The 60,948-nt window shown below is 47.1% G+C and overlaps 2 protein-coding genes across 5 annotated transcripts in view; one reads left to right on the top strand and one right to left on the bottom strand.

The window, feature by feature from the left end:
• Positions 1–1,187: 1,187 nt before the first annotated feature.
• Ano7 (anoctamin 7) lies at positions 1,188–29,978 on the top strand. The gene is made up of 24 exons (XM_055616790.1): positions 1,188–1,279; positions 2,353–2,467; positions 4,041–4,098; positions 6,847–6,977; positions 10,681–10,788; positions 11,448–11,584; positions 13,087–13,144; positions 14,183–14,293; positions 15,333–15,498; positions 16,373–16,463; positions 17,160–17,256; positions 20,934–21,077; positions 21,144–21,281; positions 21,836–21,934; positions 22,012–22,114; positions 23,777–23,888; positions 24,147–24,201; positions 25,230–25,327; positions 26,313–26,446; positions 27,315–27,520; positions 27,591–27,733; positions 27,968–28,058; positions 28,445–28,564; positions 28,736–29,978. Exons 1-24 carry the CDS (start codon positions 1,242–1,244, stop codon positions 28,808–28,810), a joined length of 2,628 nt encoding a protein of 875 aa, XP_055472765.1. The 5' UTR covers positions 1,188–1,241; the 3' UTR covers positions 28,811–29,978.
• Positions 29,979–31,688: 1,710 nt separating this feature from the next.
• Hdlbp (high density lipoprotein binding protein) overlaps positions 31,689–60,948 on the bottom strand; it is a 63,389-nt gene continuing 34,129 nt past the window's right edge. For all 4 annotated transcript variants that reach the window (XM_055616506.1, XM_055616508.1, XM_055616505.1 and 1 more), the window contains 25 exons: positions 60,085–60,242; positions 58,731–58,946; positions 56,188–56,394; positions 55,790–56,005; positions 54,963–55,169; positions 54,054–54,161; positions 52,627–52,731; positions 52,057–52,135; positions 50,108–50,247; positions 48,780–48,884; positions 48,252–48,365; positions 47,401–47,487; positions 47,160–47,291; positions 45,925–46,143; positions 43,213–43,434; positions 42,911–43,129; positions 42,241–42,379; positions 40,488–40,642; positions 39,516–39,620; positions 39,149–39,283; positions 38,110–38,253; positions 35,029–35,214; positions 34,466–34,582; positions 34,147–34,275; positions 31,689–34,015 (listed from right to left, as the gene is read on the bottom strand). In XM_055616506.1, the coding sequence (XP_055472481.1) occupies positions 33,929–34,015; positions 34,147–34,275; positions 34,466–34,582; positions 35,029–35,214; positions 38,110–38,253; positions 39,149–39,283; positions 39,516–39,620; positions 40,488–40,642; positions 42,241–42,379; positions 42,911–43,129; positions 43,213–43,434; positions 45,925–46,143; positions 47,160–47,291; positions 47,401–47,487; positions 48,252–48,365; positions 48,780–48,884; positions 50,108–50,247; positions 52,057–52,135; positions 52,627–52,731; positions 54,054–54,161; positions 54,963–55,169; positions 55,790–56,005; positions 56,188–56,394; positions 58,731–58,946; positions 60,085–60,242 (3,731 nt within the window). In that variant the 3' untranslated portion in view covers positions 31,689–33,928. The remainder of the gene's footprint in view (positions 34,016–34,146; positions 34,276–34,465; positions 34,583–35,028; positions 35,215–38,109; positions 38,254–39,148; positions 39,284–39,515; positions 39,621–40,487; positions 40,643–42,240; positions 42,380–42,910; positions 43,130–43,212; positions 43,435–45,924; positions 46,144–47,159; positions 47,292–47,400; positions 47,488–48,251; positions 48,366–48,779; positions 48,885–50,107; positions 50,248–52,056; positions 52,136–52,626; positions 52,732–54,053; positions 54,162–54,962; positions 55,170–55,789; positions 56,006–56,187; positions 56,395–58,730; positions 58,947–60,084; positions 60,243–60,948) is intronic.

Raw genomic sequence — 60,948 nt, 5'->3', positions numbered from 1 at the left:
CTCAAATTGCCATCCACCCATCCCCCTGTTTTATCTGGTACTGCTGTCCATCACTCAGCTTGTTCCTTTGTCTGGACCAAGTCTTTCAGAGGCAAAAGGACTCAGGCAGGCCTGCTGCTTCACTCTCAAATCTGTGACCCACAGTGTCCTGACTCACAGCCACCATCCATTTCTCCAACTTCTGCAGTTCTGTTTAATTATCAGAGACTTGTGTCCCTGACAATTCCCTGGCTTTGGCTTCTCAGGCCTGTTTGGAAACTCTGAAACTCCTTGCCTCTTCAACCCCTTACAGCCATCCCATAATCTACAAATATACATATAAAGAGTTATATTTACTATGTGATGTGTAATATATAAGAGTAAGTAAGCGCTGGAGAGATGGCTCAGTGGTTAAGAGCACTGGCTGCTCTTTCAAAGGACCTGAGTTCAATTCCCAGCACCCACATGGTGGCTCATAACCATCTGTACTGAGATCTGATGTCTTCCTTTGGCATCCATGTGTATATCAGATGAAGCACTTGTTCATAAATAAATAAAAACTAAAAAAATCTTTAAAAAAAAAAAAAGAAAGAAAATAGTAAATAAGATTACAACAAAAGAACCTGTGTTTGCCTCAGCACTGTCAAGGAAAGCAGGAGTGTTTGGCAAATTGCTGCTGTTGAAAATGCTGTACTGAATTTGTTGTCAATAAAATGTGACATTGTGGAAAACAAACTGTCTGTGTTCCTAACCTCATCCTTGCAGCAGTGTATAAGCTCACACCTCAGGAAGTGGTAAAGCCCTTCCCCTTTTCTCAGTGCTGGGACCCCTGTGGATCTTCACTTCAACCCCACAGAAACAGGGCTGCCTGACGGGACACCTGTGTCTGGTCCTATAACTACCATCTCCCTGGGCATTCCTGTGGCAGACAGAACTGCTGCCACTGGAATCTCTAAGCAAATAAGATGCCTAAGGTACATCCAATTTGCATGTTGGGTGTGTGAAGGAAAAATGGGCTGACTGTTTGCAGGCTCAGAGTCCCACACCCTCTTTTCAAACAGGCAGATCCTGCCCAGAGACTTTTTCCGAGACCGCACCCCAGTGGCCAGCTGTACTGAGTACCTCTCTTGTCTGCTTCCAGCCCCTTTACCCTGGGAGGCAAAGGCAGGTGAGTGGCTGCCACAGCTCTGGCAGGGCTCTAGGGTCAGGGCTGGCCCTGATTTTGCTCCTGCGGGAACCAGGCATGTGCTGATGAGCTGGCTATGAATTCTGCAGTCTCCTCTGGAAGCCACTGTGCCAGGTAGGCTGAGTGTCGTCCTGGATGCTTGGGCCACAGGGAGGGTAGAAGGGAGATGGACTCACTGGGGTTCCACCCTCTGAAGAGGGAGCGGCGGCATTGGAGCTTGCTCTCCAGCGGCAGAAGCCTGGCACAGTTCTGCTCTAAGCCCTAGAGATGCAGTGACAATATTCAGTGTAACTACCATAACTCCCTACTATAAGGAGTCAGCATTCCACCTGCCCATAACAGATTTTGTCTGGGGTCTTTAGTTGAGACTCCTTTGTCATTGCACTCAGTCCCACCCATCAGGAGACATACACTGCAGAGCTTTTGTATAAGAGCACCTGTGGTTTTCATTCCCTCCTGGGGTCCCCACACTGTGATGCTGAGTCCTGGCAGGAGCTGGAGGTTTGGGCTTATGTATACCTTCCAGGACCCTGTGTCCTTCCCCTGTCTGCTCACCTGAAAATTAGCCCTGCTCCCACCTACCTCCTTTCCAGACCATGTGTCACAGGCTGGCATGAAGACTCCATAGAACTCCCCAAATGACTGTGCTTCTCCTTGCTGGAGAGACTGGGGTCCTGGAAGTAGGTCCTCTAGAATTATAGCAAAAGCGGATGGCCCTAAAGGGTACTGTCTATCCTCCATGACCCAAATGGCCCTCCTCTATAGGTGAAGGAAGGAAGAGGGAGGGTCTGTGTGGCAACCTCATACATACTGTGACATTGCCTTACACAGAGTGAAAGCACTCAGGACCAAAGAGGGTTCGGCACTTACTGGATGAATGAATAGGAGGATGGGTGGGTGGGTGGGTGGGTGGATAGATGAATGGATGCTACACTAGGCTCCTAGATACTCCATTCAGTGGCTGGCTCTTTCCTGGATCTAACGTCCCAGAGTGTGGGGATTCTCACATGCCTACATTAGGACAGTACTGTCTGACCTTGACAGAGCCTTTGCCCACTTCTCTGCACCAGTCTCTTTACATGTAGAACAAGCTTGCCACAGGCTCTGCCACAGTGTCAGGGCTGGCTCTCACTGGTGTCCTCTCTAACCACTCATGCCCTGGCTACCCTGGCCTTGGTGTGGTGCAGGAGTGAGATGCTGCGGCGGCGAACCCGGGAAGAAGACAGCATGGTGCTGATCGACATGGCCTCCCCGGAAGCAGGGAATGACTGCTCTTACGGAAGCACAGCCCAAGCCTCAGAGGTACCCTCAACCATAGGGATGGTGTTCAGCATGAAACCACCCTTCCTCCTCCTCCCTAGACTCTGGACCATGAGGGTCCTGTGTGCTGTGTGATTTGGGAGATCTCTCATCTCAGTCACGGCCTGTATTCTTGCTCTTGTCCTAGAGCACTTGAAAAGTGGGTACAACATCCAAATGCAACCCCCAGCCCTGGATGACAGGGGAAAGACGCCACACCACCAGGTCACCACTCACCTCCCTCAAACTTGGAGGGACAGTCTGAGATCCTATTAGACAGGAGGCTTGGGGGAAGGAGAGAAGACAGATAGGACCAAGGTCCTGGGTTTGGTCCTTCTCTGCCAGAACCCCTGTGAAAGGAGGAAACTGGGACCACATACATATTTTCTGGATGTGGGGAATGGTGAAGTATGGTGAGTCACCCATGAATTCTGGTACACGCAAAGGCCTGCAAATACTGGAAGGCAGATAGCAGATGCGCAGGGTGGCCACACCCTGGATGTTTTGCTGCTTCCCTGCTTTCTCTTCTCGAAATGGAATGGTTCTTGTGACCAATCTTTCTTCTGTTCTGCATCTAACAATTTGTCGGAAAAGCAACTCATGAGGGGGCCTACTCCTGCTAGGAGAAAGAGCTTTGTAGTCAGGGTCATGTCCTGGCTGGAATGGGCCGTGGAGCTAATAGAAGGTGGAGGGAAGGTTAAGAGCATGCCTGGGGCTACCTGAAGGTTAGCATTAGAGTGGGAAACAGGAGTTAAGCTTGATACAGGGGTTAGTCCCTATGAGACAGGTAGAGGCCTTCTACAAAGGCAAGTAGTTCCAGAGGGAGAACATCTTGGTCTGCCTAGCTTCCTTTAGCCTCAGCTGAGCTTCTTCAACACCAGAAGACATTGGTCTCCTGAACAAAACCAAGGAGCCCTCAGTGCCTATGGAAAACAGAGTCCCTATAGGTACCATTTTGCCCCTCTGTATCATGAAATGAGGCCCCCAAAAGGGGAACACAAAGCCTTGCTTTCCAGAGGGAAGAAGAATGTAAGCAAAGCAAGGATTCTATACCCTGATTGAACTGACTTGTCCTCAAGAGCACACAAGAACAGCATGGCTTCCCTTCCAGGTGTGAAGACTGGGAAGGGCATTCAGTGCAGGCCTGAGCATGGTTTTTGCCACATGCTGGGTAGAGCACTCAAAGACCAATGGAGGCGGGTGGGGAAGATAAGGATGGCGAGAGCCAGACACTAGCCTACCATTCTAGTTCAGCCTTCCCTTCCCCTCTACAGCTCCCAACTTTTCTCTGCATGCTCCTCTGTTAGCAGGGTGGTCTGGGGCAGGGCCAGAGCTAGACTGGGAGACAGGGATGAGTGGGAAAGCTGAGCAGGAAATGTCAAAGGGGGAAGAAAAAATGAGAAAGGAGGGCAGGAAGAATTAGGGAAGGGTGGAGATGGTACAAGTTGGAAACAGGAGGGGCAAAGTGGAACATGGAAAGAGGTAGGAGGAGGGACAAGAAGCAACTAGGAAGGGGGCGGGGTGGGAGTGACTCATACTGATGGTTGGGTGCTGAAGGCTTTCTTCCTTCCTCCAGGCAGATAAACAGCAGGTGGTCCCCAGCAGAGTTGGGAGCTATGCCAAACCCCCAATTGGTAAGCCATCTGTACTCTGTTGGTCCTGGGGTGGGGTCATAAGTGAGGTGCCTGGCAGCAGGAAGCCAGCAGGCTTGGGTCAGCTCAATAACCAGGCTTCTAGTGATAGTCCAGTGTTCTGGGGACAACTGTAGTACTGGAGTTGAGGTGAGAGCCGCCTGCTGAGCAAGTGGTACACTGGGAGATAACAGGAGAGTAAGGTCCCCTGACAGGAGAGCACAGAGAGGAAAACCGAGTAGTGACTGCTCCAGCCTTCCTCATTTTCAGCCACAAGTTTGTTTTTTTTCTTGCATTCACATCTTTCTACCTTTAAGTGTTCTCAGATCCACTTCTCCCACCATGCCCCTAGCCCATGGCTTCCACTTGCCCAAAGCCACCTTCATGTCCTGCTGGGACCTACAGCAGTTCTCTGTGGGGTCCAGGGCCCACACACTCCCCAGCAGCTCCAAAGTAGACAGCTCTAACCTCACATGCCTTAGCATGACTATTACAAAAATGCAAAGCAGAAAGTAGCATGTTCTGCCAAAGTGTGTGGGCATTAGCACACACATACCGCTGGAGAGGCTGTAATAAGGCACACACAACACTGAGCTTCCACAGGAGCTGCACCCAGATCCTCAGGGACCCACGTTCTCTCTGAACGTGGTCAAAGGAGGCAAATGTTAATGCTCTTGGCTTTATTTAGGCAGGTTTTTTTTTTTTTGAAACAGCTTTGTTAATAAATAATTTACATACCACAAAGTTCACCTATTCTCTTCTTTTTTCTGTTTTGAATGGGGAATAAGAATAATTATTATGTACAAGCTTTTGTGTAGACATATTTTTTTGTTTTTATTTATGTGTGGGGGGGATTCCTTTGTTTTCTTATCTTTTCTTTGAGAAAGAGTTTCTCTGCATAGCCTTGGCTGTCCTGGACTCATGTTGCAGACCAGGCTAGCCTTGAACTCATGGAGATCTGCCTGTCTCTGCCTCCCAGAGTGCTGGGATTAGAGGTGTGCACCACCATGCCCTGCTGTATGGACATGTTTTAATTCTTCTTGACCAGATAGTTTCAGGTAGACTTGCTATGTCATAAGGTAACCCAATGTTTAACCTGTTGTATAAATGCCGAACTTTTCAAAGATAGTTTCCTGTTTCCCATAATACCACAGTGTGTGCTCTTAGCACAGCACAGCCCTACTAATGCCTCCACTTGGCATGTGAAATGTTATTAAAGTAGAAGAAACTCGAAGTGATAGAATTGGTATTATAAAGGACTCAACAATAAGCTGGGTGTGGTGGTGTACACCTGTAATCCCAGCACTCAGGGAGGCGGGGGTGGTGGATTTCTGTGAGTTTGAGGTCAGCCTTGTCTACAAAGCAAGTCAAAGAGAGCCAAGGCTACACAAAGAAACCCTGTCTCAAAAAACAAACAAACAAACAAACAAACAAACAAAAGGACTCAACAATAGATTTGCTTAGGGGACAGTAAGCCACACAAGTAGAATTTAGCTAAAAGAATATATCCTCCTAACTACCCCAAAAGATAAGTACTATGCTTACCAGGCCTATTAGAGATAAGCAAAATTTAGAATACAAGGATGTAAATGTTTACTCACCTGGATTGAGCAGCCATTAGACCCTGGTTCCGATACCAAAGACATGCCTCTACAGGGCAGCTCAAGGGAGGCACTGCAGGATCACAGCCGTAATTAAGTTCTAGTCTGCCATTAAGTCCTGTATTCTCAGAGGAAACATAAAAACTCTCTCAGTGGGCGAGATGACCCTGGGTCACAGCTGTTCAAAAGAGACCTGCACTGCTGTGTTTAAATAAGTCTCCCATCTGCCGAAGTAATCTCACTCACAGTCTTCCCCGTCTCTGTCTAAATTGTTGGAAGCATAACTTGTGGCCAGGACCAGAAAGAGCTGTAAGGATGACAGAGTATGCAAAATGCATAAGCCTGGGGTCTATATAAACTAAGAAAGCAGAATGCTTTCTTAGTTGGGGGTCAATTCTTGTTTTGGCATTAGCCCCAGTCACCTAGGTACCTCAGTAAAAAACTGTCCTTCATCTCTAAGTGTGCTGGTGGTTCCTCACTGGGACAGCATATTCTATGACATTATTGCTATAGATTGGGTTTGTATTTTCCTAACGACTGTCTTTTCTTGTGCCAATTAGGCATTTTATATCTTCTTTAGAGAAATTATCTTCAAAATCTTTGCCCTTTTTAAATTGGTTGTTCTTTTTTTCTTTCTTTGTGTGTGTGTGTGTGTGTGTGTGTGTGTGTGTGTGTGTGTGTAAGAGCCCTTTTAATTCTGGGTATGCTCCTTATTAGACACATGTTATGCAAAAGTTTTCTCCTATTCTCTGGGTTGCCTTTACCTTTTGGATGGCATCCACTGATGAAATTTGTCTTATCAATTTTTCTCTAATTGTTGTACTTTTTTTTTTTTATCCAAGAAATCACACCTAACCAGGTTTCTTTAGGAGTTTGGGACATAGACTGTGGGAACCAAGCTACAGCAGGGATCCTAGGAGGACACACCCAGTCCCTCTCCAGCCTCAGTTCCTGATCTGCACTGCACACAAGCCTGCTCTCCAGCCCTAACTACAACCAAGGAGCCAGCTGGGCAAGAGCACTGGAGAAGCCAATGGCTCTCACTTCCTATCACAACCCCTGTGCCCCAGTTGAGAACCCAGCAACCCTGCCCTGGGCCTGCATTCCATTAGCCTGAGCTATCTACCTCTGTCCCCATTGATCCTTGCAGATTTTGTTCTTGTTTGGGAAGAAGACCTTGGTAGGAACCAAGAGAGCCCTACCCAGGACAAAGACACACATGAGGTCTGGCGGGAGACCTTTCTGGAAAATCTTCGTATGGCTGGCCTGAATATAGATCAGGTACATAGTGGTAAGAAGAGAGTTATGCAGGTTCTGTATTTTCTCATAACCTGACTTTATTCTACAAGTCCGAGGGCCTCCCAGCCAAAAATATGATGCAAACTAAGCCCCAGAGTTCCTCTGGATACCCAACCTTTAGGGAGCTCCCTGTGGCTAGGGAACCACTGACCCCAGGCCAGCAGAAATATAGATCCACCATAACACACTAGGCTCACTCATCACAGAGACTAAAGCCTTCAGGAAAGTCGACAAAACTGCCTCCATCTTTGCCACCCATTGCCTATCTCCACTTTTGTCAGTGTGTGTCATTTGCAGTCATTGTTGGTGTTCATAGGATTTAGCAGATTCAAAGGTCCCTTTTGTGTTTTATGTAATAGTACCACTTAGAACGAATGAGCAGGAGAAATGGAATAGTCATGTAGGCCCTGAGTGAACACTGCAGTGGGCAACGGGGGAATCTCAGGATGGAGGGGTGTGCATGCCCTTCATTGCCAGATCTTTATATACATATTCTTGATACTCTTCATCCCAACCACCTCCTTCTGTCCCCAGAAGCACTGTTGTCATCATGGTCCCCGACCTTAAGATTCAGTTGTGAAACTTCTGTTAATCATATCACTCAGCACTTGAGCTCGGTTTTGTCTGTTTGACAATAGGGTCTTGCTTTTTCCATTTTATGTGGCCCTGTGAAACTCTCCTGAACAGCAGGTACTGTCTACCTTGCTGTGGGCTTGTAGGAGTTTCTTTATTTCTAGTTGAGGACCCCAGTGACAGCTAGCTTTTGTTAGTCATCTTAGAATTGCTGCTAAACTGCATTTCTCCAGGAGCAGAGTTGATGACCAAGTGAAGCCTTTTCTTAAATGGTGGCCCAATTTACACTGTCTTCTGGGGGTGAGCTAGCACCCCCTTGCTCTGAATGTTTTCAACACATGTCATTGTTAGACTTTTTCATTCTCTCTCCTTTTTAAGATTTACTTATTTTTTTTTAATGTGTAATGTGTTTTGCTTACATGCATACATTCATGTCTGTGCACCACATGCCTGGTGCCTACTGAAATTGGAAGAGGGAGTCAAATACCCTAGGACTGACATTCCAGATGGCTGTGAGCTGCCATTTGGGGGGTGGGAACTAAACCCAGGTCCTCTGCAAAAATAGCCAGTGCTCTAACTGCTGAGCCATCTCTCCAGCCCTAACTTCTCCGTTTTTTTCCATTTTCATCAGTCAGCTGCTATATAGCCTTGGCTGTCCTGGACTCACTTTGTAGATCAGGCTCTCCTCCAACTCACAGAGGTCTGCCTACATCTGCCTCTCCAAGTGCTGGGATTACAGGCGTTTGCCGCCCACGCCTGGCTTTTTATCTAATTTCTAAAGAGGTTTTACACACTTATGAGCCATTTGTGTTTCCATTAAGCTTCTCCTTGACTTATGATAGGGGCACCTGCTCCCAGCCATAGCCCAGTTGAATCCAGTACCTAGACCTGGGTATAATCTAAAATGCATCAAATGTTTAATCCTGGTGCTCAGGAGGCAGAGGCAAAGGCAGGAAGATCTCTGTGAGTTCAAGGCCAGCCTGGTCTACAAAGCAAGTCCAGGACAGCCAGGGCTCTTGTTACACAGAGAAGCCCTGTCTCAAAAAACAAAGAAACAAACAAAATGAATTAAATGCACCTATTTGCCCAAATACCCCACCTGAGCCACCAGTCCACTCTACAGTGCAGCTGCTCCCTTGGGAGTAGAGGCTAAGCCAAGAGCTGTGCTCACAGCTGCTTCCCAGCATCATCAGAGAGGGCAGGACTACACTGCCCACAAGAAAATACCAAAAGCCAAAGGCCGGTGTGCACATATGCATCTTATTAGCCCCCTGTCCTGAAATAAGAACTCCAAAGCAGAGCCATCTAAGTTTGGAAGCAACTGGAAGGCCAACACTTTTTGTATCATGTGCTCCTTTATGTGGGGTCATTTCCCTGTTTCTACTCAGTTGTGTAGGAATTCCTTGTTTGTTCTGGACATGTAGATTGCTTGTCACACATGTCACTGTTGATACAAGTTCCATTTTTTTAAACTGTGGACAGGGCTACTTTTGCCTGTGTCTTAGTCACTGTTCTACTGCTGTGAAAAGACAGCAAGGTAGCTCAAACAAGGGAGAATATGTAATTAGGGGCTTGCTTACAGTTTCAGAGTTAGTTCATTACCATCATGGTAGAGGAGTTTGGTGGCATTCATGGTGCTGGAGCAGTAGCTGAGAGCCACATCCTGGTCTGAAGGCAGAGAGAGAGAGAGACGGACAGACAGACTAGGCTTGGCATGGACTTTTGGCACCTAAAAACTCACTTTCAGTGACACACTTCCTCCAATAAGGCTATACAGTCTAATCCTTTCAAAGAATTCTACTCCCTGGTGACCAAGCATTCAAATATATGAGCCTATGGGGGTCTAAGGGAGCCATTCTTATTCAAACCACCACAACCTCTGACCCTGTGTATTCTGTAACTTTTACACACACACACACACACACACACACACACACACACACAATGCATCCATCCATCTATTCATCACTCATTATTCATCTACCCAACCACTAGCTCTCCAAATACTATCAGCCTTGAGACTACTCAGTTCTTAGCTCTCAGCCTGTCACAGCCATCCAAGGGTGCCCCAAATGGCCAGGTTCAGTTTGCCTCCATAAGAAGGATATAGTTTTTACACAGGCATTTGGGGGAACTCCAGATGGCTGTGATGTACAACAAGAGCTGAGAACTCTGGAAAGGTCTTTGAAAGATAAGTCCATACTCCACAGAAGCTTTTGTTCATAAGATCAAAAGTCTCAGCCCTCCCAGGGCTCTGGGCATGTCTTACCTCAGGGCAGCATGGACACTGCTGTAGGATTTGGGGAAAAGATGTAAAATTAACACATGTCTCTAAACAAGGACAACAGTGACCAGCTCAACAAATGGCTCAAACTAGTCCATCTTGTTAAATAAATGAGTTTATTAAATTACCTATAGAGTACTGGATGTACCCAAGTCACAACCGTCCTAACAGACTCCTAGTCTATATAGCTGTAAGTCTATAGCAGAATTAATATAAATCTGGCCTTTAGTGCTATCTGGCACCAAAGCAGCAGTGACTGCATGCTCCAACAGACAAAAGCAAGCTTTATGTGCACTTTGCCCTTGTCTTTGTCATGGAGTCTGCTGGTCTCAGTAAACAGTGTCTAGGCATGAGGATGGCTTGCTTTGCTGTAGCCTGACATATAGCATAATGGAGGCTGTACAGGCTTCTTAGGTGTGTGGAGAGCAATGTGAATGTCCAGAGGTTTGTAGAAGGCTGAAGCAGCCACTGAGCATTGCTAGGCAAAGCTGAACTTGCTGACCCCCTTTTTAAAACAGAAGATGGGCTAGGTCAATACAGTCTCTGAGAAGCAACAAATGGGTCCCCAGACTTTGGGGGAAGGGCTGGTTTGGTTGTCATTGCCATAGAAGAGGATGCAGGTAGCATGGGCCCCAGATATAGGCTCTCTGCTGTCAGCACAAGCTTTCTGAGGCCTCGCAAATGAGCATTCCTACTGAGATGGTGTACAGCCATTGGCTGCCCATCAGCACCAGGGCTATGGCATTGTTAGCCCTCTCCTGAGTGTGAGTAGACACAGGGCACGCAGCAACACCCTCAGGCCCTCACAGAAGCCCCTGGTGTCTGCAGCATGATGTCCAGGATGAGGCCACTGCAGTACATTACATCCTCCTCAATGCACCCTGGGCTGTTCTCTGCTACTATGCAGAAGACCTGCGCCTGAAGCTGCCTCTGCAGGTATGGGGGAACTGGGTCAGAGGGAGAGGCTGGGAGTCCCCACCTAGGTCAATAGCTGATTGATACCTATGTGCTGGGCTTACTGTCCAAAACCATCATTCCTTAGAGATGGGGACCTTTAGTTCCCTCCTACCCAATGTCACATGGAGTCTCAGAACACCCATTGGGTGAGCAGGAAACATGACAGGCTCTGGAATCAGGGAGGTCCTGGCAGTACACAGGGTAACCACGGCTATCAGCTGGCTGCCTTCCCTGCAGGATCAGAACCTACAGGGCCATCTGCTAAGGCAGCTCCAGCCTTGTGTGCTCAGGGTGAAGGACAGCGGGCTCTTGGAGCCCTCAGGATGACTCACTTGAACTGCTCGTAGCGGGTCACCTGTGTGGTGTGGGGGACAGGGCACACTGTCTACTCTCTTTCATTCCCTAGCGGCATGAGCAGCTCTGGCCCTCCACATAACAGGCCGAGCGACTCTCAGAGCCCGAGGCCCCAGGGAGGGGAGGGGCCACGGCGGAGGCCCGAGGTGGGGAGCATCTGCAGCAGGGTCAATCAGTAAGAGATGCTAGTTCTCAGTGCTTCACTCTTCGACTGCAATCCTGTTTGCAGATTTGCTCACTCTCTTTTCCAGCTGTGAAGATCTTCTGAATAATTTTCTTTCCAGGAGCTACCCAATCAGGCCTCCAACTGGTCAGCCACTCTTCTGGAGTGGCTGGGCATCCCCAATATCCTGCTGGAGGAAGTGCCTGACACGCCCCCGGAGTGCTACTCCTGCCACTTCAAAGCAAGCAAGCTGCAATGGTATGCTAGTGCAGCCCGGCTGAGCCCAGCAGGACACTAAGAACTAGGGTGGTTGTGTGAGTGAGACTGTGAATGAATTAACTAAACACCCTCCTGTGGGACCAGCCCCCACTAAGAACTAGGATGGTTGTGTGAGACTGTGAATGAATTAACTAAACATCATGCTTTTTCCCAAATGCTCTCCTCACCTGGGATTTTCAGAGAATACCATCTAAATCCCAGGTGAACAAGCCTACTGAGCAGCTAGCTGTGTGTTGGTAAGTGACCCACATTAGCCATGCTAGGGTGGCTGTGCTGTGGGACAAACATGCCCCAGATTCTAGGAATGGACACACAAGGCCCAAGTCATGATACATTTCTGTTGCTATAACAAAATACCCAAAGATTGGTGGTATTCTGTTGAGAAAAGAAGTTTGGAAGCAGGGCACATGGCTCAACAGGTCAAAACACTTGTCTTACAAGCCTGAGTTCAATCCCTGGAACCTACCAAAAAAGCCAGATGTGATGGTGCTCATCTGCAACCCCCAAACCCCTATGGTGAGATGGAGAAAAAGACAGAAGAATTGTACTGGAGCTCACAGCCAGCTAACCTGGAGCACATGTGCAGCAGAAACTGTCGACACCCACCTCAGCAAGGCCTCCTGGTGCTGGGACTTCTGCACGTGTGCTGTGGGATGTGACATCTTATAAACTCAACATACATGCACACACAAAGAAGAAACAGGAAATGGGGTCTGATATAGAGCAATTACTTCCAACCCACTCTTCCCTCTCACTGTATGAAACAAACTGTTCTTTAAAAGAAGAAGCTCGGGCTGGAGAGATGGCTCAGAGGTTAAGAGAGCTGGGCTGCTCCTCCAGAGGTCCTGAGTTCAATTCCCAGCAACCACATGGTGGCTCACAAACATCTATAATGAGATCTGGTGCCCTCTTCTGGTGGTCAGGCAGTACTCTGTATACTAATAAATGAATCTTTAAAAAAGAAAAGAAGAGGTTTATGCAGCTTGCAAGTTAGGAGGCTGATAGTCCAGGATTGGTAGCCTCAGCTGGTCAGCCCCTAGCTAGATATAGCAGTCATAACACAGTGAGACAGAGACAGAATGGGAGCTAGCTAGACCCAGAAGAGCAGACTAAGCTGTCTTCTTCCTTCAATAACTGAATCTTTCCTGAGATCAGAATTAGCTCCCTTTAAGAGCAGACACCACATGACCTCATGCCTTGGGCTGCCCCTAACCCTAAATCTGAGTCTCACTATGTAGCTTTAACTGTCTTGGAACTGGATATGTAGACCAGGCTGGCCTTGAACTCACAAGCGCTGAGATTAAAGGTGTGCACCACCATGCTTGGCTTGGCCTCCCTCCTACAGGTCCCACCACTTTGACACTTCATAGCCCGTAAACTTCCATGAGACGCACTCAGACCATGTCTCCTCCTGTATCTTGCCTTCTGTGTGGCAAAAATCCCCAGACTCTCCAACCTCTAAACTTTTCTCACCTCTGCAGGTTCCTTGGGAGTGACAATCAGGACACCTTCTTCACCAGCACCAAAAGGCACCAGATTGTGAGTGGAGTGCGTTCACTGCATACCCTAATCTGACCAGGCTCAGAGAGGCCTGACATATCCCAACCACCAACCCTGAGGTCTTCATGGCCACCATAAAGCTCCAAGAGGGCTGAAGGCTTAGAGAATGACCCTGATCTTGCTCCATAGAGTGAGGATATGGCCTGGAGGCCGGACAGTGGGGGCAGGGCATGTCCAGACTACCCTGGATCAAGAAAAAGCCAGCTCCCTATCCAGTACCCCTCTATAATCCTGGGGCCCAGCATAATCCAGGTTTATGGACTTGTGGGATCTAGGCTACCACGGTCCTAAGCACAGGTGAGGCGGTCTTGCTGGCTGGCCAGAACAGGCAAGGAAGAGGTTTCAGTATATCCTAAACCAGTCTGTCAAAACCAGGCTACAGGGGCAGGTCTGAGGCATTAGTACATCAGCTTTCAACCTGTAGGTTTGACGAGTGGGGGTCGCACAACCCTTTCACAGAGGTCGCCTAAGATCATTGGAAACCATAGATATTTGTATTATGATTTTAGAACAGTAGCAAAATTACAGCTACAAAGTAGCAACAAAAATAACTGTGGTTGGGGATCAGCACACCATGAGGAACTGTATTAAGGGTCGCAGCATTAGGAAGGTTGAGAACTGCTGACCTGGGAGGTCTGCTCCAACAGCATGTGGCCAGGCAGGGTCTAGACAGGGCGCTGCTAACAGTAGCCTCCAAGCCATAGGTTTCCCACCCAAGACAGTTATCCTAACAAAGGTGAGCCTAGTGGCACAGGCATCCATGCATGACTAGGCCCAGGTTCCAACTAGGCCTGCTGAGTTTGTAAGACTGGAGAATGACTGTTAACCCTGCCAGTGTGGTCATGAACGTGTGGTTAGGACACAGGACCTGGGTTTCATGACCTTGGGGACACTCCATTAATACCATTATCTGTAAGTGGGAACTGTAGGTCATCCAAGGTTTCCGGACCAAGCTGGGTCTCCCTGCTGTGCCATCACATGACCTGTGATGGGTACCATCTTCCACCCATCCTGCAGCTGTTTGAAATCTTGGCCAAGACTCGCTATGGCCACAAGAAGAAAGGCTTGTTTGGGGTTGACCAGCTGCTGGCGGAGGGTGTCTTCAGCGCAGCCTTCCCCCTGCATGATGTGAGTCTCAGGGATGGGCGTTGAACTAGGGTGGGCTGTGAGTTCCCCCACCCCCCAGGGCTACTGTCCATCATACCCACAGGAAGCAAAGGAATCTCATCCTCCATGACTGTCACCCTGGTGTCAGGAATATCAAATACATAGCCTTGTAAAGTGAAGAAGTGGGTGTTGGAGGCTGAAGGTTCAGCTTGGCTTCCTGACCCTGCTGGCGGGGGCGGGGCAGCAAATATACTAGGCTCCCACTCCAGGTGCTAAGGCTGGGTTCCTCAGGCAGTGTCTCTCCCTAGGGAAGATAGTGAGATAGGGAAGAGAGAGAAGACACCCTTCTTTGTACCCAGAAGCTTGGCAGCCTGGGGCAGTGGCAGAGAGACATTTACCACAACAGCTGCCTGGTGGTGCCCTGACACCCATATTACCATCCCGGATGTAGCCCATAGGTAGGTCAGGATATTGTTCGTGCCCCAGCATCTCTGCAGCCTTCCACCACACAGGAGAGGCCTGCAGAGCAAAATTTCAAAAGGTCTTGAGTCAGGCAGCCCATGAGGCCCTGAGGACAGTCCTGCTTACAGGCACTCCCGACACCACACACACACACACACACACACACGCACACACGCACGCACGCACGCACACAGATACTTGTCTTGAAATGGTATCGCTCTTCCTGTCAGCTGAGTTTGGGTGCTCATGGATTGGCTCATGGCTCGGATACCATATAGCATATATGGCAGGCCTCCAAGACCCCAAAGAGTTGTTTGTTAACCTGTACCCCAGCTACAGTCCTGGTCAGATCTTTCTGATTTATCCCTTCACTGGACACTCAGCAGACCCAGGGATAAAGGGAGCTCAACCTGCATTTCCCTTGAGACCCTTCTTGGCCCATTCCTCCTTGGGGTCTTTGTTGTTTGCCTACATTGGATGGTGGAATTGTGGGTCTGAGTTGGCGCTGAAGTTCCCATACCTAGAAGTGTGTCCTGAGGGATGACTGGCGGCAGATCTAAGCTCATCAATAAGAATCCCCAATGGCTTCTTATTCTAGGGCCCATTCTCTGCAACCCCAGAGAGCTCACAGGTCCCCGGGCTCACCCAGCGCCAAGTCTTATTCCAGCACTGGGCTCGCTGGGGCAAATGGAGCAAGTACCAGCCACTGGACCATGTGCGCAAGTACTTCGGTGAGAAGGTGGCTCTCTACTTCGCCTGGCTTGGTGAGTCTTGTCTTGCTGCTTGGTCCTTGTGTTATAACAGTCTGCCCTCTGGGACAGTTCTACCATCAGGCCATACTCCCCCAATGATACAACAGATACTAGGCACTACACTGGGAGCCTCTTAGTTTGTGAGGTCCCTCTTGACTCCCAGCTAGCTTCCATACACCCAAACTCTACTCCAAGTCTTCTCTTCTCAGCCAGGCTGGCACCTTCAGAGACTATCTGTCCTCCCTGGGCACTGCCTCTTGACCTTCCATCCTCATCCTGGGATTGCCTTTCCTGATGTCCAGTATGGCCATGCTGGAGGATTTCAGGGTGGAGTAGGGGGAGAAGGACTCTTCATCTAGGCTCCAGAGAGGAAACATTTTATAGGTGTCTTCCTGGCCTCACAGGGTCTGTAGGGGCCAGGACACTGGCTGGGGTCTGGGCTGACCCCACAGGAAATAGGCAGATGCATGCTTGGTGGATGTGGAGTACCTCAGGGTACCTGGATATGGTCCATTGAGATGGGGGTGCAGGTGAGTTCAGAATGACCCACACCTTCACTGGGGCTTGGACTGCATGAATCCTGTGCCTCTCAGAAATTCACAGTGAGCAGTTGGCTGGAGGTATGTAAGTGCTAGAGGACAATATCAGGAGATAAAAGGCCCTGTGGGATGGAGTCAGGGGGCCACTGGTACTTAGCCAACAAGGTGAGAGAGTGCAGAGTTGAGGGCAGATGCTCAGAGTCAAGGGCAGTGGCCAGGAGAGACCCCTGAGTCTCTCAGTATCCTTCCGGAGATTCTGGTTCCCACTGGAACTATCCCAGGAAGCTAATACACCCCCTGTGCACACCCAATTTCCAACAGCTGGACTCTTGGCATCCCTTCTGCAGGGTTTTACACTGGTTGGCTCCTGCCTGCAGCAGTGGTGGGCACAGTGGTGTTCCTGGTGGGCTGTTTCCTGGTGTTCTCAGATGTACCAACGTAAGTGCCCTCTCAACTCCCAAGCCTTCCTGTGTCTCATGAGGGTGTGTGGCTATGGGATTCCCAACCACTGGGCCCTATGTGGAGCTGGGGTGGAGGTGTGTGATGAGCACAGCCTGCTCTTCTGAGGACACATCTAGAAGGTGGACTGGACAGAGATGTCCCAGGCTGACCCAGGTGGACAGAGATGCCCCAGGCTAGTACTGACACTCCCATTTTGTCCTTAGAATAGCACAGACTTTTCCTACAATGACTGACTGGCTTTGTGTTTTACTTAAATGTGTATCTGAAAGTCCAAAGTATTACCTTTCATTGTTATTGTCCAATTTATTAAAAAAAACAAAAACCTACTGCTTTTTAAAGACGTGCTGATGGGGTTGGAGATGTAGCTCAATTGACAGAGTGCTTGCCTAGCTTGCGGGAGGCCTTGGCTTTAGTCCCTAGCACCAGCTCTGGTGCTGCACACCTGCAATCCCAGAACTTAGGAGATGGAGACAGGAGAAGAGGAAATTCAAAGGATCCTCAGCTACATAGCAAGTTCAAACCCAGCCTGGGATACGTGAGACCCTATCTCAAAAATATAACAGTAACCAGAAGTTCTAGGACTGGAAGAGCAGTGGTTGAAGGTGAGGAGTGGGACTGACTTGGAAGGGGGTACAGCCCTTCAGCTCCTGGAACCACATCCATGCCCCACAGGCAGGAGCTGTGCGACAGTTCGGATGGCTTTGACATGTGCCCACTCTGCTCTGACTGTTCTTTTTGGCTGCTCTCCAGTGCCTGCACCCTGGCCCAGGTATGGTAAGAGAGCTGGGGTCAGGGCATCAAGAGATGGCAGCTCCTATAGGTCCTGGCCTTGTGAAGGCAGAACCCTCAGTGAGCTCTGTCAGCTCTGTTGCCCCTAACCTGACATTCAGGTATATGTCTCACAAATGACTATCAAGAGTGTCACAAAGTAGCTCTTACTGCTATTAGTATTAGATATGGCTGTCTTGGTTTCTTTTTATTGTTGTCATAAAACACCATGACCAAGCCCATCGCTGTGGTGCATGCCTGTAATTCCAGTACTCTGGGAGGCAGAGGCAGAGGCAGGCAGATTTCTGTGAGTTCAAGGTTAGGGCAGCCTCTACAAAGTGAGTCCAGGACAGCCAAGGCTACACAGAGAAACCCTGTCTTGAAAAAAACAAAACAAAAACAAACGTACTGTGACCAAAAGCAGCTTGGGGAAGAAACGATTTATTTGGTTTACATGTTCTGATTACAGCCTATAATAAAGGAAAGTAAGAACAGGAACTCAAGGCAGGAACCTGGAGGCAGGAACTGAAGCAGAAAGCATGGAGGAATACTGCATCCTGGCTTGTTCACAGGCTCATGCTCAGCCTGCTCTCCCTCTCCCTCTCTCCCTTTTATTTTTTGTTTGGGTTTCTCTGTGTCCTGGAACTTACTCTGAAGACTAGGCTGGCCTTGAACTGAGATCCGCCTGCCTCTGCCTCCCAAGTGCTGGGACTTAAAGGCCTGTACCACCACATGTGGCTACAGTTGCTTTCTGATACCTCCCAGAACCACCTGCCCAGGGTTGGCGCTGCCCACTGGGCCTTCTCATATCAATCATTAATCAAGAAAACACCTCACAGACTTCCCTATAGGACAATCTGATGGATATATTTTCTCAATTGAAGATTTTTTTTTCCAGATAACCCTAGGTTGTGTCAAGTTGGCAAAAAAAAACAAGCAAACAAAAACTAAGCAGCACAAACAACTAACCAAGTGATAAACTGGAAACCTGCCCCCAGGTCTTTTAGCCATGGCATCTCCTGAAGCTCTTAGATACTTGCAGAACCAAGAATGCAGACTTCTGAGCAGGAGTCCCTCCTAGCCTAGGAGACCTGGGCCACAGGCTCTGTACAGCCCACCAGTGGCTCAGCCAGCATGGCCCTGGGTGTGCTTCTTTCCCAATGCATATCTGTTATCCTTGGTGCTCAGGATGAACTCACAATTTCTTTGCATCTATCCCAGTAATCCTCCCAGGTATGTCTTAAGATGGACACTTAAGAGTAGAGAATTGAGGCTGGAGATATCTCAGTAGATAAGAGTGCTGGCTGCTCTTGCAGAGGATCCAGGTTCAATTCCCAGCACCCACGTGGCAGCTCACTACTGTCAATCATGGGATCTGACACTCACATACATATATACATACATATGGTAGAGAATCAGAAATTCAAGGTCACCCTCAGTTACATAGCAGGTTCGAGACCAGCTAGAGATACATGAGACCCTTTCTCAAACAAACAAACAAATAAACCCAAAAGAATTACAGAAAAAGTGTTGCCTTTGGCAGAGGATCAGTGATGGGGTGAAGTCAAGGAGTAGGGCTTACAACAATATTTCTAGAAGTTACAAATGCCAAAGCTAGATACTGGCTGTTGGAGCTGCTCTCTCTGGCTCCTGGATATTTCTAGTCTATGGCTGCCTTCTTCTGTTCCTCCTGCTTCTGCCTCCATGGCCTTTGTAGTGATCTCCCATCTACAGCACTTTCCTCTGGAGATCTTTACCTACTTCAAAGGACCAGGAGGTGGTCCCGCATGCCTTTAATCCCAGTATTCGGTAGCAAAGGATCTCTGAGTTTGAAACCAGCCTGGTCCACAGAGTGAGTTCCAGGACAGCCACAGTTTACACAGAGAAACCCTGTCTCCAACCTTACCCCTGTAACAGTAACTTTTATTCTCCTGATTTAATTGTCATCTCTGAAGTTTATTGCCCCTGTCAGCTAACCTAAGCCTAGAATGTTTTCAGCCTCTAAGACTTATTGCTGAATAAGCTCACTTTTTCTTGTTCTTTCTGAGCTCTGACTGGCTGGTTCAACTTAGCTGTTCTGGCTCAAATTTTTCTCTAAACTGAGTGATTCAAACTGGCTTCTCTCAGGCAGGGGTGGTAGCATACCCCTTTAATCCCAGTACTTGAAAGGCAGAGGCAGGTGGATCTCTGTGAGTTCAAGGCCAGCCTGCACTATAAAAGTGAGTTCAGGACAGCCAAGGCTACACAGAGAAACCCTGTCTTGGAAAAAAAAAAAAAAAAAAGACTCAAGCAAACTGGCTTCTCTCAGCTTCTGACTGAATCACTCAGCTTGGCCTCATACTAACTTTGGCAATATGTTCTAATCTTCTGGCTCTTTCTCTTTCTCTGGTTCATTCTGTCTTCACCTGTGTCTAGCTTGTTCTTTGTTTGTAACCTATCTCTGTACAACTGTTGTGGTAAAACTGTCTGCTCTCTCTTTCTACACTGCTCTTAAATAGCCTTTCTTTCTTGTGCTGTTCTTGTGATAGCTGGGCATAGCTTAGCTATTCTGTCAAATCTTTGATTCTCACTTTGACTGCCACTCAATTAGACATCACTTTCAAATGTGGGTGCTTCCTTCTACAATCTAACTTTACCTTCATTGTGTGGGATTAAAGGTGTGCACCACCACACCTGGACCTAAGCTTTTCTTTACCTGAAACTTGCTCCATACCAAGATATCCCTGAACTCAGAGATCTACTTGCCTCTGTCTCCTGGGATTAAAGGCGTGTTTCACTACTGCCCATAGCGACTGTATTTCAGCTGTATCATGTCAATATTATATCAAGGGTTCCAGGGACACAACTTCTGAGAGTTACAATCCAATCCACTACAGTGCCCCCCCCTAAGCCTCCATACTTCCTGTCTACCCAGCATTCTCCAGTTCCACTGACTCTAAAAAACTAAACTCTTCTCTCAATGTGCTCAGCTCAGATGAATCCAAGTCAGGCACCAGTGAGGCAAGGTGAGGGAGACTGAGTAATGGACTTGACAATGTGGCTTAAATGGTAGAGTTCTTATCTAGCATTCATGAGACCCTGGATTTGAACACCCTCCACCCCCATCTTGTACCACGTGAACAAAGGTGGTAGTGTACACCTGACATGCCAGAATTTTGGGAATGGTAAGAGGTTCAGGAGTTGGGTTTGTTTTTGTCTTTTAAGACAGGGGTTCTGTGTGTGTGTGTGTGTAGCCTTGGCTGTACTGGACTTACTTTGTAGACCAGGCTGTCTTTGAACTCACAGAGATCTGCCTGCCTCTGAGTCCCCAAGCACTGGGATTACAGGCGTGTATCACCATGCCTGGTTTTGATGAACACCATCGTATTCTTAATCCAAAAAAAAAAAAAAGGAAAGAGCTGGGCGCAGTGGTGCACACCTGTGATATCAGCACTCAGGGAGGCAAAGGCAGGAGGATCTCTGTGAGTTCAAGGGCAACTTGGTCTACAAAGTGAGTTCAGGACAGCCAAGGCTATACAGAGAAACCCCATCTCAAAAAACAAAACAAAACAAAACAAACAGATTCCCAAGACTGGGTGGAACTGTTCTTTCAGCTGCTGTATAGAACCCCCTCCCTGAGGTTCTGACTTGTGAAAGGATGCCAGTTCCTGGGAGACCTGGGTTCCTTCTCTCCTCCAGGCAGGGCGGCTCTTTGACCACGGTGGCACTGTTTTCTTCAGTTTGTTCATGGCCCTGTGGGCGGTGCTGCTTCTGGAGTACTGGAAGCGGAAAAACGCCACATTGGCCTACCGCTGGGACTGCTCTGACTATGAGGACATTGAGGTGAGTGAGCTGGGCTGGGTGGCGTCCGGCAAGGATCACTGCCCACTGAGCATGGCTCCCTTTCAGGAGAGGCCTAGGCCCCAGTTCGCTGCAATGGCCCCTATGACAGCCCTGAATCCCATCACTGGTGAAGATGAGCCCTACTTTCCTGAGAAGTGTCGTGTACGCCGCATGCTGGCTGGCTCTGTGGTGCTCCTGATGATGGTACGGGGCTCCTGCCATACTTTTATCCTCTGTCTCTGTCTTCCTGAGCTACAGGGGTATCTCCTCCAAAACCCCTCACCATCCTCCAAAAAGGCCCTGTGCTCTGTGCCTCAGGGAAGGGCCTGAGCCCAGAGCTAAGCTGTGGGTTCTCATAGGGGTGTGCATGAGTATGTACCGTGAGGGGTTATAGAAGAGCTCCCCCGTGTGTAGCCCAGGGCACACATTCAACAAGGGAATGGATTCCGAAAATGAACAGGTGGCCCACTAATCCCTTTGATACTGGCTAGCCAAAGACTACTTAGAAGGACCACTGCCCTTCCCAGGTACCATGGGTCCCAAATCAGGGAGGTGAGAAGGTAGGTGAATGGGAGAAAGTTCTCCAACACTGGGTGTACAGAAACATACAGTAACTACCTGGCATCCTGCCCTCCCTCCTAGTCCCTCTGGAGAACCAGTGGAGCAGCTGTGGACCCAGAGGCCTGTGTGGGCCTATGACCCGAGGCTGTGGGTGCTGAGGCCACAGCAGGGAACTCAGGACCTCTCTGGTCCTGCAGGTGGCTGTGGTGATTATGTGCCTTGTGTCTATCATCCTGTACCGGGCTGTCATGGCTGTAATTGTGTCCAAGTCAGACAACACCTTTCTCTCAGCCTGGGTGAGTCTCTGCTGAACCCCTCCCCAGCCCGACAACCTGTTCTTCGGTGCCTGCTCTGATCACCCCTTCTCTATCAGGCTCCACGAATTGCCAGCTTCACAGGGTCAATGGTGAACCTTGTCTTCATCCTCATCCTCTCCAAGGCCTATGTGGTCCTGGCTCAGGTCCTGACAAGATGGGGTGAGCACTGACCAACATGGATTCTTATTCCCAAAAGAGGCATCTGGGCTTCTACCAGAGATCTCCTTAAAATGGCATTGGCAGGGCCTTCGGGAAAGGAAGACATTCAGCCAGGGGCCCCTGCTTCTCTAACCTCCCTCACCAGATCCCTCAAGCTTGTGCAGTCCTCAGGGTGAGACCAGACCCTCGAGAATAGGGGCTCAGGCCTCTGTCAGGTTGACTAGGGGTGGTGGCTGAGCTGTGACAAGCTGAGATGTAAACATTTATAACCCCAAATGTTTACCAAGTGCCTGTACAACCTCTGTACCTGACCCCAGAAGCAAGATGTCACTGTGTCTGCGCTTCCATCTCTGTTATGTCTTTGTTTTGACTTTCCCTAAGAGCAAATGCTGAGGGGCCTAACCACCCATCCTGCATGGCCTTGTCTATACTAGCCCTGGCCAAGGCCCTGATGGAGCAAGCTCAGAGTACAAGGACGATGGATGGGAAGGGAATAAAGTCCTAGGAGAGTTCTCCAGGAAGGGCTGGGGGAGTTCTTACCTGGAAGGAAGCATATGTAGCCTTGTTCCAGGGAGAATGAAGCTGGAGCTGGGATAGGCATCCCCACACTTGCGGGGCTTATGGTCCCCTTTTCCTCTAATTGACCTTTTATGTTTCCAAATTGGCCTTGGCAAGTTTTTGCACTGTAACTCAGCCCTTGTTCAGCCTTGACCAGGAGACTACCTTGTCCCTGAGACATGCCCCCAATACCCCAACTTATTTGCACACACTCTAAAAAAGTATTTATTTAATGTATGTATTTGTGAGCTCATGAGTCACGGCTCCTGTGGGCCATGGCACATGTGTGAAGTCAGAGGACAATATGTGAGGGTTATTTCTCTCCTTCCATGTGAGCTCGGAGGGTGGAGCTCACATTGTTCCTTAGATGGTCATCAGGCTTGGCAGCAAGCACCTTTATTCATGGACCATCTCACTGGCCCTGTACACACTATTTTGATGAGGGTACAAATGTTTTAGTTTTTTGTCAACTATCCTACGTATACTTAATTGTATTAGCTACTTTTTTTTTTTTTGCTATAACTGACCAAAATACCAGAAAAAAAATGACTTAAGGGAATTATTTATTACTGATACAGTTTTAGAGGTGCCAGTCCTTCATGGAAGGGAGGGTATGGTGCCCAGGAAGCAAGGAGGAGAATGTAGGAAAGGGTCAGGTGAGACACAGCCCCAAGGATACCTGCTTTTCCATGTGGGCCTCAACTGCCACCAACTCCCAATAATATTACCAGCATATTATTAATCCATCAAGAGATGGACCCATTGATGAGGTTAGAGTTCTCTTGAACTAATACATTCCAGGAACACCGTCACTGACAGACAATAGATGTGCTTTAATAATACCCTACACATCTTCCAGGCTAGTCAGGTAGACAATCAAGATTTATCACCACTCTAATCAACATGTTTTAGTATAATTTTGAAATCAGAGACTTAGGACTGCTATACATTGACCCCCCCCCTCCTTTAATGAATTTCTTTAAACTATCTGGACAACATGACTTCTTCCTAACCCTGGATGGTGGGGTGGTTTCACGGGAAGGGGCAGTGCACTGGACACTGGCTGATATACCTGGGGACTGAGTGAAAGCCCTATATGCACAGAGATGCACCGGACACAGACCGCATTTGAGGACGCCTTCACCCTCAAGGTGTTCATCTTCCAGTTTGTCAACTTCTATGCCTCACCTGTATACATCGCCTTCTTCAAGGGTAGGTAGGTGGCCACCCTCCCGATGGACGTGCCACTTCTGTCTTGCAGCTCAGCTTTGCTCCCTCTGTCTGCTGTGCTCAGCAGCAGGTGGAGCTAGGTAGCCAGAGCAAAGCACTGAGCAAGAATGATTTCCACTGGGCTTGGAGGGGACAAGGAGTCAAGTCTGTGCCTCTCTCAGCTCAGGCCTCATGGGTGGGAAAGGGGTTGGGGGAGACAACCGGAACCTAGTCCTTCACAGCCTCACAACTTGGATCCTGCCAGGTTTGTGGGATACCCAGGCAACTACCACACCTTGTTTGGAGTCCGAAATGAGGAGGTGAGTGTGCTGAGCCAGGGATTGGGGGCTAGGCTCCCTCTGTACCCACAGAGGCCTTAGTTTGCTGCCATTCTTCCTGTCCACCTTCCACCATTGTCTAAGCCAGAGACAAAGCTTACAGCTGCTTTCCAGGACTCCAGGGCTCTTGACCACATTGGCCTGAGGTCCTGATTTAGGACCACTGTCTAGAGAATACACACACCACAGGGCTTAGCCTTTCTCTAAGTCAATACACACGTGAGAGGCGTGTGAGCCCTTAGGAAGACCCTACGAATCACATCACTGCCAAGGTCCCTGCCGACTGTGAGGACACTGAGGCAGTACCCTACAGCCTTACTGTCTGGGGTTCTCCAATGGCTGCCCTCTTCCATGAGCCCTAAAGCGCTCTGCTTGCCTTTGGGATCTGGGGATTGGGAGAGCCTGGCTCAGACATGCAGTGACCTTTGCAGAGGATTGTAAAAGTAACTTTTATTCGCCTGGTTCAGTTGCTGACTGGGAGGCTTACTGCCTGTCTGTGGCTGGTGTGCCATATTAGGTAGCTCTCAGCTCTTAGTGAGATAGCCAGCTGAGACTGGCTTAGGCGAGAAAGGGCTACCACTTGCTCTTGTGTTGACTATTGTTCAGGACTCTGTGGGTTCAAGAATGGCTGGGTCCCTCAGCACTGGCTGAGTGCTCAAGTAAGGTTTTCCCACCTGGTGAGGATGATGTTCCACAGTGTGGTCGTGCTGCCCTTGCAAGGCATACATGGGTCCCTGGGTCTGACTCTTCACTGACCCATGTCTTAGGTCTTCCTTGGAGCCTGTGACTACAGTCAGCTGAGATCCTACAGGGCATAAACTACAGCCACTCAGTAGTTGTTCCATATATAACTGAAGTGATGTGGAGAGGGCTGATCCCTGTAATTCTCAAGGGACTCCACACATGTCCTGTAGGGAGGTGGGGGCAGAGATGCCTCTTTGAGGTGGAGAAGGTGAGGTGACTATGTGCCTGGTCCCTCCCGCGGCTAACCTGGAGTTGTGTTGCTGCAGTGTCCAGCTGGAGGCTGTCTCATCGAGCTGGCACAGGAACTCCTGGTCATCATGGTGGGCAAGCAGGTCATCAACAACGTGCAGGAGGTCCTTGTCCCGTGAGTCCCCCACCGTGTCCTTAAATGTTGGGAGAATAAAGGGGAGGCAGGATCTGCCATACCCCTGGACTTCTGTGTCATATTGCAGAGCGCCACAATACCTTCCTCTCCCATCTGTTGTTGTGTCTCGGGTGTTGGGAAGCCCGTACCACCCATGGACAGTTCTGTCAGGGGAGGCCACACAAAGGCCAGCACACACTCGCTACTTGCATGAGAAGGATAAGCAAGGAGAGGCCCTGGCCCTCAGGCTTGACCCCTAGATTCATGCCAGTTTCAGGTTCCACTAGCTATAACTGTGGCCCCTCTCACAGGCTGGAGTTCTCCAAAGTCTGCCCAGGGATAGTCTCCTACCTGAGGCCACACGAACCCAGATCCCCACTACCATCCCAGAAAGGCAGTGTTGGCCCTGACACCACAACCACAGTAGTCCCTCCCTGGATGCATCCTGACTTCTCTGGCATTCAATGGGAACACAGAGCATAGCTCAGTGTCTAGCAGGTGTAGGTAGTGTGAGGAAGCCAACAGACACCTGTGCCCCATACAGTCTGATAAATGACACATGCTCTGTGCATGATACTTCACAACCTCTGTCAAAGCCACATACAACAGGACTGATACACACCTCCCAAGTGTGATATAGCCATCACAACTCTGGCCCCAGTATGATGAAGCCAACATACCTGGCCCCATCGCTCTACTTTCCTAGGACTTAGCTGTCACCCTCAGTAGCCTCCTTTGTAGCCTTGCTGTGGTTCCAACCTCCAAAGGCTCCGGGATTTCTTGAAGACACAGCAGGGGACGAGAAGAGAGCCATAGCGTGTGTCCTATAGAGGGCTCAGGGCATTGGATGAGTTTGAACCACAGCTCCTTGCCCAACCTGGACCCAGAGAGCAACAGCCCACCCTGGCTGAGTGTCCTCTCAGACTAGCTCAGCTATCAGCTGGATGTGGGAGCATCTATGTTGCTCTATACTTTCTACCTGCAGAAAGCTGAAAGGCTGCTGGCAGAAATTGTACTGCAGGAGGAAGAAGGCTGGCATAGGGACCCACCCAGCACGTTGGGAGGCTGACTATGAGTTGCTGCCCTGTGAGGGGCTGTTTCATGAATACCTTGAAATGGGTAAGACCCACATTGTAACCACTCTGCCCCGGCCTACCCTGAAATGCAACGGGCTACTGGGGGAGGGGGATGGGTAGTGAGAGTTAGGCCTGCAGGGAAGAGATGGGGTAGCAACAGAGCCAGGGTGGGTGGGAAGGTTTGGGGAAGCCTGGGTGCTGAGGCTGTGTATTAGGGAAAGCACGTCCAGGGGCAGAGCCAAGGTACTCTGCCATGTGAGGGTAGGTACACCTGGGCCATGTCAGCCTGGAGAACTGATTTTCTCCAGCAGTTTCCTCAGTTGTGAAAGTGCCAAGTGGTAGCTTATACCTGTGGCTTGAGGGGTGTGGCAGTTGTGAGGGCAGGGTTCTGTCTGACTAACACCAGGGAGATCTGGCAGTCATAATCTTAGCACACTGCCTCAGCAGAACACATGACTGAATTGACTGGCAACCAAAGCATAACCAGTAACGGTTGCAGCATGGTTAACACTGTGGCAGGTTACAGGGAGCAAGTTGATACTATGTATCCTCATGTCCTGAAACTGAAGACCTCCCTATCAATTTTACCGAAGACCCTTGCTACTCCTGGAGATGGTTACAAACCCAGAGGCAGGTTTTGCTTTCCTTCCTGCCATTAAGAATCCCTGACTTAAGGTGTACTGGGTGGCCAAGGCCATCCAGCACAAAGATCAGAGGCGTGCACATCAGTTTCCCAGGGCCAGTCAGGGTGGTGGGCAGTGGCCCTTGCATTGAATACAACCAGAGGGGAAGAAACGGGGTGAAATCAATCAATCGCCTGGTGCCCTAGGGTGCAAGCTGGGAGTCCCTTCCCCATCCCGCCACCGGGTGGTTGGAGAGGGTCACCAGCTCCAGCCAGCTCCACTCTGTAGTGCTGCAGTTTGGGTTCGTCACCATCTTCGTGGCCGCCTGCCCGCTGGCGCCGCTTTTTGCCCTGCTCAACAACTGGGTGGAGATCCGCCTGGACGCGCGCAAGTTCGTGTGCGAGTACCGACGTCCCGTGGCCGAGCGCGCCCAGGACATCGGCATCTGGTTTCACATCCTAGCGGGCCTCACACACCTCGCGGTCATCAGCAATGTAAGTGCCCTGGCCCAGTGCTGGCCGGGTGGTGGTGCTGCTGACCCTGTGCTGACCCTGTGCCCCACAGGCCTTCCTGCTGGCCTTCTCCTCTGACTTCCTGCCGCGTGCCTACTACCGCTGGACTCGCGCCACTGACCTGCGCGGCTTCCTCAATTTTACGCTGGCGCACGCGCCACCCACCTTCACCGCTGAGCACAACCGTACTTGCAGGTGAGCTGGTGTTAGATTGCAGAATTTGCTTTTCGTGCTATTGACTCATTCCTCTCCCGAGGCCCTTTCCCCCCAGATGTAGGTTTTAGTAGATTTTTTTTTTCAAGATGGTCTCTCAAGTATGTAGGGCACCAAAGATGCAGAGGAGAAGAAATGGAAAGGCTGATTCTAGATGGACCACTTGCCAGCTAGTGTAACCCGAGGGTGCTACCCTGAGTCTTGTGTCTCCTGCAGATACCGGGCTTTCCGGGATGAGGAGGGACACTATTCCCCGACTTACTGGACTCTCCTCGCCATTCGCCTGGCCTTTGTCATCGTGTTTGAGGTATCAAAGTCTTCTGAAAGCTCTTCCAATAACTCCCATCCCCTCCCTGGCCCCTGACTTGCTTGGCCTAACCTAGGCTTGTGATGTAGGAGGGGTTAGTGTGACCAGAAGAACTCCCACTCTTTTTCCTGAGCAAATCAAAATTCTATGTGTCTTACCCTCGCTGGCTTCTGTCCCTGGCTCATGGGCTAGCCACTGAATGTTTTGCAGATTGCAAGGTGCCATGGGGAACTCTGAAAGGCTGGTCTCTGGTCTAGGCCTCTGTCCCTCTCCTCTCCTGCATGCTAACTCCAGTTCCAACCCTCTGGGCAGCCTGCCTGGTCCCCTGAAGGCTAGTCTGGGTTTTTGCTTTAACAAGGGTTGGGGATGGGGCTTCTATCCCCCAGCACGTGGTGTTCTCCATTGGCCGGTTTCTGGATCTCCTGGTTCCTGATGTCCCAGAGTCTGTGGAGATCAAGGTGAAGCGGGAATACTACTTAGCTAAACAGGCACTGGCTGAGAATGAGGTGAGCACCCAAGCCCAACCTGTTTGCCTCACAGCCATGTTCCCCACACTCAGGTCACATGGCTAAGCATGGCTCTCAATTTCCACCTAGTCAATCCTAGCAGCACAAGTGGGTGAAGGGCTTTATAGTCACTTCTGTAGTCAATGTGACAACTCACTTTCTTCAAAACAGGCTCTCCTTGGAGCAACAGGAGTGAAGGATGACCAGTCTCCAAGCTCAGAGCCCAGTCTGGGCCCTCCAACCTAGGGTCTTAGCACTGGTGACCTCCTATCCTTCTCTGAGGTCACATTAGGGATTACCGGAGGCTGACACACTTGCTTGGAAGACTGTTGAAGATGCTCCAGGTTACAGTACCATGTGTTCTTAGAGACCATGGCTTTGTTCCTGGCTCCAGCTCAACTTGTCCTCCACCCTTGGCTGCCACAGTCCTCTGCTCACACATTCTGCTTTGTCACTAACCCTGCAAGATGTTCCAAGACTCCAGCGGAGCAGCAGTGTTTAAAGATACATCTGTTAGCCTTAGGGGGCTATCCCTTACTGCCATTCCAAAGTTCCATGAGCCAATGATTCATCTCCCTATATCTCAAAAGCAAAAGGGCTGTCTGAAATGTTGGCTTCTGTGGCTCTCATTTTTGCTGACTGTTGTACTTAGAGAGCATCTGTCCTTCCTTCACCTCCGCCATGACTTTCCTGTTCCTAAACCAAGGGCTAGGTGTCTTCTGTATGTATTCCTGATTCCTAGTGATAAGGAAGTGGCTTCACATATGGCTCCCAACCTATCCCAAGGCATAACCCTTCTGCCAATTGAGCAAGTTAAGACTCTGGGGTCCCTGCCTTCTCAGGGCTCTGCTTATTTATTTTGTAGCATTCCTTGTGGTAGTGTAGGGTCAGATCACCCCTCCAGAACCACCCCCAACTACCTTTCCTCACATGGTCACTACCAGGCACTCAGGCACACTACCATGGCTCTCAGACCTGATACCACATCCTAGGCCATGGGAGGACGTCCCCTTACCTCTTCTTTCAAACCTAATCACCCAAAGCCTATCTCATGAGTTCTCTCCTATCTCGGCCTCTTTACCCAGATAGATGAAGAGCCTCTGTAGCACTCTAGTGCTGGGCCAGACTCAGCACACAGTAAGCAGTAAAGGGGAAAGGCTGTGGATAAAGCCTTACCCTTATAGTGGAAACAGAAACAAAAAGATTTATGTGACATATTCCCTCCTGCCCCACCCTTTTTTTTCCCCGTGTTTACATACAATTGCTTCTCAAACTGGGTTAGCTGTTGCCTTGTTAGCTGGGTTAACTGATGGTTAACTGCCATTTCCTAACTTGGCTGCCCACTCATGATGGGATATGGGCCTTTCCTCCACTTCTGTCATTCAGCCATGCTAGAATAAAGGTCTGAAAGTAACTGCTTATCTGTGCTTATTTCTGTAGGGTTGTTAGGACTGCTAACAAGAGAGACATGCAGTTTTAGAAGAGGGTTTGAAGCATGCACACTCTCTTTGAAAACTGTTTTCCAAACCATGCCCTCAGCCATCCACCCTCTCCTTAACTGGCCTCGGACTTGGCTATGCTTACTCTTGGACTGAGGCTGTACATTGAAGCTGTTGCATGGCCACTGGGCAAACTAGCCAGTTCAACAACTGAATTTGCTAGGTAAAGCCTTTATTACATGACCTACATATACTTAAACTGCTTGTTTTTGCTGCTGTAATCTCTACGTAGGTAAATGTGGGAATGTGTCAAAGCTAATATATGGAAGTCAAGGAACAGCTTTATGGAGCCAGTTCGTCCTTCCCCTGTGGGTTCCAAGGACTCAATTCGGGTCAGCCTGTGCAGTGTAGTGGTTCCAATGAGCGGTCCCTTGTAGGCTTTGGCATTTGAATACTTCATCCTCATTTGGTGATGCTACTTGGGGAAACTTAGTTGGCATAGCCTTGCCAGAAGTTTTTTGTTTCTAGATAGTGATTCTCTGTAGCCTTTGTTGTCCTGGACTTGCTTTGTAGGCCAGGCTGCCCTCTAACTCACAGAGATCCGCCTGCCTCTGCCTCCCAGAGTGCTGGGATTGCAGGCATGTGCCAGTGTTTGGTGTCTTGCTAAAAGTTTTAACTAGGGGTGGGCTTTGAGAAAAAAAAAAAAAAAATATATATATATATATATATATATATATATATCTGTAGAAAAAAAAAATATATATATCTACAGATATATATATCTGTAGACCAAGCTGGCCTCGAACTCACAGAAATCTGCTTGCCTCTGCCTCCTGAGTGCTGGGATTGAAGGCTTGCACCACCACTGCCTGGCCTGTCTTGAAAACATTAAAGTAAACTTGCCAAAACAGACAAAACACTTGCTTTTACCTGACGGAGGTTCATGTAGGCATACTGCTGAAAGCAATACAGGGTAGCCTACACTTAGGTATATGCCTTAACCATGTAGGCCAAGAGTGAGCCATAGACTCCCACTGACCTTCACTGGACACCAGGGCCTTATCTACAATATAGGAGTGTATTGGCTGCTGGGACATGAAAGCAGACCCACTGTGGGGCACTGTTTTGGTTTGGAACCATTCTGCAGGTGCGCCTTGCTGCAGGCTGCATATCCTGAGATAGTGATGTTGGATATCAGTCTTCTCAGCAACAGAGTTGCTATGCTGGTCCCTTGTTTCTTTAGCCCCTTTAACAGGATCACACGGGGACTGGAGTAGCCTTTTCTACTCAATTACCCTTGCTTTGCCTCCACCCCGTTCCTTTTCAGCTCACCACAGCCTGCAATCAGAAACCTGGCCCCAGACCCAATCTCAGCCTGGGTGCTAGGAGCCTGTCACAGCAATGTCCACGGAAACCTCACAAAACCACGCAGATGTTGCAGGTTTTGTAAAGACCACGCTCATCTCCCCAGAGCTGGCTCAGTTACAGCTCTGGGGCAGCTATTGACTGGGGTGGGAGACAGGGTCAAGCTGCAGGAGCAAGGCTTCATCACGGAGACATCACTGAACAGCCCACCGGAAAGAACAGTGCTAAGAATTGCTGGAGAATCACAACATGGATTAGGGACAGTTACCAGTCACAAGGAGAGAGCATACACTGGATGAAATGAGTCCCATCACGCTGCATCTGGTTTCGGGTTTTATTTTAGAATTTATAAAATTCCAGTGTCATCCATATTCATGAGCCTTTACACATGTTTGCATATAATCTCCAAATTCCAAAGTTAAGGCCAAGGGATGGATGTAGCTATGGAAACATAGGACATGGAAGACATTCAACAAGGAGGAAAAGACACTCCCCACCCCTGCCTAGGCCCCTCAACAGCTTGGAGACTGCACAGAGGCAACCTGGGCACAGTCAATTTCATAGTCTTTATTAACAATCAGAAAAGGAGTGAGACCCTGAACAGCTTAGGGTAGGGTGTACATCTACGGCACTCAGCAATAAATGGAGATGTGCAAAATCCTGTGGTGATAATTTAAATTTTACCTTCTGGGGAAGGAAGAGACTGGATGTTGTAGGATGACAATGAAGATGAAGAGGGGGCTGGAAGGGCAGGAGGGAAGCAAGGTGTCCCCAGTCTCATGCAGATGGGAGAAGAGACAGCTCCAGGGAAAGGCAGGGAAGCCCTTTCCCTGTCTGCCCCCCTGGCTAAGCTGCCAGCCTACTGAGCAAAGATGTTCTTCCCCATCTCAGGACCGTTCCTATGAATGGGCACACGTGGGACTGCTTCATTCATAGGGAACTCAAGTTAGACTTGGGAAAGCAATTCTGGATCCACTTAGGAGTTAAGAGTCTACTGGTAGCCAAGCCTGAGTTATTAAACAGAAGGTGAAAGACTGGGGGGAAAGGTGTCACAGTAGCGGTGACAGTTCCTAGGGAAGGCCATGAGATGGGCACAGGTTGGCTTTTCTAGAAACCCAGTATCCGGGACAGGGCATGTGGCTAGTTGATCAGATGACCTGGAGATAAGAGACCTGTCCTCAGTCTCCACAACATGACGGGGACATTTCTGCTTGGGACCACTTTTCTTGCTGAGGGTTGACCTGCAGCTAAGCCAGCTAGAGGTCAGTGGTCCAAAAATCACCTCTTGCACCTCCCTCAGTTAGCAGTGCTCCCTGCACTGGGTCTTTTGTTTTCATTCTGCCTTCCGTTTAATCTATGCTTAATGACAACCTCTACTGATGATACCTGCCCCTTAAGCCTGTTCCTCAGGACTGCATAAAGCATCCAGGTTATGCTTACCAGAGCCTACATGGCCAGGCTGGCTGGGAACGAGCACCCTGTTCTGGACCAGCCTGACTCATGCTGGCTGAGGGAAAGCACTAGCCTCCACCCTCCTCAACTCAATGTTAAGCCCAGAATCACCAGAAATGTCTAAATCAAGAGAAGAGCCTTGCGGGTGGCACTAACCCACACTTGAGAGTACTACCACACTGGCTGAGGTAGAAAGAAGGCAACTGAACACGAGGTGTCTGGGCGAGGCAGGCAAAGAGGCCAAAGGTTGTAGGAAAGTCAAGCTGTCACTTAGGGGGGAACCCCCCTCCCCATCACCAAAGAGAAGCCAGTCTCTACCTCCCCTTGTCCCCAAAGTCTCAAGCTACCCTAGCCCACTGTGACAGCCACAGGGAAACAAGGTGGCAGAAGCTGTGCCTCTAGGGTACATACGGCAGACCATGAGGCTGAGGCTGCAGTAGAAGCCCCTGATACTTTCAAGAACACAAAGTGGGCACCATCAGTCCTTGCTGAAGACCCAGGCCACCCTCTTCCTCTAGGCCCACTCCATCACCAGGACATCTGACCTCTTGCTATCCAAAACCATGCCTTCCTCCTATCCTGAAGCCTGTGCTAAGCAGATTTTGACAGCTAAAGGAAGCTGACTGCTTTCCACAAAGAGGAAGGTCTGGGCAACAGGTGGTGGGCAGGAGGGAGGTGGGAAAGGAAGAGGGCAAACGTTTTGGCTTTTATAAAGTCAAGGAAATTTATTTCCTGAGGTCATGACACAGGAAGTCAACTCCTAGCCGCTGCGGAGCTCTGGTGTGAAGGTCAGAGTGCTGACTACATGCTGGGTGGACCAGGAAGCTGGAGTCTGTGATCACGAAATGCTCGATTACCTTGCTTAGTGTTTCACACAGTGGTGTGCCTGTCCCAGAGCACAGCATCAGGAGCAGACCCTGAGCCTGATGGGTGCTGACCAGGCCTGGATAAGCAGCCGTACAAGGCCAGCCCACCAGGCTTTGCTGCGAGACCTCGGGAGGGGGAAGAGCATCAACAATTTACGAGGGTCCAGCTGCTGGGTCAGATTGGGACAAACCATTGTGTGGTTGGGTTTGGGCAGCAGGCTGGAAAGGTTTCTTTTTGATCATTATCGTTTGGGGCCCCAAGGGAGGGTCTTGGGGGCCACCTGAGCCCCAAAGCTGGGAAATTCTTCAGAGCTGCTCATATCAGGAGCCTGTTGGGAGGGAAATCAACTTTAGTAAGAGGTGGCTCTTACTGACAGCTTCCAAAGTAACCCCACCCCATAACCTGCTAGCCCACCAACTTGGCCCATGGATAACACGCAGAAGAGAAGTGCCATCTGACCTTCTCACTGTTGCTGGAGGTCCATGGAGCATCTCGCACCACAAAGCCTTTGGATGGTGCCTTGGACTCTTCATGTGCTGGGGGCTTCATGTAAACCTGTAGCGCCTCACTGTCCACCACATCAGCCAGCTGCACAGCACAGGGAGGTAGGGCTGCTCAGCCTACAGCTGCCAGCGGAGCCTTCTCCTTGACAGGTACCAAGGGGCCACCCACCCACCCGCCTGCCCCCGTATTTGGCAGCATACGGTTTATTTGGTTGTCACCTCAGGATTACGGCGGGGCCTCGGGCCCCCAAAGACCCTGCCTGCTTAGGACTCACATATTCCTCCTCTAGGTTGAGGATATGGTCAATAGCTTCTTCCACATTCTCCGGGAGTCCTGTCACAGTGACACAATTGGGGTCTGGAGCTCCACTCTGTGGGAAGCGAATGTCCACCTGGAAGAAGCACCGTGTCAAAGGACATTAAAGGGAGGACTCTAGACCAGAGTACCACCATTACATTTCTATTTCCCTCTGTTAGCATGAAATTTTCAAAGTTTGGTTTTAGGGTTCTTCACTTGAGAAAGTCACGGACACCATCCTGCCAGGAACAACTGGTTCCCTGAAGAAAAAGGGTGCTGGGTGTTTGCATGCCAGTCCCCTCATGCAGAGAAAAAGCAGGGCAGATAGCCTGATGGCTCTGTCCTCCTAGTGACCCTTTCTGTGAGCCCTCCTTATCTGTATTTACCAGTGATGTCAGAGCACAGCACTGTCCTATAGGGTGCAGGGGTTCCAGTCTCATCTCCTCCTAGCTTCATGTGGTCAGCAGCACAGGTAGGACTGAGTCCTCAGGAAGGATAGGAACTCTCATCCTTGTGCTTCAGCTGGCTTTGTGCACTCACCTTGAACTCATCCATTATTTTGCGGATGGCTTTGCCTCGGGCACCAATGATCCGGGCATGTACACGGTGGTCCAGGGGGACATCCTCAGAAACCATCTGTTCAAGCTCACCCACAATTTTCAGGATAGCATCACGGGCAGCTTCAGTGTTCTTCTCATACCCTGTGATGGTGATTTGGTCCTGGGGCTTAAAAAAAGAGAATGCAGTCAAAGAAGGTGGCTCCTCTGGGACATCCCAGGATAAGCAGTGTGCTGACCTAGCAAGCTGGTCTGAGGAGACAACACAGTACACGTGTGTGGATGATGGCGGGATGGTTGAATGCCATCAGACCTCACCTTAGGGGGAATTTTCATTCTCTCAGAAGCAAAAGGTAGAAAATACATCAGGTGGCTGATACACAAACACAGGTTAGAGGGTTGGAAGGATGGCCCAGCAGTGCGGAGTGCTTACTACACTTGCCAAAGATCAGAGTTCCTAGCACCCATGTCAAGCAGCTCACAACTGCCCATGACTCTGGCTCCAGGTCTGATGGCCTCTCTGGCTTCTGTGGATATCTATACTCATGAGCTCACACCCATAGACACACATAAATAGATATAACTAAAATCTTGGGGCTGGTGAGATGGCTCAGTGCTTCAGAGAGCTTACTGCTTTCACAGAGGACCTGGGTCTGGTTCCCAGCTCCCATGGGGCTGCTCATCACCATCCCTAACTCCAGATCTGAAGACCTCTTCTGGCCTCCTTGGGCACTACAAACATGTGGTACACACACATACATGTAGTCAGCACATCCATACACACAAAATAAAAATAATAATCTTTGCTTATTTATTTTCTTTCTTGGAGACAGGGTTTCTCTGTATAACAGCTCTGCATATCCTGGAACTCAACTTTGTAGACAGGCTGGCCTCTAATTCACAGAGATCTGCCTGCCTCTGTCTCCAGAGTGCTGGGATTAAAGGTCTGTACCATACTCCCAGCTAAAAATAATTATCTTTAAAAAATAAAATCGTAAACAAAATCACACAGAGTTAATATCCATTAAGCACCCACTCCTTCCCAAACCTCACAGAAGATAGAAAAGAGGGACAGGGATGATATGGCTCAGTGGGTAAAGGCCCTTGCTGCCCAAACTGACAACCTGAGTTTGATCCTGGAACTGAGGTGGTAGAAGGACAAAACCACCAAAATCCATTCCCTCAAGTGGTTTTGTGATCTCCACAGGTGTACACATTCATTCACATACAGACACACAGACAGGTTAGAACAAAAAGGACAAGACTAGGAAGGATACCTGATCATAAAGATGGAGGAAGAACCAGTAAGTGGGAGGCCCAAGGAAAGCAAGCACAAGGTTGTGGACTACTTCTCTGAAGTGTCCAGGACCTCCACAGTGCTCTCTGCTCACTCAGACCCATGAGCTCAGGCCTCTTGGTACCATGTGAGTGAGTACCAGCAGACTTAAGACAGATTTAGCAACAGATAATTCAGGGAATATGGAAGGGCATGTGGGAACACAAGAGCAGCAGTGTTTTAATCATCAGGATAGTAGGGACAGAACACACAGAAGACAAAATAACAAAATACCTGGAGACTACACTAGAAAGCAGAAAGATCCAGCCTGGGAGGGAAGCAAGAGATCTAGGAATGAGGACAGAGGCAGTAGATTAAGAACCTTCTGTCCAGACTTAGGGGAAGGCCATGCAGTGGATCCAAGTACGGCTCACCACAACAAGCACGGCAGGGCCACCGTCAGCACACTGCATAGAATTAGTTTTGCAGGTGGAAGTGAAACTCACAGGAAAAGCTGTGGATTTCAAGAGACTAGGGCTGGTCAGATGGCTCAGCAGGTAAAGGGACTTGCTGCCAAACCCAATGAGTTCAATCGTTGGAACCAAATGGCTGAAGGAAACAAACTGACTCCTGCAAGTATCCTGACTCCTAAACACATGCTGTGGCGTGTGTGCCCCTATATACACGTACATAAAATGGTATGTCTGCTCTACCCAACTCGGCTCACAGATTAGCTAAGTAGTCAAAATGGTAAAAACTCCTAAAAAAGCAGTGATTATAGGAAAACTGGGAGATAAGGCACAGTGAATCTATATTAATATAGTATAATAACTTGTTGTCCTAACACACACACACACACACACACACACACACACACACACACACGTGCACACAGGAGACCTCAGCCTATAGGAGCTCACCCTAGTGCTACTACTAGGTGCATTCTTGGGCATGGTGATCATGGTCACAGCACTGGCCCATGCCTAGAGGGCAGAGGTATCAGTAGAAGAGCCAGAATTGCTATTTATGTAGGGCCACTTGAGAGGTAAAGTTTAAAAGAAGGAAGGACCAAACACAGATGAGGGCAGACTTTTGAGGTGAGACGGGATGGGACTGTCCTGCCCACAGGGAGGGACCAAGTGAGGAGGTAGGTTACCCTTTACATGGATTTATGTGTATCAGGGGACTGTGCAGAGCTCATTAGGGGTTGGGGCAAGTGGAATGGAGGATGCAGAGAATCCAGACTTGGCTGGCTTTTGTCCATCTGCTTCTAGTAGCTCACTGGAACCTGGTCACAGAGTTTTGGGCACTGGTAGATAGTGTACACATGTGTAGGCATGATGGCTCATGAAGGAACCATTTGAAGGCTCAAGCTTGCCTGTCAGGAGTGCCAAAGTAGGCACAAGGAGTTTCAACCTGCCCTATAACCCAAGTAACAGAGTTTCGCGAAAGCACACAGATTTTGGCAAGCCCTGGTCCATAACTTGAGCTGATATCAGATTATCAGATAGTTGTCCCTCAGATTTATCTGCTTGTTTCCTACTTGACAAGTCACAGAAGCTGCTTAAGTATAGTTCCCAAGTCAAGCCAGACACTTGGGAGTTAGATGTCCACATACGGAGTTTCAGGACAGCCAAGGCTACATAGAGACCCTATCTCAAAAATAACATTATCATCAACCCCAAAACAAAATCCATCAACAAAACAAAAACCTAGGTCAAGGCAAGAGCCAATACAGTCCCACCTGCCCAAGTGTTCTAACCACAACACCTGAGGTGGTCATCTTACCTGATTCCCATCATCCTTATCAGGAAACTGGATGTTCACATCATGTTCCAAGCGGATCTGGGTGATCACTGCCCCCTTCCTCCCGATAATTTTGGGATGGTATTTGGGGTCTACAGTGACACTCAGCTTAAAACTCCTTAAAGCCTACAATAAAGTGAGAAGTAGGGGAAAAGGGGGAGACAGGCAGATATATAGACAGAGAGAGATAGAGAGATCATGAGTATGAAGCACTTGCATTTAAAGATAAGCAACCTGTACCCAGACTCCATTTCCAGCCTGATTTAAAACTCTAGCCAGAAATACTCTAATGCTCGGTACCAGGATTTTAACCCTGGTGGACCGGAAGAGTTAGGCTTCACTGTCACTTTCAGTCACTATAAGAACTAGAGATCTTGTTCTGCACTCCCTCTTTTAGTGTGTGACTGCTTTTGGAACAGGCTGCTGTCAAGATGGACAGGATAATCAGTCACCTCTTTCAGTTTTATTCCTGCTTCCTGAATTTATGACCAAGGATCTGATGATGCGCTTGAATAGAATATTTTAAGTCTTTTAGCGCTGGTGTATAGATGAGGCCAAGAAGGCAATAAGAGCATCCACAGGATAGACAGATAGTCCAAGACCTCATAGCCTATGGCTAAGCTGCACCAAGGCACAGAAAGGATGTGCACAAGCTTCTGAACTGTCATATTACTACACTGTGCTCCACCAAACAAAACAAAACAGGCCAGTTCCCCAGAGTGACCAGTCTCCAGACCTCCCCCATTCCTGAGCAGCACCTCTAAGAATTCTTAATAGAGCACTCTGTGAGAGGCACAGGACTGAGCTGTTGCTTGTCTCTTTCTGTAGGAGCAAAGATATCAAAATACTTCTCTTGACTTGGGTAAGAGAAGCTCTATGTTTTCCCTTTAGCTCCTCAGTACAGACCACCAGACTCCGACAGCACAGCAATACCACGTGGCTTTACCCCCTGCCCTAGTGTCTGAAATATGCTCTCAACAGATGGTTTCAACCACAGGCAGATAACCTCGCTCTTGCTCACCCGATCTTCCTGCTCAGCCTGTAGCTCCTTTACTCGATCCAGTAGCCCGGCCTTAGCCCTGTCCAAATTTGCTGCAAGGCCAGTGATGGCAATGACGTCTGACTGCAGCTCAGGCGCTGGTACATGTATATTCACCTGTCATAACAGAGGCAACTTGATATCTAGAGGACCAAGATGGAAAGGAGTGAAGCTCACTTGGCCATGGGGAGTCTGAGTGAGACCCAGAAGGAAGGCAGTGGTTGTCTGAACAGAACAAAAAAGGTAGAGCCAATATGGGTTGATAAAGGGCACGGGTACTCAGGGTTATCACGGCTTTACTCCAGATAACAGTCCTAACATAGTACAGTCTTCAGGGAATATGGTTTACCTCAAACTCATCCATCATCTTGCGGATTCCACTTCCTTTCTGCCCAATGATGTAGCGATGAAGATCAAAGGGTACCTCCACCTCGATGGTGACGGGAACCAGTGCCTACAAGGACAGCGGTAAAGATTAGGCTAAGAGGTAAAGGTAGAATAGTCCCATGAGCTCAAGGCCAAACAATCTTGAAGACAACAGTGTACATTTTAGAACCTGCTCTCAATGTGACCAGCCGACAGACTACATGGATCCCAATACACAATGAACAGGACTGGACAGGGAGCCCAGTCTAAGGTAATGCAGGCAGAGGATTTATTCCTGCACCTCTCTACTTTTACACTTGTAGCAGGCCATGATTCACTGGGAAGAAGACACAGCACATATAGGCCCAACTCTTAGCATATCTCTGTGGTTGTGACAACTTTGCCAAAGCCTATGTGGGTTGCAAGGGAGTCTCCTGGACAGGGGGCTCAAGTTACCTGCATTCAAGTAAAAAGTCCCAACATATATTGCCTATAACCCATTCTCCTCAGTCTTTGCTCTTGTACAGTATCTACTATCAATCAACAACGCTGGCATTGCTTATCAACTGTGGTGCCATGGTGCTTACAACAGGACTCATGGTTATGGCAAACTGAGGTAGACTATCTCGACTTCAGTTGGGGATGGAATGAATCAACATGGATGGATGAGAAGGGATTGAGGCTGGAGCTCATTTACTCAGCGCTAATGAGATCCTTTTACAGACTCCATGGCTATGGCCCAAGAGGATAGACCCTAACACTGCAGTCAGGGTATGAGCTGTAGTAGTATCCTGAGTCCCTGAAAATAAATGGCCTCCCGGGTCTGTGTGACCAGCCAAGAAAGGCAGAAAGGAAATGCTTGCACTTTTAGGACTGAAATGATAGGATCTACTGTCTGCTGCCACCTGGGCAGGGTCTGAACCCTTAAGGAAGAGAAAGAGCGAGGCAAACGCACCTCCAGGGCTTCCTTGGCAGCCTCGCATTTCTCTTTCCGGCCAGAGATGATTATGATGTCACACCTCCTGGGAGAGCCAGGGTCGGTCTCCTTGGCCTCTCTGCCCTCTCCAGCCTCATCTCCATTCTCCTGGATGGAAGGCTCTACATTGTGAACTAGGAATAAAGGGGAAAGCCTAGTTGACAACTGCAGAGGTATAACTCATATACACTAGTGAGCCACAGGCGTGCAGAGAAGTCCTAACGCTTGGGGAGAGTGGTACATAGAGCTCAGTCCAAGTAACCTAGCTCTGGACAGGTTAACAGTAGGGTTTCAGAAATTTGGGAAAGATAATAAAGGAAGGCCAAGGAAGGCCCATGACAGTTTTTCATGCCAGAAAGTAAGGAAAATCCCCCAAATAAAGGAGCATGTCACTGGGATACAAGCTGGCTGGAGAGGGCTTCTGTCTTGTAGATACTATGCCCAGATAGCAAACACTGTTAACCCATGGAATAAAGTGAGCTAATAGGATAAATAAATAATGGGAGAACCACCATCTGGGATTAAACTAGACAAGGCTGGCTCTGAAAGACCTTTAAATCTAGCAGTCTAGAATACTGACTATGAACTACATAAAAAAACTATGTAATACTAGCTATGATCTTCATGGATATGCCACATTTAAGTCAAAAATTCTTTTTTTTTTTTTTTAATCTTTTGAGAATGAGAGTTTTTCTGTGTAGCCCTGGCTGTCCTGGAACTCATTCTGTAGACCAGGGGTGCCTTAAACTCAGAGATCCAGCTGCTTCTGCCCACCAATTGCTGGAATTAAAGATGTGTGCCACCACGGTCTGGTATTTCTCAGGAAATACCTACTACTGATAAAAGCCAGCATATAAATGTACAAAGTCAGAAAAAAAAAAAGTATCTGTAGCAAGGGAGCAGGGCTAAGAAAACATACTGCAACTCTTCATACCATTCCATGCAGTTTCCCCTCTGCGTTTCAATAGTAAAATGCTGAGGAGAACAGATTACGCAGGTGTGAAATCCATGTAGCAGTAGGACTAAGATTCCAATAAATGGCCTGCATCCTCAAGAGAATGGGTTGAAAAAATTATATGACAAGCACCACTGACACCAAGCCAATGACACTAAATGTGTATAGCAGGCTGCAGGATCTTCCTGGACTATACAGCTCAATAAAGACAGCAATAGGAAAAGTTCATACCCCATGTTTCACATACGCAAAGCAGGAAGAAAAGTTCATACATGATACTTTAGCAGCTACTGACCACATTAGCTCTTGCCTTCAACCAAAGTCCCTTATTACCAACTACACAAGCAGAACAAGTTCATATGGTTAGGTTTCCACTCTGGGAAAAGCTGTGAGGTATCTCAATGGTGCCCTCTGGCAAAGCTACGTTGCTTGGGGAGGACACATCTGCAGTATGTATGTGTGTATGTGCAGGGTTCTTTATGGCGCTGACCAGACATCCCACTACTATGAAATAGTGTCCTAGAAAATATTGGAACTAGATTCTCAGCAATTTTCTAGGTAAGACACAGGAAGCCCCTGGCTGCCTTTATGGGGCCTTATCCTAGCTTTAGAGACCAGGAGGATGGACCTGAAATCCACAGCTAGTACAAGCACCATTTCAGGGCCAAAACAAGAGGTAAGAAAGAGCCAAAAGGACAGACTCATTTCCCAGCACCGAGGGGCAGTGGTGGTCACCACTGACGTGATCAGTACAGAGCTAAACTTAAATACACTCACTTGGGTTCTCCTCTCTGTCTGGGAACTTAATTTGAACATTGTAGTCCCGAGTGATCTGCTGGATTCTTGAACCTTTGGGGCCCATGACAGATCGATGGAACCTCTGGGGTATAGCACATTCCACTATCACTTGAGCTTCCTGAAAGTGGATACAAGAGCAAACAAAGGTCAAATTCTACAAGTCAATATATACCATTTTCCTCACTCACTAGTTCCACACTCCCTTGTTATGAAGTGAACCTGGGGACCCCAGAATTAATCGAGTGGAGGGGTACTCAGGGCAGCAAGGCAGACCTCCTGCAGTGGGTTCTAGTGAAAAGATACCCACAACCTATGGCAAAGTCTTTATTATATAGATTGAACATAGAATACCTGCTTTACATACAAGTGCTGCCTCACTGCAGCACGCTGCTCATGAGACACTGTCTTCTGGTGGGCAGCCACATTATACAAGCTAAGACCTTGTGTTGTCATAGCCTTGGACTTAGTGAAGAAGCACCAGGCTGACTACTAGCAGAAGCAGCAAAAGGCCTTGCAAAGAAGACCATGAGGGATCGGGAGAAGAGGAAACACTCGCTGTTTTGGTGACTTCATGCAAGGGACTGTTCTGTGGATTCACTCTGACACACAATGCTGATCACAGCCCAATCAGAGCCCCTTGGGCACATACCAGATCCTCAATGATTTCCTGAATACGCTTCTTGGCTGCCTCCACACAGTCCTTGGCACCCTTGAGAGTGACTTTGTCGCTCTGTGTGCCAGAGCGTGGGAAGCTGACCATCACCCCGCCATATTCTTCAGCAATCTCTCGCAATACCTGCCCTCTTCGGATAACAAAATGGCGGTGGTGCTTGGGATCTACCAGCATGTAGTCTTCAACCACATTATCCTGTGATGTGGAAAGAAGGAATTCAAGACCTACTCTTCTACCAATGGCATGAGCAGCACTGATATTGAAGGCCTGCTACCTACCAGGTTTTGGATCAATGCTTCTAGTTCCTTCTGGGCCTCACGGACAGCATCCTCCTTTCCTATGATTGTGATCAGGTCCTGGTCCTTATCCTCAGCAGCTGGGAATATGATGCGGGCTCCAGTGCTGTCACGCACCTTGCGGATTTTACCTCCCCCTTTGCCAATGAGGAATTTGTGGTACTCTGGTTTGGCTCGGATGTCCACAGTAAAACTCTTGGTTTGCTGCAGAAAACAAACCTCATTTATATATGTCCCACACAGCCTGCCTGAGCCAGCATATAAGTAAGAGTGCTGAGAAGTAGGTGGGCTCTCTTTACGTACCTGCAGTGTTCTCTGTCCTATCAATGCCCCATATCCCATAAAATCATCACACCTTATACCTCAACAAACAACAACACCCAGACAAGACTGTCTTTTTTTTTTTTTTTTTTTTCCTTTTTCCACAGCCAACAGAAAGATGAAGAATCTGGTGCTGATGTTTATCAGCAATGACTAAACGTCTCTAAGCCATTTGTTACACACTAGAGGCTTGCCAATGTGTGGTGGCAAACTGGCAGAATGCATACCCCGAGGAGAGCAGGGTCTACTGGACCATGGCCCTCCCACTTCTTCATATACTTACAGACCAAACATACATCAAGTATTCCACAGGCCAGCCCTGTCCCTCCCCACAGCACTGCTAAGTAGCCAGTGCACAAAGCAACTCACCAGCTCAAGCTTGGAAAGCCATCAGCCATAAAGGCCATAGCCGAGATGGCCCTCAGTCATGGTAGCACAAATCTCCTTTTCACACCAACAAAGCGTGTGTCTTAACAGACTCATTAGAAAAAAATAGAAGGACCCAAGGACCAACAAGACTATCTTTGGGTTTATCACCTAGCCTACAGCCTGAAGAATATGAAGGAAGAAAAGACTGAGTAGTGTACACACACTTTTGTTTGTTTTGTTTTTGGAGACAGGGTTTCTCTGTGTAGCCTTGGCTGTCCTGGACTGTGTAGACCAAGCTGGCCTTGAACTCACAGCGATCCACCTGCCTCTGCCTTCCAGAGTACCGGCATTACCAATTTAAAGAACTTATTCTTGCTAATTTTTAAAAAAGCACTGGTTTCACCAAACATTCCCATAAAAATCTGTTACTCCTTAGAAAAGATGTTTCTAAACAACAATATTAAATGACTAATGTGGTGGCAAACATTTGCAATCCCAGTATAAGACATTAAGGCAGAAGGAGTTTAAATCTATCACTGGGCCTGTGACATACAGAAAAGTAAATCAATTAGGGGAATCCAGCCCAGCATTATGTAAATACTCCCACACAAAGCAAAAGGAAATAGGACACCAAGTATGACTATGTCAGTGTGTCTAGACCAAGTACCTGACAAAATCCATACTGTTTCTCTCAAACATTCTCAAGCTCCAAAGAAAAGGGAACATCTGTACTTATTGGTGAGCAGCTACAAAAGACTCACGGCAGACTAAATCCAAGGGTCAGCTAGGCAAGGCTGTCCTTCACCTCTTCCATCAGAGGCTAGGAGAACATATGGGCCTATTCATAGACATGTGAGTTTTACATACAAGACAGAAATGTACAACAATGCTACGAGATTTCATAAGTTTTTAGTATGTATAAATAATAAATGTATTTCTATACCTCAACCACAGGAAATTGGGAATTCCCATGTGTAGTATCATTAAAAACAGAGATAGTAACAGTTGAGTCTATATAGAAAACAGTCGAAGTAATTTTTAATAAAAATGTGTGTGTGTATTTGTGTGTAGGATCAACACTGACATGGTGTTTCCCTTGATTACCCTGAACTTTATATTAAGAAAGGTTCTCTGGCTGAGCCTGGAGCTTCCTATCTCTGCTAGTATGACCAGCCATCTTACCCTGGAGAGTCTGTCTCTGCCTCCCCAAAAATTGAGATTATAGATGGCTACCATATCCACCTGGCTCTTATATGGGCCCCAAGGATCCAAATTCCAGTTCTCATGGTCATGTGAGAAGCCATCTCCTTAGCCCCTAGAAAAATTTCTTTTAAGATTAAAGAAAAAAGTGTTCCTGTATATATCTGTGTGCTGTGTGGTTGCTACAGAGGCTAGAGATGGTGTTGAATCTCCAGGAGGTTGTGAGCCGGCCAGTGATGTGAATGCTGGGAACCGAAATCTAGGTCATAGCGTAAAAGCAGTTAAGTACCACCAAACTACCTCTATTCTGCCCCTCACCCCAATAATTGAAAAGAGACCAAACATAATGAGCCGCCATCAGCTGACAGCTGTTAGGCCGGCCGCCCTAAACCTGTGGTGCTGTCAAGTAGAAGGGTCTATATTCAGGCCTACAAGATTTTGTTTGCTTAGTTTTTTTGAGGTCTCACTATATGTTCCTTACTGGCCTGGCGCTCAGAGACGTACCTGGCTCCAGACTGCTGGGATTAAAGTCATACACCACCACACCAGCCAATGCGGGGCTGACAGAAGAACCAAGCAAATTCAATGGAAAGTCGCTGGAAAAGGGTGGTGGTCAATACACCCCCACTTCACCAAGTCAAAGTCTCCGAGTTCTCATACCGTGTATGTGGGCATTTGTACTACAGGATCTTTGAAAACAGCAAAAACAGACTCACAAGTGTCTACTCTAATGCTGTCTCTGACCTGACAGAAAGGAAAACACTACAGGGTTTCCAAAGAAAGGAAGCATCAGCAGTGACTCACCTTCTCCTCAGCCAGGTGCAGGAGCTGCTTCTTGGCCTTCTCTACATCTGAGGAAGGACCCCTGATGACAACAGTGTCACTTCCAGAACCTTCCACAGGAAAGTGAATATGAACGCCACCACATTCCTCCATGATGGAGCGGATCAGACGGCCCTTTGTGCCAATAAGAGAGTTGTGCAGTTTGGCAGGAATTGAGACCTCCACCTCAGCTATGTTGGCCTGAAATCAAATAAAATGTCAGGAAGAAATTACACTGTTGGTGAGAAAAGGCCAGAAGAGAAGAATTTGGCTACAGCCTGAAAATGTTTGAAGAAACAGAATGGGGGCAGACTTTCTCAGGAGTGTTGGGGAGAGGGCAGCAGTAAGGCATACACATACTAGGCCAGCCCTGACTTTAGACTACGCCATGTGAAAGGTCACAAAATAGGATGATTCCAGGGGTGTATAAATATCAGGGTTATCAAACTGCACAATGAGAACATGTATTTTACTGCATGTTAATTTTTTAAAAGTTAAAATTAAAAATCCGTGTATGATGTGTGTGAGTGCAGATACACACAGAGGTTCAGAGGACAATCTTGGGTGTATATCCTCATCTTCCAACCTTGCTTGAGATAGGGCCTCTTTTTATCCTACATATGCTAGGCTAGCTGGTCTGTGAGTCTTGGAGTTCACGTTTCCAGTTCTTATCACAGCCTGCAAATATGGACACGTGGTACTACTGTACCTGGCTTCATGTGATTTCTGAGGTTCTAAAATCATGTCCTCAAGTTTGCTTAGTAAGCACCTTATCCACTGAGCTATCTCTCCAGCCCCAGAAATCATTTTCAAGTGGTATAAAAATTAACAAAAAGAAAATGTCTAATAAATTAGCAGTGGTTCAAACACGAGGACAAGTGGCATCACTGCTGTAGTGCCAAGAAAGTAAGAACTGAGGGAGACAAGTGGAGAATTGTCGCCACTTGATTAAGATTCCCCAGGTTTAGCCGGGCAGGGGTGCACATTTAATCCCAGCACTTGGGAGGCAGAGGCAGGTGGATCTCTGTGGCTAGCCTGGCCTACAAAGTGAGTCTAGGAGAACAGAGGCTATACAGAGAAACCCTGTCTCAAAGCCCAAAATGCTCCCCAGGTTTAAAGGTCAAGTCTTTCAAATGAGGTCTGCACAGGCTTGGAAGATTCTACTAGAAAATTTTACAACAAAAATAAGGAATCCATCAAGAAACATCTCCCATTACCAGGTCTTTCTGGATAGACAGGATCCGGCTCCGGGCAGCTTCACAGTTGGCTCGCTTGCCAGTGATGATAATAGTCTCAGAGTTGCTGTTCTCTGCAGGAAGGTCGATCTTGGTGTTGCTTTCTTCACGAATCTAAATGAGTTATATAAGATAGTTTTCCTGCAGCACAGGGCTGGGAAGGAAGGTCAGGCCCTCCTTTTAATCTGAAAAGGTTTAAGGCTGGGCAAGATGACTTGCTCACCTTTTTAATGTTTGCGCCTCCTTTTCCAATGATATTCTTGTGAAACTGTTTGAAGATCGGTACAGAAATTGAATAGCTATTTTCCACCTTAAAGACAAGAGGATGGCAAAATTAACTATTTATGGCAGAGGGTGAAATCTCTTTTACCCCAAAAGCTATATGAACTCAAGTACATACCACTGGCTAACACAGATTCAGCCTATTCTCCCCACCTACTTGACTATCATTGGGAAAAATGAGATTAGTTGTATACCATCTGATTAATTTGGTATATCAACCTATATAAAGCCCCTTACTAAAAAGTGGTAGCCCCCAAAATCTGGAGGTCTTCAATACAGAACAAACAGTTCTGTCCACAGAGCTTCAAGCAATAATCTGCTGAGGGAGGGGCTCTTTCTTTTTGGAGTCAGATTCTTCTTGTGTAGCCTAGGATGGCCTTGATGCAGGTTCCTTTTGCCTCTGCTGGGTAGGGTTACAGACATGCGATTAGGCTCCCTTCCCACTTCAACTTTTGAGGAAAACTCAATTCGGTAAATTACTCCCTTCACCTGTGTCACCTCTCTTTTCTTATCAAATGGGGCAGATTATCTACCTTGGTATTTGAAGAGCCTCTCAAGAAAAAAAAAAAAAAAAAAAAAAGGAGCACACGTAAAACCAGAATCTCCTCCTTGAATTCTACCACATACAAGTTGAATGAGGACAGTGTAAAGAAAACACAAAGGAACTGAGAGAGGTGCTACCAGGTCTTTGATCCAAGCCCCTGGGACAGCAGGCCACCCTTAGGGCAGGTACTCTGAGGTTCTGTGTGAGCTTCTGCTCCCCAAACCTAGAGGGTGCATAAAGTCACCTACCAGGTCTGCAACCATCTTCTGCATGTACTTAGTGCATTTTTCCACCTCATTCTTGGGGCCTCTGAGTTGCACAATATCGCTTTTTTGTGCTGGGTCTGGAAAGTTGATGATAACCTAAAACAAACCACCAGAAGACAGTGCACAATTATTCTAATACTAAACTTTGGAGCAGCAAAGGTGGATCAGTGGGAAAAGAGTGTCCGAGTTCAGAACTCACAGTAGAAGATAACTAACTCCTGAAAGTTGTCCCCAGACCACAATCCATATGCTGCTGTGGTATGTGTGCCTATGAGCATGTATGATTTTTTTAAAGCGAAATTCTAAAAACTCTAAATGAAAATTATTATTTAAGTTAGAGAATGCTTTTGGGGTTGGCTGTGCAGTTCAGAGGCAGAGCACTTACTGGCATGCACAAGGCCATGGTGGTTTGATTCCCAGTACCAAGAAAATCAAAGGAAGGACAGATGGATGGACAAATGGAAGGATGAATAGACAGGCAGAATGGGAAGTGCTTTGGGCAAGCTTTACCTCCGGGAATTTGTCACGAATTTCACGAATCCGTTCACCTTTCTGCCCAATGATTGTGCGATGAAATCTTTGCTCAATGATTAGATCCTTGGTACGCTCATTTTCCTAAAATATAATTAAAGTAGATGATGCTACTCATCACAAGAAAGCCTACTAACTTCCCATCACCAGGCACCATGTGAGGCGGTGCTTAGGTAGCTGTCTGCAGCAGCCTCCAGAAATAACACACTATTAAGAGTGCCTATTCCAGGGTACCTGCTAAACCTTGTCAGATTATGTTATACTGGTAGTGAGTTATTTTCCTGAACATAGTACAATTAAAGAATGGATTGCAGGGCCCTTCGGCTATTTAAAACAGCCATAGCACCATTAATCACTAAAATGAGCAAGGAGCACTTGTTTCTACCAGAACTACAAGGAGTTCAACATCCTACACAGCAGAAAAACACTACTTGAGTATAATGGGCTTAGAGCACATCCCCTCCGTGGTTAATTAGAAGAGAATGGCTCATCACAGGGCACTGAACTCACACTAGCCTCAATGTACTCCATTGTCCCCAGTGAAGTGTCAGAAGAACAACAGGCAGAAATGGAACCCAGGGATAATATCATTAGTTTATAAAACATTTTCGATAATTCTGGTAGATTAGACTGGTATCTGATGAGAGTGATTCAATAAAGGCAGAAGATCCTCAAGGGCAAGGTACACAAGGCCAATGATGGCAACAGCAGACCCTGGACTGGATACTAACCTCAGGGATAGTCAGAGGACAGCTGAAGACTGCACCTCACATTGGATTATAGTGGGGAAAAATAAATTAAAAGGATTTCTTCCAATCTGAGGTTCCTAACAAGGGAATATAACTATCAGGTCCTAGTCAACTTTTCTGGACTCTTAAAGGCTGTCAGTGACTGTCATGTGGAGCCAGTCAGGAATCACTGCAGCATGATGGCTATGTCTGACTAGTACAAGAGTGGTTTTGCTCAGCTAAGTTTGAACCTCATTACTAGGTATTCCAGGCTCACAGGAAGTGAGACTGCAGTGATACCCAAGTCTGGTAACACAAGAGAGTCCTTTCAAAGTCTAAAAATGATAGCCCATCTGTGAAGCTGCAGCCAGGGACATGGGACCTTTGTTCTCCCCAAGCACTTGGGAGTCAAGAGCAAAAAGACTTGCTAGTGATGAGGGAAGAACAGGAGGAGAAACATGGTTCCAGGTCTTCAATCAAATTCCATGCTCCAGAACCACATAGTCCAATACCGCTTTTCCTCAGAAACAGCCAACAGACTCCAGCTAGTACCGGCTAGGGCCTGGGTGCTCAGCTTACCATACGAGAAGCGAGCTCCAGCAGCTCCCGCTTGGCTTGCTGCACACCCTGTGGGTCTCCCTCAATTCGAATCAGGTTACTCTTTTCGCTGTCAGGGGGGATTCGCACAGACACTTTGTACTGGTCTTTGATTCTGTTGACTTAGGACAAAAAGAAATACATCTTGAACACAAATGGTATGGTGGTCTACTAATTACTAACAGTCAGGAGGATGGAGGATCAAGCTTCAATATGTTAATCAGTCATTACCATTAATCAAAGCAAAACTATGCAGTGTCTAACAAATAAACGAACAACCTGGCTGGCCTTCCAGCTTTGATTATCCTAAGAGCTTCAAATGATGACCAGTGTCCATCAGTATGAAACATAGCTGATCTTGAGGTACTACTTACATGCAAGTAAGTTTGAAAACTACAGATAGTAAATTACATGCATTAAATAAGGACATGGCCACCCTAGAGAGCTGATTCACCCTGGCTGGCTTTCAGCTCAGCGATATGCCTGCCTCTGTCTCCTGAGTGCTGGAATTAAAGGTGTGCATCACCACACCAGGTCCACTTAAAAGTGCTTTGGGTCCCATGCTCAAGGGATCATGGCTTTGGGCAAGTGCTGAAACAGACTGAATGTTTCAGTACTTTTTGCAAAACAGAGTTGCAAAATCGCCTCCTATTACCTTTTCTGGACATAACATGGTGACCCCATTCAAGAGCTGCCCACTGTACAGTCAGGAAAAGTGAAGGCCATGATGGGCTCCACAAACCATAGATGATCGGAGGGAATAATCTCAATCTGGTAGGGACTGATGTAAGCAACTGTTCCAGGGTTAAACGCAAGAGGTGTGTATGTGTGTTGGGGTGGGGGAAGGTTGGGCAAGTAAGAAAGATTTCAGATTATAGGGGAAAAAATGATGGTTTGTAACTGGCACAGTTCTTTGACCATGCTACAGTTCTGTGACTCCTAGTAAGCAGAAATAAATTTCATGATTGTATGACAGTACTTCTTTATATCTATTAAGTAAATTCTACAGTTAACTAAAACAAAAAGCGAAACCATAAAAGCAAGTTCATGGTGTGTATATATACAAGATTCAAGCTATTCAAGGGTGAAATAATTGCCAACTGAGGTCACTCTGCCACATGAAAATGGCACCGAATACAAGGCTTGTATTTATAAGCAACACAAACATAATACATGGATTCAGGTCATTAGAAAATGCAAAAGCATCTACTGAACCTGTTTCAAGAATATGCAAGCATGTCTTACACAAGGATGGCCATACAGAAAAATGGATTTGAAAAAGGAGCGGTGACACACAACATAATCCCAGCTCTCAGGACCTCGAGGCAGGAAGATCACCAATTCAATTAGGCTATACAGACAGCCTATCTGGGAGTGGAGTACTCCTTAGCCCAGCACTTTTAATGGTCTGGATTTAATTGCCAGCACACAACCTATTAAGGTGGTGGTAGTGGTGGTGGGGATTACTTTAACATATTACTGAAGCCAGTGCATTTTTGTGCTGTTCCTTCAATCTGAACTAACAAATTAAAACCAAGCTTGGGATAGTATATGATTATTCACTTAACAACACTCCTCTCTGAGTTGAAGGATATGGGCACCAAGTCTGGAGAGTAACTGTAACAGTCCCACAAACATTTTTGGGCTAAGAGTAGCAGGAGGGATGAAAAGCAAAGATACAATTTTCAGCTAGGGAGGCCTGATTTCTTAAAGTGACAATTCACCTTTGCCAAAAGGGAAAAGGAAAGTGGTCTCTTTAGCAAAGTGAAGGTAGCTAAATAATTTCTCTAACAGCAGTACCTTGAGTGGCCTATCTACCTAGCATTCAGGAGGCTGAAACAAGAAAATCGTGAAGGTCCTCAGAGAGGTCCTCCTTCTCACGTCTTCAGGGCATTGATTGGGCCCTGCCACCATCTGTCAGCCTTACTCACTGTTGGCTCCACTCTTTCCAATGAGGTGTCTGTGGAATTTATGGTCAATGTTGATCTCTACATAGTCCATCCGATTAATCTACAAGGAAGAACAAAGATCAACAGATGAATGCTTCTGGCTCTAAGATAGGCCCAGGCATTTAGAAATCCAGAAGACATCAGGACTTGTCCCCCCACCCCCTTTTTTTTAAAGACAGGGTTTCTCTGTGTAGCCCTGACTGTCCTGAAATTTGCTCTGTAGACCAGGCTGGCCTCCAAATACTGAGATTAAAGGTGTGCAACCACCACACACCCAGCAGAACTTGGCTTCCTATCTCAACAACCAGGAATTTCATTCCTGGAAGATTGTCCCCGGCTCTCTCAAAGGTCCCACCTCAAAACGGTTTCCTTTACCTAGAACTCTGGGACCTCAGGCATTTCCGTTTCAGAAACTATTACACACTCAACAAGGCTACTCTCTTGGGTCTTTGGTGTCCATGACCACCCACGTTAGGCCCAAATGACAAGAATCTCCACCCTACCAGAGACTCCCTTATAGCCAGCAAATGTACCACTTAGAGGGGCACTTACCAGGTCTTTGACCATTCCTTCAATCTGTTCTTGGGCTACATTTACATCCTCCGTGGGGCCCTCCAGGGTGATCTTGTCCTCACCTTCTGTGAACTCAATGTGAACCTACCAGACCAAAATGAGGAAAGGAATGGCCGAGACCAAATAACACAGCTTCTATGTAACTGTATAGGCAGTGGGGGGGTCTCATCCACCACCAACACAAAGAGCTGAAAGGAAGGTTGAAGGACGGCACTAAATACCATGGTTTGGGAGCAGGCTTATCAGGTTTTCCCATTTGTTCCCTCTGCTCCCTAGAAATTTGTCTGCAGCTTAGTGTATAGGCGTATTACAAGTGTACAAGTCAAACATTTACTGTTAATAAACTGTGAAGAAAAAAAAATATAACATGGTCCAATGTCTGATACACCTTTTTGCTGAGAATAGGAGCTGGGAAGTCCTTCATATTATATTTGCCCTTAATGTGTAGAGACATCACCATTGTTCTCAAGCATCGTTTTCCCTTTTGGAAGGCAGACTTCCCTTTGATTGTATAAAGAGTAAGACAGACGGCAAAGGCAATATTTGTTTTCTTTATTTCATTTTTTTGTGTAAATCCATGTGTATATCATGTGTAGAGACCTGAGGTAGATGTCAAGAATCATCCTTAATAATTCTTTCACCTAATTCAAGAGGCAGGGTCTCCCAGTCAAACCCAGAGCTATCTTCTGAGATTAGAATAATAGGTAGGCTGCCATTCCCCTTGGGTGTTTTTTTGAGTTCTGAGGATCCAAACTCTAGTCTTCATACTTTCTCAGCAAATACTTTAGTGACTAAGCTATTTACTCAGCCAAAGGACAAAAATTTAAAGACAAAGTGATAGAGTAAAACTCATTTTTCACATGAGCAAGCAAGTATTTTGCTTGCACTGTTTGTAACATACAAAGAATAAGGTAGTTGGAAAAGGAGAGCAGTTTGCCAACATTTAAGTAAATCATTAGTAATTCTAAGGCTAGAAAAACTAAAATGACAGATAAGCCAGACAACACTAATATCAACAAACTAGGAGAAAGAGTGACAGTGTGCTCTCTGCTGTCTCCTGGTAATGATAACAGAGTATGAGAAGGTTGATTATAAAGACCTGAGTTCCTTTCTAAGCCACTCTTCAAATTATGAAGCCATTACACTCTAATTACTAAATTCACAGTTAAGACATTTATTACACCTATTAATGAAAACCTCTGGATACAAGGACCAAAAAAGGGTGCATACATGCCTAAAAATCATTTATTATGCACTTCCATGGTTATTAATGGAAAACAACTGTATCAACAGGATAACTGAAACTTGATATAGTTCCATGGTCTTCAAAGCATCCACATGATAAATAGCAAAAACAAAACCATGTCAGGCAATCTCAAAGTACCAGATTGAAAATGGTTCCCTACCTTTGGCATTTGCTGAGTGATTTTGGCCAGGTTCTGCCCTTTCTTACCAATGATGAAACGGTGAAGCCAGGAAGGGGCAGAAACTGAGGACACTGTAAAACTGTTGGCCTAGGGAAAAAAACAGGGAACAGACTTGTGGGTTTGTAGAGCTCAAGTTTATGATAAAACAAAGAACAAACCAGATGCGATGGTGCATTCCTTTAGTGCCAGCAGCAAAGATACTGAGGCAGGTAGATCTGTAAGTTTGAGGACAGCCTAGTCTAACATACACAGTCAAATCTTTTCTTATTTTTATTTTTTCCAAGACAGGGTTTCTCCGTGTAGCCTTGGCTGTCCAGGACTCACTCACTTTGTAGGCCAGCCTGGCCTTGAACTCAGAGAGATCTGCCTGCCTCTCCCTCCCTGAGTGCTGGATTTAGAAAAAAAAAAAAAAAGGCAAATTTGCTCACATTTTTAAAAGTATAGTATCAGAGTATATTCTATTTATAAGATAACAGAGATGGGGCTGGGGACACAGTTCAGCCAATAAAGTACTTGTGGGAGCTCAGGGACCTGATTTTGATCCCCACAGCTGGATGTAATAATGCATGTTTATAATCTCATTAACTGGACAGGTAGAAATAAAGACCCTGGGGCTTGTATTTGCCTGCCAGCCCAGCCCACTCAGGAGGCTCCATATCATGAGGCTGTGTCTCAACAACACGGTGTGGACAGGACCTCCTGATGATGGCACCCAAGATTGTCTTCTGGCTTCTACACACAACATACATGCACTAGCACATGTACATGAACAATTGCAACTGGGCGTATTTTACTGTGTCTGGGTCTCCAGGGTACATCAACAAAGAGCTAGTCCAAAATGGACCACCAGAAATCATCCAAGCTCATTTCAATCTAAGAGAAAGCTACCTTGGCATAGACTTCAGTCAATGCTTGTCCCAACTTTTCAGGCTCGCCTCGAAGTATCACAGTCTCAGAGATGCTGTCCGAGGGTGGAATCTCAACAGAAACTCCAGTTCTTTCCAGGATCTCTTGCAGTGAATTGCCCTTTGGCCCGATAACATACTTGTGCTGAGATTTCTTCACTTCCACCGCAATGGTAGTAGTCTTCTTCTTCTAAGTAAGAGCAGCAAAAGGCAGTCAGCAAGAAAGACATGGGGCATGGGCAGTGTCGACAGACCGTCTGCCAACAAAGTCAGAAGGGGACCTAGATGTGGTTCTCCATAAGTGAAAGTGCTCTCCCACCCTAGAAATTCTACCTCTCAAATACCTGAATCTGGTCACTTGAGACCACTGCTTTCCTGTTTTGTTTTTGTTTTTTTTTTTTGTGTGTGTGTGTGTGTGTTGGGGCTTTGAGCCAGTTAATACAAGTGTTCTACCACAGAGCTATACTCCCATCATGCTTTTTCCAAATAAAAGCAGGTTTCATACTTTGAAGTCTGAAAAAGCTAAAACAACACTAAAAAGTATGTGCCAACCCTATGCCAGCCACCTACCGATGTGGTCAGACCTCAGAAAGGAAAACATAAAAACAGAGCACCACTCTCCAGTGTACCCAGCAGGCCAGGAGGGAAATGTGACCTCCAACCACTACAGACAGACAGTACAGTAGATATTTACTAGGCTTTGTGCCCAAGGGCAAAAGGGTACAGGGTCAACTACGGTATTAGACAAATTCCCACACTCAACTCCCATTAACTGCTCTGTTCATGGTCTCTGCCACTTCCATACTGCACCTTTTCCTCATAAATCTTCTTAATACGAGCTACAGCCTGAGCCAGCTGTTCCTTCTCTCCAGTGAAGACGATTTCTGTCCGGTTAACACTGGGTGGAGGGATGTTGATTCGAGTCCCTGTCTCCTGCATGATCTCACCCACAAGTCTATTGTATGGCCCAGCAATGAAGGGGTGGAAGGCCTTCTCCACTTCTAGCCTCTCTACAGCACGCTTGTCCTGGAAAGGATAAAATGAACCGATCAGAACCCCTTGAAATAAACAGGCTTTGCCAAAGTCCCAGTCAAGGCCTCACGCGCACACACAGCCTCCTGTTAGCTTTGACAGGAGCAGCTCACTGGGAGCATGGCCAGTGCTGGGCAGGCGGCAGAGCAGGGATACAGTCCATTCAGAGGCCTCACCTGCTCAGCAGAGATGAGAAGGACCTCATGGCGAGCTTTCTCGATGCCTTCTTTGGTGCCAGTGATCTTGATCTGATTACTGGGGTCATCTGGGCGTGGGATCTGGATTTTGGTTGCAGTTTTTAGTTCTAAGTCTTGCAGTTTCTCTCCGTTTTTGCCAATAACAAAGCGATGGTGTTCTTTAGGAATAGCAACAGTTGCTGAGGCCTGTAACAAGAGAGACCACCACCACCAACAACAACAAAAAACCACTTATGGCTGAAAAAGCACGTTTTTCTAAATTATTCTCTTATTAGAATGATCAACAACCCTCTCTCATTCCCTTACAACCATGAAAAACCTCAAAGACCATGCCATTGTCACAGGGCCTAGCTGGCCCCCACTAGGTGCATTTCAAGTGTATCTGCACCACTGCTCAGACTTCTTCATTATAAATGACTGAAAAAATTATCTGACGGCACAGAGAAATAACTACTTCATTAAAATCTTAACCCCAGGTGCGGTGGCGCACACCTTTAATTCCAGCACTCAGGGTGGCAGAGGCGGGCAAAATTACTGTGAGCTGGAGGCCAGCCTGCCTACAAAGCAAGTCCAGGGCAGCCAAGGACACACAGTGAAACCCTGTCTCTAAAAACCAAACCAAACAAAAAACAACTGCCCCCTCCCTCACCCAGCCAAACCTTCACTTTAACAACTGGGAATTACATGGCATAAGCATAGGTGTAGTTCAGTGGTATAGGGCTCGACAAGCATGAACAGACTCTGGGTTTGATCCCCACCATGGAATATACACTACAAGCAACAACATCACATATAAACTACAAAAGGCTTAAATCACAAATACATCAATTCTTCTAATTAAAAATAATCACTGAGTTTTGAGCATGAAGTTGACTACAAAGCTTCCATGGGCCCAGCACTGGGAGGTAAAGGCAGGATCCTGAGGCTTGCTGGCCAGTCAGTCTAGACAGTCAGTGAGCTCTAGGTATAGTGAGACACCCCATCTCACAAAGAGATGAAAGAAAAGGATGCAACACCTGATGTCAACCTCTGATCCCTACAGGTGCACATACGTGCACCCCTCCCCTCTCTTACACACACACACACACGGGAAAACCAGAAAACTAAGCAACTACTTCTACTAGTTTAAGTAGGAAAGCATTAATACAAAGAAAGATTGCATAATGGACCAGGACTTGGAACCCAGAAACAGACCCAGGTCACTGTGGACACTTAGGACTTGGTAAGAACGCCCTCTGGTCATAGTGGGAGGGTTGCTTTCTGGATATGGACTGATGACAAACAGCCATGTGGGAAGAGGTGGACCTGGATCAGTATTTCACAATACTGGAATACAACCCAAATAATCAGAAACTGAATAACAAAAAAACAAACACCCTACCACCCTTTACATGAAGAAAGAAAATAGGGATAAACTTTTTAATGATTTGAAGTGGAAAATACTTTCCTAATAATGACTCAAAAGAATAAAAACAATAAATTTAACTATAAACAGGATAGATTAAAAACAACAAAAAAAAAAAAACGTTGAAATAATTTAGAAAAACTGAAAATAAATTCAAACAAATGGTAGAAACACCCAGAAAGAGAAATACTTTCGATTTCTAAAATACCACCCTTTTTTTTTTCTCTTGCTAGGTAGAAATAGTTTGAATCCATGCTATTCCTTTCTCAAAAGCTTCCTTTTGGCTGCACTGGCCTCCAAGAAGACTCAGGAACCTCCCAACAAGAAATTAAGTAACCAAGTACCCAATACCACCAGTCCATGAGAAATAATGAAGGGAAGCTGCCTTTTTAAATCTAATGGTATTTAAGAGTGTGTGAGTGTAGAGGAGACACTGTTAAAGAAGACATGATGCCACAGTCAAATGAACATCAATTTAAACAAAACGTGAAGGAGATCCGAGACAGAAGACTAAACAAAGAAAGGGTCAAATATGAACAACTTGGCATCTCTTTTATAAAGTAAGATAATGGTCCAATAATTAGACAACACATTATTTACAGGTAAAATGATATTTTTGGAATCTGTTTTAAAATTTTGGAAATTGCTTTTAAAAATTCTCAATCACATAACAGATATGCAACCACCTAACTACTAAACAGATGTTTCAGAGCCTAGTAGAATACCAGTTACAATGCTACACAATCACAAGCAATGACTTCACCCTTGTGACTTCTTTATTCTAATGGTCATCAGACTGCTAGGAATAGAGGGGGAAAAAATCTGATGTTTGAGTCCTGGAAACTGATGATATACTACCTTGCCAGCTCTTTGGTTAAGGAAGGTTTGAAACTCTGAAAAGTAAAAGCCTTAATTTTTAGTAGACTTAACTCAATGGCTGATGACAAGTATCATGGTTCTATCACTGACTTTGGGTATTTTCAGTAAAATCACAAAGGGTTTTATATGTTGCTGTTCTAACTACAAACTAACGAGCTAGAAAGAATCCAGAAAAGCTCTGGCCTGCACGAGAATCAGCTAAGTAAGTCACTTGGTATGCAGGCCTAGCGATACCCACCTGTGTCTGCAGTCTAGCAACAATGTCTTTCCGGGCTTTCATGACCGCATCCAGCTTCCCTGAGACCATGATGGAGAGGCCTTGGTCTTTGGCCAGAGAGAGCTCCAGGTGAGCACCAGTCCTCTGCATGATCTCAAGGCAGATTTTTGCTTGTTCACCTTCTCCAAATTGGTTCATGTCCTTATATTTTCTCTCCTCCAGCGGTACATGAAACACCTGTTTGGAAAAGACCCCCAAAGACAAAATTAAACTATCAAGGCAGGGAAGAAAAAAAAATGACTGTATATACTAAGTATTTTCTAATCAGTCATTCACTAAGCAGTGCCCTAGGACAAAGCAGTTGGATAGACAGGAGAAATCACCCAAGACAAGGAGCAGCTGTGGTACAGAGAACTATGCCCCACTACTAAGAGAAGAGCATCAGAAACAATAAGCCTGTAAAGGATTTAAAGGGAAGTGAGTGACTAGGAGAAAACCACTAAGGGTGCAATGGAGAGATCTTTCTGAAGGGACAAAGGAACACCCATGATAGGAAACAGTAGAGGCAGCAGGAGGAGGGCAGACCAGGAGGGCAGAGGCACAGGCAACATCAAGAGCTCTAAGCACAATACATACTGCTTAGAGTCAAGAACTTTATGGAGATTTGACGAAAAGCAGGGGTGGAAGCACGAAGGATCATTTACCCCTCATAGAGGTCTGAGCCATTCAAGAGATACATTTAATAAGGCTTAAGATAGCAACAAGGCCACAAGGAAGATACCAAGATGCACTTGCTTATATACACAAAGACAAAGAGTTATGGTTACATGGTGGTAATTTTCTGTCACCAGGCATCAGTTCTAATACTCATTAACATCTCAAATCATCAGAGAAGAGCCAGTGAAGTCAAAGGAAACCAGGAAAGTAGTTAGTTGCTTATAGACAAACTAGCTTTTTTGACTTTCCAAACAGGGTCTGACTGGCTTCTGAGTGACAGAGGTCTGCCTGTCTCTGCCTCTTGGTGCTGAAATTAAAGATGAGTGCCACCAAGCCCAGCAACAGACTAGCTTTTGACCATCATCTGAATAGGAAAGGCAGACTCAGCAGCTAGGGACTACACTGAATAGAAAAACACATGGCCCCTATGAATCTGACAAATATGGTGTATCTCAAACTATGTGCCAGACCTGAGTGTTAGGGAGGCAGGATGGGATGATCATGGGAAAAAGTGTGATCTACAGGAGAGCTGTTTCATCTTTTAGACCTCCCCACTTTATATACCCAAAGAACTCTCATCATTGCATAGTCAAAAACCTTCTGCCAGACCTTACTACTTCCTACAAGAACAGATAACACAAAAAGAAATGGCTTCTACCTGAGTAATGACGGAGGCCTTGATGGGCCGGATCTTGTTACTCCAGGCTCCAGCAGGTTCTTGGGCACTTTCCAAGCAAGCTGCTTTCTCAGGAAGTGGAGGGAAGGCATCCTTGTAGGTTGGAGGGTCACTTTCCTCTTCTGAATTTAAAGTGGCAACTAGACCAGAGAACACAGATTAAGAGGAAAATACTATAACTCAACATTATATGAACAAAAAACAGTTGAAGGGTTTTAAGCAGGAACCCTCCACTAAAACAATGGTTTGAGTGAGAAATACTACCATCACACTCTCCTCATTCATAGCTCTGGGAAAGGACTTCAGGTAGTCATCAGGCCCAGCACCCTAAGTGAGTGAACTGGATGGGACTAGCGTCTCCCAATTCCAGGAATGGAAACTTTTTACCCCCTAGGGTCCCACTAGGAAAGGTATAAACCCCATTTTAGTACTGAGATGTATAAAACCCTTGAAGACAAGCTTATGACAGATTTTTAGGTGCTCATATTTTCTAATACTACAAAAGCTAATCATGACTATAAATGCTTGGCACACAGTAGAAGTATGAACACTGCTTTTAAGAATGTGGCGGTAGGTTCACATTTTCCTTTGTAATATACAATGGTTAAATTAACTAACACAGAACTGTCTCTACGTCCTCTCAAGCCAAGATAGGGAACAGCAAGACTTGGAGAAATCAAGGCCTTTGATTATCAGTCATGTTCATGGTCCATGAAGCACAATTTGTTCATTCTTTTGTCCAGTTAGCCATGATCTCCACAAAATCAAGTGTATGATTGCTTCGGATAATTCCAAATCCCTAGGGCTAAGCAATATCTACCAGTAGAAGGGCCCAATAAACGCACA

The sequence above is a fragment of the Psammomys obesus genome, unplaced genomic scaffold (genome assembly GCF_907164565.1).
Source record: "Psammomys obesus unplaced genomic scaffold, mPsaObe1.curated_primary_1811, whole genome shotgun sequence".
NCBI lineage: Eukaryota > Metazoa > Chordata > Mammalia > Rodentia > Muridae > Psammomys > Psammomys obesus.
This window is presented reverse-complemented; position numbering and strand designations above follow the sequence as displayed.

Coding starts and splice junctions, on each gene's coding strand:
- Ano7 (XM_055616790.1), top strand. CDS start 1,242: ATGAATTCTGCAGTCTCCTCTGGAAGCCACTGTGCCAG. Junction 2,468..4,040: donor GCACAGCCCAAGCCTCAGAG/GTACCCTCAACC, acceptor TCCTTCCTCCAG/GCAGATAAACAGCAGGTGGT. Junction 28,059..28,444: donor CCTTTGTCATCGTGTTTGAG/GTATCAAAGTCT, acceptor TCTATCCCCCAG/CACGTGGTGTTCTCCATTGG.